Here is a 71,265-nt window from a genome sequence, read left to right on the forward strand (position 1 = left end):
TTTTCAAGGTTCAACAAACAAATTTTTGTATGACTTAATTAGATGTTCTACTCATTCTTTCATAGTTCTTGTTATCATACAACTCTCAACATTTTACAAATGAGCTTATCCACCATTTAAAAGTTGTGTTCTTATATGAAAGAAATATAATAGATGCTTTCCAAATATGTTAGTCTTTAATATCAACTTATACCACATATTTTTTATTGACGACTAAACTAACTATATTAACAATCATCGTAGTATATATTAACTATTGTTAATATATACCATGTACTTGTCATTGACAACTACACCAGTTATATTAACAACTATAGTAGCATGTATTAACAACTAATATCTATATGCACTACACACTTGTTATTGACAATTAAATTAGTTATATTAACAACTATCGCAGTATATATTAACAACTAATATCCACATGTACTGCATATTTGTCATTGACAATTAAATTGGTTATATTAACAATTTTCGCAACATATATTAACAACTAATGTCTACCCGCACTATGTACTTGTCATTGATAGCTAAACCAGTTATGGTAACAACTATCGCGGCATGTATTAACAACTAATGTCCACTTGTACGGCACACTTGTCATTGACAACTAAACCAGTTGTGTTAACAACTATCACAGTATGTATTAACAATTAATGTCCACATGCACTATATGCTCATTATTGACAACTAAATTGGTTATGTTAACAACTATTGCAGTATGTATTAACAACTAATGTCCGCTTGCACTATATGCTTATCATTGATAACTAAATTATGTTAACAACTACCGCGGAATGTATTAACAACTAAACTAATTAGTAAGAGCAGCTTGGTAATTTCACAATTTGATTCTTTTACCCACAAGTCCCTTGGGACTTCACACTTATTTGATGATTTCATGGGACCATAGAGTAATAATTTCTCTTACTTGAGACTTGAATGTAATTTTTCCTATTTATTACTCATGAAGGCTTGTCACTTACACCAAAATAGTTTAAGCTACTTTGGAACGACTCACCAGTGACCACACACTTACATAGTTGTGGTTAATCCTTTAATCACTCAATGTGGACTGTCACACCTCTACTAAGAAAGAAATCCTAATTTTTAATTTACCCAGCGATGGGGCATCGCTACCAGAGATGGATCAACATGCTGTAGAAGATAGGTGTTTCCAAGATGATTTTCATACCCCCCGAGCAGCAATCACAGCTTTGGCTTTGCATTAATCATAAAAAGAACAAAGCCATTACCTTTTGAAGAATTAAGCAAATATTTTTTTTTTAAAAGGAAAGTGGAAAGGGAATAGCTTTGTATTTTGATGTACTGAAATCTCTTAAAAAAGGAGCACTCGAAGGAAGATAGTCTAGAAAATGTTAATTGGCTGCTTAGAAAAAATATATCAGGGCCATTACCTATCATCAACCACCACCTCTTTACAAGAAGGTGGGGGTTGAGAGTGGTTACAAAAAAAAATCCAAAATAATGTGAGCTAATCTAGCTGAAGCATCAGTATTGTGTACATAATCCTCAGATTGAAAATCCAAATAAGCAGATCAGATATTAACTAGCTATTAGTCTCCTGGCATCTTCTATGACATCGTAATAAGGATGTTCTCCGTTAAGTTTCCTTGTAGTCAAGTTAATTGCTCCCACTGTATTTTGTTTGGCCAAACCACACTTTCAGTATTTACTCTCACATATTCACACTCTTTGCTTCATCAAAGTGAGTGGAAAAAAGATGAGAAAAAATGAATGGAAAAAAGAGACAACTGAAGTATACAGTTAATCACGAATAAAATTAGAAAAATGCATTAAATAATTAGATAAATTTAATTTGATACTAATATATAAAAGAAATTCACGCCTCTCCAAGATTTGATGGTTATATTTTGAGCTAGAAGTATCATATTAACTGTGTTGTGTATATGAAATTAGCTAGACTATCCTCGGCCAACTTTCAAACAAAGTTACTGATTTCGAATATGATGATCTGGAGGGTAAAAAATATGTATTTAATCCATTCATCTTTTATTTTTGGCATGATCAACATGTATATAGATAGACCCAAATTCGCAAGTATGTTGTGGTTGAAAATATTTTAAATGCCAGAATATGACCTGGAACTAACAGCAATAACCCATAAAGTCTGCATTAAATACTTCCTCTATTGGGCAAGATGAGTATCAAATCGTAGAAGTCAGACAATACACGCATGATCACCTTTCAGTTTTCCTAGAGAAGCACGTGCTGAACTCGGGGAATCCACACTTTGATGTAAACACAGAGATACAGAAATAAAGTGGAACCAAGCCAAATTGATATGAACATTTGGTGATAATATAACGACTAGTTTGCGGGATATTTCCACTAGAGCCCCGGTCGTTTTCAAACAATGACAACCGCATGCATTCCTAATTAAGAGAATTCTAAAAGCGACCAGAAGTCGAGAACCACTATGCAAACTTACCGTTTTTCTGTAAAGATTCTGATTTCTTCTTCTTACGACGATAATGGAAAGGAAAATCGCGATGCATGGGTCTCCCACACTTTTGAATCAGAACATGGGGGAATGAGAAGGCGAATTAGAGTTAACTAAATTAAGAATGCTGTTCCAGTAGTTCTTATCATCTTCACACAAGATGCCACTGCCAGCACCACCGTCACTATCATCCCAATTGTTAGACTCTCCTCCGCCCTCATCTGACAAGCTCCGATCGTCAGAGTCTGTGTTAAGCAGCCGATTGGTGAATCCCTGATCCTCAGCAACAACATCCCCACTAGTACCGATCCTGAGAAGAGGCTCTTGAGAGGCCCATGTGCCTTCCGTGTTGGAAATTGTCAACTCATGATGCAGGCTAGACGCATAAGACATTGAATTCTCTAAGCCATTACTGTGGTTCCACTCTCGCTGATCACCTTCTTCTTTCACCATTCCTGCTGCCTCACAAGAACCAGAAGTTCCCACAAACTCAATCATAGGCATAATAGGTGGGGTGTTCTCAGAGAGAGTTAGAGTAGACTTTGGAGATTCAAGGTCACCACCACCGTTAATGCTTTGATCAGTGAATTTCAGCCACCCGACATTATTCCAGGGCTTGAGAACTGGGTGAGCTGAAGTTGAGGCAGAAGCAGAAGATGAAGGTGTAAATGATAGTGATGAACGTAGTTTGGATTCTCCGGCCAACCTTGCTTCAGCTTCAAGCCTAGCACTCTCCCATTGAGCCATGTGGCTAAGGTTGGCTGCAGTCTTGGATTGGCTACAGTCGCGAGACACAAGGGCCTCATTCCTGGGTTTGTGGGTCACTGGGTCAATTCCCATTTGGATTAATCTTTTCTTCAGATGCGTATTCCAGTAGTTCTTGATTTCATTATCTGTTCTCTTTGGCAAGTGCGTGGCTATAGCCGACCACCTGAGTACAGGACAATAAAGCATAATAGAACCCCCACACCACTCAAAGAAAAAAGGGAAAAAAAAGAAGAAGAAGAAGCAAAACCTGGAATCATTCAACTGGGACTTATAAAAAAAAAAAATTTGATAAGAAAACAACCAAAGCTAGTAGCTAAAAACAAAAAGAACAACTAAGTAATGCCAGAGTCACGAAGCACTCGACCAGCCTCAGCTTCATGAAAAATCTGTAGGTCCAGAGGCTGAGCTAGAGCGCTTTTAGCAACGATGTCTGCAGCTGCAACTGTTGCTAGAGTTTTTAATATTATTAATTTGATTGATTGATAGTAAAAGAACCCATGGAAAATAAATAAACATAGGCTGAATTTTATATTGCTCCGTTGGACTTTCAATTTATGCATAGCTAATCACTCTATTCTTAGAAATCAATAAGCCCTCCTAAATTTTTATATTTATGTAAATGAACTCCGTACAGTTAACTTTTCTGCTGTATCAATGATAAAATGTAACATGTCCATTCAAAAAATATGCATATCTATATAATATGGCGAAGGATTTATCTGCATATTGTTAAAGTTTAAGAATTACCTACTTATGATTCAAAATTTAAGAGGTTTTCTAAAGAAAGGAAGTACATGGTCATTGACATGTATTTTTTATTAGTAAGATCATAGGCTAATTATTGACAGAGGAATTATTTTTGCAAGTTTGAAAGTTTAGGAGATCATTTGTGGATTTTCAAAGGAAAGCTATTGTACAAGGCTCAATATTCAAGGGGTGTATACGCCGAAAAAGGTTGGAATTCAGCCTACAGAAAAACTTCTAATAATTATTTTGCAATTCTAATGAAAACGGAGTGTTATAATCCAAATAAATAAAGTGATTATAACGATTTTTGAATTTTCAAAACTAGCAGTACGCCTGCAATATTACAGGAAAGCTGCATGTATTCCAGAAATCATTATTACTATTACGCGAGTAATCCTACATTATTCATCCATTCTAATGTTATATTTAATATTTTTCTGGGGAAAAAAAACAATTCAAACCATGTTTGACTGGTCTAATTATGACTATTTCAGTCAATCGAGCTATCAGAACCTGCAGAACAAGCACCTACTAATTTTTGGTCGAGCTCAGTAGTCCGGTTTGATTTTCATTACCTTGATTACCACGAGCAAATATTTATTTTATTTAACATATATAAAATGCCCGAGGAGCAATACAAATTGTATGACATGTGAATTAAGAACATTAAAGACTCACATGCATTCGTTTTCGCATTTAAAGCAGTATCAAACAAACTTGCTGGATGTCAGAGTAAATTTATGGATATGGCAGAAAGCAAATTTGATGTCTAATTGTTGGGGATTCGATAAATGGGTAATTGAAGAAACTGAGAGGCCAACGCGACATTGCTATACTGCACAAGGGCGCGTAGAAAATAAAGAAATTGTAGCTTCCGATTTGAAAGTCAGTAGTGTATTTAACGAGTATAAACAAGGAATAGGAACACAAACCAAAGTTCATCAGTCAAACCGTACAAGGAGATTCTATTATTTCTCAACGATAATTAAAGTATCAAAAAGGAAAATGCCATGATGAATTTAACTTGTATCTGGAATTTATTTACTCAGAAACAGCATGATAGAAAAAACTACGGACAGAATGACCTGAATATCAAGGCGAATTACTCAGGACTGGAGAGTCTAAGCGAAAATATATCCCACCACTCAACAAACATATAGATAGATATAGATAACTTCGTAAGGGTTAAGGTTACAGAACCTGTTTCCTAGTAGAGCATGGAGTTGGATGATGGTTTGCTCTTCTTGCAAACTGAACTTTCCTCTTTTAATATCAGGCCTAAGATAATTGGTCCACCTCAGTCTGCAGCTCTTGCCACACCTCTGGAGGCCTAACATAGTACAAGATGGCCGAAGTTTCAAGATAATTAAAACCTTAAACTACCCTCCAAACATCAAACATTTTACTAAAATTTATGAGAAAAATAAATCAGCGCAAGAGCAAGTTCACCAGCTTTTGCTGGCAAGGCTCGCCAGCTTCCATGGCCATGTTCTTCAATATAAGCTAGGAGTTTCTGATCTTCCTCGGGAGTCCACGGTCCTTTCTTTAAGCCCACCTTGTCACAGCATGGTGATCGACCCATTCTTAAAAGTACACACTAAAGATTGCAGTAACTTGTCTTCATCTTTTATAGCACTAAAGAAACGGTAGAAAGAGAAGGACTTGGACTCGTAAATGAAGAGATGGACGGGGGAAGAAGAAAAGAAAGGTGAGCGGCATAGATGGGATATGAAATTATTTTGACAAGAGTATATGTAGGCTGTCGGTAATTACTGGAGTACCCTTAAATTCCAACTCAATTTTCTGTAGCATATGCCTGGTTGCTCTGGTAATTTACAATGATTTGATGGAAATAATAAAAGAAGAAGAAGGGATGGAAAAAAGATATGGTGGTACGAATACTGAACCGAGCCACCAAGTTATAGCCATTAATTCAATTGATGCGTCACCAACAATTTATGGCAAGGCTAGGGCCGGTTTTAATTTTTATCACCATATGGGTCCATTGGAGTTTTCCCATTCACCCATCACAGCCATTAAACTTCTCTTTCATGACAAGTATGAACATTTTTGTGGGTTATTTTTATAGCGAAGAACGGTGGCCTGAAGCAAACTAAAACTAGGATTCACTTTAGAATCCTAGCTTAGATTCATTTATGTGGCCGTTCAAAGGCGTAAATCATATAAAGCATCTATCTTACTGCGCCTAAGCTTTTCACCACAAGTTTAGTTGGCATTTTTCCTGCAAGTTTTGACCAAAAAGTTAACTGAAGCTTCTGACTGGGGGATTCTAACTCAGCCTTCCAAGCAATCTAATATTTCCACCAACCACAATATTGATCCACTGGAGATCCGCTACGATCAAACAAGAGAGCAGAAATCACTTCCAGTACTGGCATTCGTCGCTCCTATTTGTATGTGACATTGTCGGTAAAGAGTGGGTGAATCAAGTTAAATGTCAAAGCTAATTAGATCAAGAGATTATGTCAGCTAGAATGTCAAATAATCTCAAAGCACAGACTAATTGGCCTTGATTCGTATGTGACGCTGAGAATCATTTCGTTTGACCCGCTTAAATGTTAGGATCTCTTTCTAACCTCCCCTATTCATTCTCAAATATTTGAGATCGGAGCCAGAAAGACGAAATATAAAGGAGAGAGACGCCATAAGAGGAACTTCTGTCGTGAGTGCTTCATAACTAAGTGTTGCCTCAAAAAAAATAAAGGCTCTTGTTATATTAAGAAATTTAAGTTTAAAAATTAAATACCTATTTGTTTATCGAATATGTTTTTCTTTCCCAAAAATTCAAATCCAGTAAATTCTGTAGTTACAAATTTGTTGTCTATAACAATTAATATATAGAAAAGGTAAATCTTCATATGCACTCTTACGCTATATCATTCTCTGTCCAAATATATGATTAAAAATAAACAATCCAATTTCCAAAACTTCACTCAAACAATAAAAATGATCTCCATTTTCTTGTCAGCATTTTCTCAACACAGCCCTGTTCTCGTCACCACTCGGCCAAATTACTAAGAGAAGAGGGGACCTTAATGCTAGCTAAATGAAGGGAAATCAACTGGCTTCATCACACAAGCGACGAAGACGATGGAGCGTGATTACTTATAAGTCCTTGCGTTACTGAGTGAAGGCCTCAAAAATTGCTGACTGAAAGGTTAAGGCATACCCATCATCATAATATCTTTTAATTGCTCTATTTATTTATGTCCATTGTCCAATAATGTCATATAAAGGCGGTCCCATTCCAAAGCATCTAATTAAATGAACAACATCTAATCTAAAATTAGGATGAGATACCGGATAGAGTCAAAAAGATTAGTTATGGAGTCTTAAGCTTTAGATAATGTAATTGATGAGATTGACAATAAAGCACAAATGATTCAAAGTGCACGGTCCCAGATCATGTGGAACTTTATTTTCCTACTAATTCATTTAAGTACTTGTGGTACAACTAGAGAACAGCAAAAGCAGATCACCAAGATAAACCAAGCTGGGAAACCTAAAAGATGATGATTGCTCCGGAGTCATTAGTTACCCAGATCAATAACTTCGGCTCACAGAAAAAGTGGACACTTAGAGTGGTCACTCTAGTAAAGGGATATCATTGAAAACTTTCATGACATTTAAAGTGGGGGGGCATTATGGTAATCTAAGGGGAACAAGAGAAATTTATTGCGGTGGGGCTCTGGGGTTGCAGAAGGGCATTTTGAATGATTTGGAGCATGGAAGGACAAAGGCAAAGTTTCGCGATGATAAAAGGCTGACGTGTGTGTGGGTGTGGCTGTGTGCAATGCAAATTTTTCGGGGATCCAAGACTCGCATTGGCTAGGAAGGACAGTGGGGACGCCTCCTTAAATAATCTTTGATCCCTGCCAGCTCTAGGCATCGTAATGGTCCAGCGTAGTCTAAATGATCCCATTAATTGTGCCCATTACGCTTGTCAAAGATTTACGACTCCCACGTGATCAATAACAGAAAGACATCAAATCGATGACAAAAACCACTTAATTAGATATCACGCACAATCTCACTTGCCTTTTACATTTCTGTCAAATCATTGGCAATGATCTCAAGTTGTTTCATGGTATGCCAGAAAAATCCCGAGTTTCACCGAATTTTTGAGACTGCTTTTCGCACCAACTCAGTTTCTTTTGAGATAGGCTGTCTTCAGGGTTCAAGCAGTATCACAGGCAAGATTCAGCAATATCCATCTGATCTTCCCAGCTGATGAGAACAACCCAGCAACATTGATATATCAACATCACAAATTACAAATACGAAAGGGATAGGAGATTTGATATTAATATTTGCAATTGCAATGTATAAGAGTGAGTATTTGAAAACCATGTTCAGTAAACTCTAGAGTACTTTAATCGTACTTGATCGACTCTGGCAAGCGAAATTTGGTACTATGAACATAATTTCAGGATTAGTAGAACTGTAGAAGTAACATCAAATCATAAGGTGTCCACTTTACAAGGAAGGCAACCAATTAACTACAGAAGAATCGTCACTTTATCGTACAAGAGTAAAAATGCATCAATTTTTATGACAGTAAGAGAAATAGTATTTAAGCTTCATAACACCAAGGTCAATAAGGTAGGAAGCATAGCTTAGGTGAGTCATGAATTCATTGAATATAATGTCTAAAAAAAGAAAAGAAAAAAGCAAATAACCTCTCTTTGTGTGTGTGTTTTTCCCCCGTTTTGTGAGAGGTTTTTAGCAGGTATGCAAGTTTGTTAATTGTGGTAGTACATCATAACACCATGCGTTTAGCAAAGATGTCATTTTCACTAGAGAAAATAGTTTCCAGTTCCCCCCATGTAATGATGCCCACACATCTGATGACACCGACTTCTGAAAGTTTTTAAGCTTAATCTTGAGTAGGCTCAACCTCTCACTGCATTCACGAGCATTATCATTAATGCACTTAATGGGTTTCCAAATTTGTGACAGATGCTCAAGCTACTCATGGAAAGCTTTAGGCATGCATTCAATATCTGAAAATGATCTTCAAGTCCTGAACAAATACATATTAGGTTCACATATACACAGAGCACAGCCGCATCCGAAATTTTTCCATTCAAAGGAAGGAGCTATCTAATTCAATATCACCTACATATAGCTCCTTGAATTGTTCGACTTATCCATCAGACAAAGCTGCATAATAATCAATGCTCTCAATTAATCTTTTTCCTTTCAAGCAAACCAAACCCATCAATCATTCGTGATAGAAAATCACGCATAATTTATTTAGCATGAACAATCATTTTCTTGTCAAAGTTTAGTCAAAATCACATAAGTCCATTAATCTTCACTATGTACAAGTTTCCGAGGCTGCTAAAAAAAATCCATTGCTTAAATCGAGTCTTACAAGGCAAGAACCGTATCATCTTGGTGTTCGTGGTCTCTTGTTAGTTCAGAAGAAGGCGAAATCCAATTAACTAATTTCAGGAAACAATCATAAGGAAACCCGTCGAACAGAAGGAGTTCCTAAGAAATGCTGAAAAATCAATATAACGGAAAGGGGGCATGAATCACAGAGCAAGAAGCATTTGCGAGTTGGTAATGCCAGGATTTCGAATCTCACCTCTACCTGTGAAATTTGTCTCTGATCCATCCGGTCGTAATCGCTCGAAACACAATAAAAGATAAATTGAAATTGTCGTTTTCATGAATGTTTTACACAACGGTTTCGCGCGCCAAAGCATCTCTCCTTCATCCGGAATCATCTCGGGGCGCTCAGAATTTTAAATTTGGGCCATCTCAGATATGAGCTGGTTGGGCCATGTTGGAATTGAGAGGCCCAACATATACTACCATGTATAAGATTGTCCAACCCATTAATCAAATGGGCTTCCAACGGATCCATAAATATGATTATAGATTGACTTTTCAATTTTCTCCCTTTGGAAAACGAAATTGAGGAGTTCAAAGCATCACATAATAGCACGTGATTAAAAAAATATTGGGAAACAATTTGTGGTAATTTTTTTTTTACCAGAAAACAATTTATGATAATTGCACATTCAAATATAAAATTAAAATTTAGCGATCTTTTTCATAATAATTGGTTCATTTGAACATACCGAATAATTGAGAAATGAATAAAAATTAGTGAGGAAAAAAAAGGAGGTGCCGGATTGCAACTCATGCCTCATACTCATGTCACATATCCTCTTTTGTTGTTACTAAAAAATCAGAATATATTTTCGTTTAAACAATTATTATATTGATGAAATCCTCAATCATTTCAAAAATATCTAACAAATTGAAAATCGGAATTATTTATAGATTTCATGATCGGAAATTTTGAATAGACTCGAATACTGCGTTACGTGTTGCGTTTTCATCTCACTTATATTGCTTTCTATGATATACATACTCTTTTGGTATCTTTTTTTCTTTTCACATGAATAGATCGATATGATTAATAACATTAATATTAAGTCATGATATTCATGAGTTATAAATAATCTGATTCAGGTTTTTACATATTCCACATACTGCATGAGAAAATATATCAGCCCTTAAACCATGATATCCCTTTAATTAGGTTTCCCACGTGAAATATTGGGAAAGATCAGTCACATTCATAACACCAAGGTCTGTGTAATTTTTTTTTTTTAATAAATGCCACAAATTTTCATAACACCAAGGTCTGTGTAATAAATGCCACAAAAGTGAACGTTGTACTTCATAAATTTAACAACCTAATAAAAAACAGGCCAAAATGAATGAGGTTGGAAAACATAGGGTAGCTTTGAGTGTGAAATAGAAGAGGAAGTACTTTTTGCCAAAAGAAGAGAAGTACATGGTACAAAATGAATAGAAATAGGAGTAGGGAACAATCATGGTAGAAATTTGCGGAAAGGTGGAGGCAGAGCAGTGAATGGCTCACACATGAAAATTGAAATGAGTCTTGTCATTGTCTATCTTCCAAAAGGAAAAATATTTACAAAGTTGTTGGAAGATATAAGATTGAAGTTGCCTTGAGCACACATGATTGCACTCTCATTAATTATAAATTACTGATTTAGCTACTCATTTTTACTTCTGTTACATGTATAACGGGAGCAGAAAATAATTTATTATTATCTCTGTTACATTATTATCAGACGTCGTAATGGTAATTGGCAAGCGTGGCGTCTATTCAATATGCAATTGATGGGGTAATTATTGTTTAAAGCTTTTAAATTTATAAAAATAAAAAATTAGTTAAATTAGCTATTTGTATAAAATACATATTAGTTTTTTCCAAAGTATCCATTTTAATGATTTGCATTAGAAATTTTTCTCTTGATAGAAAGCCTCTTTATTATATACATTCAATATGAAAAGTTTTAAGAAGAAAAAAATTTAGATCAAATTTCTTATATCTATTATTACATCAAATCCTCCAATCACATATAAACATGTGTCTTTTTTTATTTCATATAAATTTGTAATTTAACACTAATATTTCAAAAATAAGACATACAATCATGTGTAATTAAAAAACTTAGCATAATAAATATAAAAAAACTTAATATAAGCACTGTCTTTTAAAAAAATTATAAATTTAGAAGGTAAAGTAGTCTGTTTTTCACGTTAAAGTTGTCACAAACCCAAACGATGGAAAGAGTTAAATAAAAAAGGTGAATGTAAAACGTGGAAGACATAAATGAGAAGCTTCTTGTGAAGTGTATAACGCAACAACTTGCAGTCTCCACATTGGAAAGCAAGAAGAGCAATTTTATTGAGAGGGTGAAGACGAAGAAAAATCTATTGGGTTTTGTGTCTCGTCTTTTTGTCACTGTTTTCAATGTTTAATTCCACACTCTTTATTTTGAACCCCAACAAAGAAAAAAAAAAAACAGCTCGTTATCAGTGGTCGATTTGATGAGCGCATATTTGTTCTTCATCTTCCATAATAACGTAAAACAACATCTTACCTCGCAAAAATGCGACATGCTCAACTCAGGTAATTTCCCCCCCTTCCTCTCTAAACTGACTCTGATTTTTCTGTTTGACAAAATAATTGAAGGAAGTTTGATTCATTATTTGCTTCTTCTCGATCGTGTCATTATTTGTGTGACGATGATGACGATGATGAGTGGACCTTATTCAACATATATACATAGATTTCGCTCTCAGGTCTCGCAAGGGTCCACAATCAAATAATTCGATTCTGCCAGATGACTTCAAATCAAGAGAGAAACTTAGCCGACTCATATCAACTTAGCTGGTCACTTTATAGACCACTTGACTTTTTCCCCCCCCCCCTTTTTTTACTATATCTAATTTCCTTTTTAAAAAAAATATTATATTATTTCTTAAAATGCAATCTTATATTAACTTTCACAAGAAAAAAAAATTATCATTGTACTTAACCTAAACCTCATTCAAATATTGAATTGAGTATGATATTAAATCATCACTATCAATAATATCAAGTATCCAATGAATATGACTCGTTTTAAAATATCATCCAGAGTGTATATATTCAGAATGATAAAGTATTCACGAATTTGGAATTAGATTAGGAAAAAGAAACATCTCTCTCTCTCTCTCTCTCTCTGTGTATGGCTAGAACAAGACATATATATACACATATATATTTATTCCATTCCAAGATTATACGATGAACAAGCATATATATCTCGTACGTAAAAGATATCAAACCACAACGTAAAATGACTAAATACAGAGACAGGACTAACTGTAGAAGAATAAATGCGAGTACAAGCTAAGTATAGGTGATTAAGAGCATGGTAAATATTTTTGAAAAAAGAACAGGGATTAAGAGGGGAGAAGCACGATATATATTCAACAACAACGTAAGTTAATGTGCTATGTGTCTTGTGATTGTGAAACAACGAAAGGATATGATATAATAATCTAAAAAGGGAATCGCATGAGGAAAAATTGTCAAAGAAGAGAGAGTGACAGTTTCATTTGTTACGTCCATTTTCAAGCCACTTGATCTATGATCTATCATGCATGAGTGGAAAGTGAAGGAATCGAATTTCTTTTCTTTTCTCCTTTGTTTGAAATTTCTGCAGACGCGTTTAATCTTTCTCTAATTTTTCACTTTTTGGGACAATGGCATTTGGAATCTCCCTTGCCCCCATTTCCCCTCCATTTCCTTCTCTCGCTTTTATGGATTAAACCCACAAAAGGAATCCCGTTTTTAACTTGCTCTTTTAAAACGTGTCATTGTGATCGTTGACAGAAGAAATAGTCCAAATATATAAAATCCATAGTTTAATTATATATAATGAAAGATATAAAGGTTAGTGGATGAATAAAAATTCATTTTAGACAAAACCGGTGTAATTTTTGCGTTTGACAAATGAATTTTGTAGGGTTCTCTAACATATACGTATTTCTTTTTAAAAAAATGAGTTTTATATGTGTATATGGAGTGGGAGCACCCCACATTTTTTTCATATTTCGGAACATGTTTCACTGGGTTTCGTAAAACTGGAATTTATTCATTTGATTTTTCCAGAAAATATTTCAGTAAAATTTAAATATTTAAAACATTAGTGTAAGCCTGATAGAAAACTTATTCAGCTTGGATTATATGAAAAAGTAAATCTAGTTTTATAAATATAAAGAATGGCGTAGGCATCAGAATAATTTTTTTTCGGCCGAAGAGAATTTTCAAATATTATGTTGAATGAATAATCTAATAAGGGATAAAACAGCTAAGTGGCTGACTAAAAATTCGTTTAAATACAACAAATGCATTTTGTGGTTTAAAACAAATGAATTTTACACACAGCTCATCAATTATGAACAATACAATTCATCTCGAACTTTCAATAACATATTGGAATTGATTTAATCAAATTTAATTAGATGAACGATTGGAGTATATGGTCGCTATCAAAAATAGATTCAACTTTACAAGAACTCTTTTTTTCTCACCTGGCTTCTGTAAGAAAGAAAGGTATCTTCTTTTTTTATTAATTAAAGCTATTTCCACGTGGCATTATATCCTCATATCATTTGTCTAATTTCTTATATTTATTGCAAAAACGTACGTGATAGCAGAAAAAATAAATATCAAAATTATATAATTTTCTTTTCTTTTCTATCTATTTATTTTTTTCTGGGTAAAATTATGCATACCATTTTTTGAAGAGGGTAGGGTATCAATCAAATCCGTGAATAGTGAAAGACGTGTAGACGTCGGCCCCATGGTGGACGGGACAAAAAGGAAGGGGGGCCCACGGGCTACGATGCGACCGTTAATGGCCCACAAACCCATTCGATGATCGAAGCACTCATGTCAGGCTTTCAGACTCCCACCTTTTACTACTGCGTTGCATTCTCCTTTTAAAATTTCTATTGCTTTTCTTTCTTCTACTTCCAAGATAAATAAATAAATCCGGCCCAGAATTCATTATCACGAGTCGATGATTTATTATGAACTGTATTCAGTAGTTAATATAAAAAGTAATTAACTAATTTAAATAGATTAAAAAATTAATCAAATTAGTTATTTGTAATAATATGTATTATTTTTCTTAAAAGACTTTTGCTAATCATGTATATTAGTTAGAATTATTATTTGATAAACATTTAATATGTGTAACTATTATAAGGATTATCTTAGAAAAAATAAATAAACATGAGAGAAAAAATGGATTAAGATATTATATTTAGGACCAAATTGAATACCATACTAGCTCTTGCATCAAGGGACGGTAGTAATATTTTATATACTATATTGTTTAAGAATGCGAAAATCATTTTGGAAGTATCTTTATTTCTTTCAATTTTTTGTTCGGTATTTATATTTTTTTTATTAATTAAATTTTTAATTTTGCTTTGTTAATACCGCTGACTCTTTCTTTATGAACTCTTTTTCTTTTCTTTTTTTTTTAATACAAGAATTGGCTTAAGATTACTCATTGTTATTTCCAGGGTTTCTGTGAATTTGAACACTGAAACTAACAGTACTAACAAAACAAAATTAAAGGACTTAATTGAGAAAGAAACACACAAGTATCAAATTGAAAAATGAGAGACAGTATATGTTAAGTTTTCTTTTAATAATTCACAGTGAAGTGATTAATTATAATACCATTTTTATATAAAAAAAAAAAGCATAATTCACTCGTATTTCATATTCAAGCGAAGAAGATCTTCTTGCGTGGGGGCAAAACAAGTGTTCCATCAATCAATGGATCGGAAAAATATCGGAATTTTCTCTTTTTCGTATTATTTGTACACACCTACCCGGAATTAATCACCTGAGCTGTATATCCTCATATGGTAACAAACACATATCCTCACAAAAAAAAAAAAAGAAAAGAAGAAAAGAAGAAGAGACATTTGCTTTCGTGATCTTTAGACGAGATAAAAGCATCAATCATGAGACCAATTATAACATTTTTCCAAGGAGAATAGATGCTTATTAGTTAGTCATAGTCCTTCTTTAATCACTCTGATCGATCATTTCCACCTTTTTGATGCCAAAGAGCCTTTTAAAGCGAAAATTCATGAACAAAGTGGAACCTAAAGCCTCCAAGGTGGGATAAGATTTGTTTATCCTATATATGGACATTAATCATCAGTGCTATTGGTCACGATTATAACAACAAAGAAATCAATATTGTAGCAATGCTTCAAAACATTTTCGTCGGTTAATTAATGTATATTTTATACTATGATTAATAGTGTCAATTATTAATATGAATATGAAATATAAAATCTAGGTGGAGCGTGCGTCACATTTTTTAAAATAAAAAGTGAATAATATGCTCTTTTTTTTAATATAGATTTTGTGTAATTTATGAGGCCCAAACCTACCTAAAATTTTAATACCATAACACTAGAATTCCCGCGAACGTAATTTTAAATATTTAAATACATAATTTGTGGGTGCCTAAAATTTACAGTGCATCACATTAGCCAATGAACACCGATTCCATACAATATACTCCTCCGGTTCTTAATATATGACCTAATTATTGAGTTGATTGTGGTCTTAAATATAAGATCTATTTCTTATATTTATCAATTTTTCTTAAATTACTCCTATGAATACTCTCTTAACCATAATCACAAATAGAAGAAGAAAAAAGGATATCAAGAAAAATAATTATGGTGTTTTAAAAAAAACATATCATATTTCTTATGATTAACTAACATACCTAATTTTCTTAATCTAATTAAATTAGTTAAATATGTCTTATATTAAAGACCAGAGGAGTAATATTTTTTTTACTGAAAATTCTTTACAACGTAAAAAGTAATTTCATTATGCATAATATAATAAAACCTCCGCCCCATCATATATGACCGGGCTGTGTTCTAACTATCTAGTATTGGACGTCATGTATTTAAAAATTTGTAATAGCGAACAGCAAGAAAGAAATGAATATGATGTAATGGAAAAAAATTGAATATCTCATATATCATTTTATTCACTCTTACTATTTTTTCATATACAAGTATTAAGACATAGTATGATGAAATAGAATTAAAATACTAATTTTTTAAACCATATGTCATTATATATGAAGGCTTCACAAGGGAAGATGGAGTTGTTTAAGAAGGTTTGATGAGACTAACGTAAGAAGCCATGAAGCAGTTATGGACTAGAACAGTGTTTCATCGGAAACCGAATCTCAACTCCCAAGAAGTGACTATATATACTAGTACTCTATTTATCATATGGCACCAAGCTTACACCACCAAGCTTGTCCTCTTATTTTTGTCAGCACATGCATTAAACGACACAAATACTACAATAATGTCTCAAACTGATTCATGGAAGCCAGACAATATATCCCACCACCACTACTACATGAATCATAGTAATAATTACATATAGTTACGTGTATGCTTAGGAAAACCATATTTATTTTCACCCTTACGAAGCAAACGCCAATGCGTCCCGCTACTGTTGACGACCGGCTTTTTTTTTTTTGGTGAAATATTGACGACTGGCTTTTAATGGATATATCGAAGAACAATTTCATATATAGCAAATTTACTTAATCATGATGTTGATTCATGCATGATTAGGTGACAACACAATAGTTCCTGGTTCTAAAGTACTCCTTCCGATCCTTAATATAAGAATTAGTTAACTAATTTAAATAGATTAAGAAAACTAATTAAGTTAGTTATTTATAATGAATATGTATTATCTTTTCTAAAATATCCTTGTTAATCAAATGTATTGGCTAGAATTACTATTATTACAAGAACTACCTTAAGAAAAAATAGATAAATATAAGAAACAAATTGAGTTGGGGTTTTATATTTAAAACCAAAATAAAAATCAAATGAGCTCTTATATCAAGGACGGAGGTAATATTTCTAGATAGCTTTAGTGTGTGGGTGTGTGTTGTGTATTGTGTATTCACGAAGAATATTTTTAATCATGTAGTATATAGAAAATGAAGAAGCTTGCATTTTTATTTTTTTCAAAAGATAATGTACGTGGCAAGTAGGATATTCATATTAGAAATAATAATTTAATTTATGCCTGGTGTGAGTGATTTGTAAATGGAGCATCTGTATCTCTTTATTGTTATACGTCAAGATCTTTTCAGATATGATGCATCACATTTAAGAATAAATGCAAGTTGCACATGATGATAATTAAATAAACCTTATGTGTTAAAACTTAAGAATTTACATACTTGTGAACAGAGAACATACATATCCACTTGGTACTTGTGTGATATATAGCTCCTTTGATCTGTCCATGAATACTTGAGTGTGACATATCCGACGCTGTCTGCCCATTTAATTTATATCATTCCTTTTAATAAATACTGGTATATATTTTAATCTTGAATTTATCTCACTAATTTGTAATTTTTGTGATGCTATATGTTTTTCTTTTTCCTCAATTTGTGACGGTGGATATTAATATCAATATTTCAGGCATAGATAGGAGAGTTTATATATAATATCGGACTAGAATTCTTAAACTGAATATATCATGACTTATTTTTAAAAATTACAAGAAAAACTCTCTAAATATATATGATTAAATTGGGAATTTTCCATGAGTGTAACAGGAACGAGCAATTAATTAATCAAAAATTGAAAAAAAAAAAAGTCAGAGAAGATATACACACATATGTACTACCTCTGGTTCTATTTATAAGATCTCGTTTGTGATCTACAAACAAAGTCTTATAATTATGACCGGAAGTAGCAGCTCATACACAGTTATATCTTTTTATATGATTTTAATAATATATGAAATTGGAATAAAAGACTCTCTCATATGAAAAAATAAAAATAAAAACATGGATCCGAATTATGTAGGCTCTTTTGGGTGGCTCTGATTTTTGCTGCAAGTGTTTGTGAACAACACGCCATTCACCAATCACCATGCAACTCTGAGTTGGTGGCCTAACAAAGGGATAGAGGGACTAAGATGACGCATTCCATCGCTAATCATTCACTAACTAATCTACCAAATCAAACTCCCCTTTCTTTTATAAATATATATATACTCCTTCTGTCCTTATTATAAGACCCCATTTGACTTTTTATTTGGTCCTAATTATAAGACCCCAATCCATTTTGTCTATTATATTTATGCATTTTTTCCAAGATAATCCTTCTAATAATGATAGTTTTAGCCAATATACTTAATCAGCAAGGATATTTTAGGAATGACAATACTTATTTATTATAAATAACCAACTTAACTTACTTCATTAATCTCTTCAAATAAGTCAATTGGGTCTTATAATTAGGACCGGAAGAGTATATATATAAATATATATTCCTTCATTTCCTTTATATCACCCTTCGCAAGCAAACCCCATTCCCACTTCCCACTTATTCGCTTCCTCCATCTCATTCACCTTTGTTTCCTTCTCTTTTGCCTTCTCAAGACACACATATAATCAGGGGAAAAAAAAAGAGAAGAGAAAATTCCATCTAAAATAAAGGTAAATCTCATATAAGACAGCCACCAACAAATTTATACATTAGTGCTATGTAGCCAACCGCAGATTTAAGATTAACAAGTTGATCACTTTCTAATTCTTAATAATATGCATGCATTTTTCCTGCAAATTATATATATATTTATATATATGAGATGCAGTCGCAGGAAATTTATGTACAGCAATCATTTTTCTTTTTCAACGATGCTCCATGATGTGTTGTTCAGTTTTCTAAGAGGAGTAATTCCAGAGGCAACCAATGTCGACGGGCCCAGCAGAAGCTGACGAGTACTCTTGATTCTGAATCATGCCATTGCTGCTGCTGTTGTTGTTATATATCACAGAGCATATATCTCCTTCATCGAACTCTCCCCATCCATTGTTTTCGAGCGTCGTCATCCTCATCATCATCATCTCCTGCTCATCTTCACCCAGAAAGCTATTTGGCAACTGTGATGATGCATTCCCTGCCTGGCTATCCACTATGTCGTCCCGGGTCATCGGGTCGGAGAAGCAGGTCACGTGAGAGGACTCCCCAAACTCTGTTTGATTTGGCGAGGCGTCCATTAATGGAGGCAGTTCAGGACCAACTCCAATCTCCACCATCTTCCTCCCTCCGTTGCTAATCTTCTGAAATACTCTGCACAGAACCCACTCGTTCTGAAACAAAACAGACCAGTCATCGTCATCAACTTTCAGTGTCCCATATAAATATATCTGAAACTTGAATTGAAAACAGAGGAGGAAAACTTGACCTTGGAGGGGAGATCATTGGGGTGGAGTCTATATTCGTGCATGACCCAATTGGTTTTTCCACCTTCGGGGGCCCTGCCTTTGTAGAAGACCAGAGTTTTCTTCATGCCGATGAGAGCCTTCGCTTTGAAGATCTCCTTGTCTTTGCCGGTGGCTTTCCAGTAGCCGGCATGGGTGGCCCTGTTCGTTCTCAACCCGGTGGGGTATTTCCTGTCTCTGACGCAGAAAAGATACCTCTCTCTCTCCCCCATTTTGGCCCTCCCTGCACATTCCACAACAACTTCAAATTTAAACAGAAGAGAGAGAGAAAGCAGAGAAGTTGATCAGAGGGGTGGGAGAGACTTACAGGGAAGATCCCAAGGCTCGGACTTGTTCAAATCGGCGTCGGCAATAGCGAGAGCAGAGAAGGAGGGGTCGCGGACCTTGGGAGAGAGGTAGTGGACGATGAGTTCTTCATCAGTGGGGTGGAATCTGAAGCCGGGAGGCAGATCAATTGCGTGAGAAGCCATGTCGTGGAGGGGGATTGAAGGTGAGAAATGCAGGGGAGGAAGGAAGGAAGGAAGGGAGGAGATATAGTAGAAAGGAGCGGGAAAAGAGGAGGAGGTTTGGGGGGAGTTAAAGTGGGAAGAGATAAGTATGAAGTAAAGGGGGAGAGAGTGAAAGGAAGAGGCTAAATAGAGGAAGAAAGGTGGGGCATATTGTGGAGGAAGATACAAGGAAACGTGGTTGGCTTCTTCAGCAAAAAGGCGCCCCAGGCTGGTTTCAGCCACTCTTCTCATAACTTCATGACTTGCTCCTTATTCCCTCCTCTCTCGTCACCATCCACGCCTCTCCCTCTTCACCTTCTTCGCTCCCTATCTCACTTTTTCCGTTCGCCCTCTTCCTTGTAATTTTCACCCCATCATGCCTCTTTCCTAAACTTGAATTTAATACCCCTGGATATTTAAATAATTAAAATTTTAAGTTTTGGGTTGAACCAAGACAGGGTTACGGGGCATATTAATCGAGTTAAAACTATAAGAATCAATTGCATCAGCTTAAAATTTAAAAATTGAGTTTTAACTAAATAAAAAATATAAGGACTAAATAATTAATTTTTCATAGCTTAATTAACAGTATAAATATTTATACAAAATAAGAAATTCAGCAAAATTTATTGTTATAATTTTTTCTTGAGATAAAACTTTTTTCTTGCATGAATTAAGTTTCAAATGTTACTAGTACTACTTCTAGTCCTAATTATAAGAGCCAGTTGACTAATTTAAGGAGATTAAGGAAATAAGTTGAGTTAGTTATTTGTCATAAATAGGCGTTGTCTTTCCTAAAATATTCTTGCTAATCAAGTGTATTGACTAGAACTCTTATTATTAGAAGGGTTACTTTGAAGAAAAAAAATATGAGAGACAAAGTGAATTGAGGTCTTATATTTAGGACCAAAATAAAAGTCAAACAAGGTCTTATATTAAGGACCGGAGGTAGTATATATCACGACAAACATCATTATTTAAATAATTAGATTTTATAGTCAAAGGTAATAAAGATTAAATGGACTTATTTATATGTGATTCAAAGTTTAGGTTTCACTTGACAGTTCAGTTTTTTTTTTTAAAATAAAAGAAATATATTTTGTCATTAACTTGGTTTCCATTACTTTGTAAATGTATTCTCAAGATAAAATCTTGAGCTAATTGAACTAGTTATACAGGGAACATAACGCCACCCCCCACACGAGAGTGGACCCGGTAAGCGCAAAAATAATGTGATCCAAGGCAAGGAGGGAAAAACAGATACAATTTGCTATTATTAGATAGGATGGGGATTATTATATTTATATCACTATAATAACAACAAAGTTAAAAATGAAATCAGCCACCTTGTCCTTTTCCCCCCTTTTCTTTTTTTTGCTAAAAATAAAAAGAAAAGGATTTGGTGATGATATTTGTTATGAGTGAGATTTATTTTTGCCGTTAATGTTTAATAAGTGGGTGCTCAGCGGGATAAGGGCTTAGCTCAACTATTATATATGTCAAGTCATATTACTAGTAATTAAATCTAAGAAGGATACCAATTATTACCAAGTGAAGCCAGGCTCTTCATCTTTTGAACTCGTTTAATTTTTTTGACACCTAGCTCCATTACCTATAATTGAATATTCTACTCTGTCTCTTATTATAAGATCTAATTTTTTAAATGGGTCTATTCCTTTTTACTCTCTCCGTTCCTTATTATAAGAGACAAATAACCGAAATACGTTGATAAAAAAACAGTTAAAATTAGTTTAAAACAATTAATGTGTAAAAAGTATAATTTTTTTTCAAAAATGCCCTCATTAATAAGGAGAGAGAGCATGAGAGAGAACAATTAAATTATTAAAAGAAAGAGAAGTGGGAGGGAGGGAGAGTGTGAGTTGGAGATAATAAATATGGGTAAAATAGTAAATCAACACAAAAAAGTAGAGACAACTTGTAAGTGTTTCTTATATATAGGAACATGCCATAAGCATCAAATGTCTCTTATAATAAGGAACGGAGGGAGTATAAGATACTCTTTGAGTTTGTCTAAGTATTTAATGCATTATTACGTATTTTACCCCTAATTTATAGCATTTAATGTATTCTCTTTCTTTATTTATCTCACTATTACTCTCTCACATTTACCCATTTATATATAGGGGTATATTTGAAAAAGAAATTACGTTTGCTACATATTAGTTGTTTTTAACTAATTTTAACTGTTTTCTTAAACCGCGTAATTTAGTTAGAAAGATCTTATAATAAGAGATGGAAGAAGTATCCACTAATCAACTCTTCCATTTTAATTATGACCATATGAATTACATTACTCCGAAATGAAATAATATCATTTATTAATAATATTTTTTCTTGTGACTGGTTAGTAATTCCTGTCAGTAAAATAAATCAAAGAAATAAACCTGAGACCTCCCAATATAACAACAACAACAAAAAAAAGTTGAGGCCTCGAAACCAAAAATTTGTTTAAGTATAGCACACGGGAGATCCATATCTACTCTCTCCGTCCATTGTTATGAGATGTCTTCTAAAATCTCCTTTTATGAAAAAAAAACAGAGAGAATTAGTTGTATCATATTTTCATAATCAGGTCATTTTTACCACTGACTTTTTAGAAGTTGCGTGCAGAGAGCATTAAGTATAACTTCAAAACAAGTATTTATTAATTGATTAAAGATTATGGGCACAAATAAAAAAAGTGACCTAATTTTATACCTTAGTATTTTTTTTCTTCCATTTTAATACCTTAGTAATTAAAGACTTATCTTTTATTAGTGTCTGTAAAATGATTGAAGACCCTTTGACAAAAAATAAAACTTTAAAATGATCGGCATTTAATTTAATGATTGAAAGTTTGCTCAATAGATAAGTGGTTGCGCACATTTATTAGCTCTTGGATTGCTATGTGTCGTCTTTGTCTCCTAATCAGTTGATCTCTTTCCCAGAATTGTTTTGATCTCCTCCCTTTATTTCAATTTATAGTATGTTTTTGAAATAAATATTGAATAATCAATGAACCTATCAGATACAGTTAAAAAAAACCTTAATTTTTGTTTAAAAATTACGTTACAAAATGATTCTTATAGTTAGCATAAACTTTCAAAAAAACAACATTTAATTCTAACCCTTAGTTAAGTCATATTTAACTAATAAAGGGTATTTTCAAAACAAAATCATTAATAAATTACTGACTCTAGTCTTTAATATAAGAATTAGTTAACTAATTTTAATAGATTAAAAAATTAGTTAAATTAGTTATTTATAATAAATAGGTGTTATCTTCCCTCAAAAACCTTTACTATCCTATTATTAGCCAAAACTATCATTTAATAAAATATTTAACATATATAATTACTACAAAGATTACTTTAAAAAAATACGAGTAGTGAATAATTATGAGAGATAAAGTGTATTTAAGTTTTATATTTAAGACTAAAAAAACTAACTCTTATATGGATTCAAGTTAGTATTGTTTTTTAAGACGTGTTATGGTACAAAATATGACACTACTCCCAAAGATATGAATCGAAGTGGCCGGAGTAATTAAATTTAAATTTTTCAGTTTACAAGTGAAACTAACCTCTGTGATAAAATAATGAAAAATGCATACGCCAATCGTTTTCCGTATGTACAAGCATCTTTTTTTTTTCTTCCAAAGGTAATCCTATTTAAAATATTTAAGTTTTTGTTAATTTTTTTTGTGGTATTATTTTTTCAATATTTAGCAACACATGCATACATATTTAATATAAAAACGATAACAAATCATATTATCCTTGAGTTATGATAATTCGCATGGACTCAGGCCAATTTTATGTAGTACATACGGGAGGGCTAATTAAGTAATACCTCCGGTCTTAATATGTATGACCTAGCTCGTTTATAACCTATAAACAAGATCTTATAATTAGGATCAGAGGTAATATATATTTGTTCTTTTACATTTGCATCAAGTTTCAATTTAGTCTCATGTCTAAAGTTTACAAAGTTGTACTTTTCATAAATGGTTAATTGACAAATTTAAATAGTGACTCTCAATTAAATATAAATAGTAACAAAATATACTCTAAATTTAATTCTTTAATATAATTATTTTTACATTTTCAAATTTAAACATATTTTGTCCGTATGTAATTGCAGAATTAATATTTCAATATGCTGAGTCAGTAATGGGATTAAAGGACTAAAAATATATTTTATAAAATTAAAGGATTAAACTTTTTAAATGAAAAATTTAAAAGATTAAATCAAAACTTGATATAAATTTGAAAAGCCGAACGTATATTTTAGCCCAAACTAAGGATATGAAATGTTTGATGGGTTCGTGTATTAATTGAGCAGATTCACTGTTGTGGTTGTGAGGCTGGGAGAAGGAAGCCGTCGCCGAGCAAACAATGCTTTTGTTCTTTTCTTTTTTTTTTGGTCCCTTAGCAAAAACTGCATGGAATCTGCAGACCAAACATGTGCTTTGTACTAATAAGGATTGGATCAGAAAGGATTAGCCCCTCACAATATGACGAATCAAAATTTGAATCCCACTAAAAAAAGTGCTTGTATTTAGTGTTGACAATACACTAAACATGATCACTCTCAATAAAAAAAATAGTCATACGCAGCAGGGGAAAAAAAAAAAAAGCACTGTGCGTGGGTGTCTGATACTAATTATGTCTACAGTACGGCCGCATTCTTTTATCACAACAATGACACACCCACCCCCACCATTCAATTATTATGCAATGACATGCCACCCACCTTAAACACTCTCCTACGTTTTTCAGAAACTAATTTTTTGTCAGAACATCAAAGGCAAGAGAGAGACATCGTATGCAGCAGGTTTGATTTAGTTGTAGGAGAGAATATGTGGAGGGAAAGAAATAAACGAGAGGGGGGGGGGGCCTAAACTGAAAAGGTGTGAAGACTGAAGAGTGATGAGTGATGAGAGGCAGGGAAAGTAGAATGCATTGCACCCGGATGCTTAATAATTGAATGCTCTGTGGAGACCACGTACCTTCCCCATCATTTCTAAATGTCTTGTATATATGTACTTTTCCTTGTCCCTGCTTTCAGCTAATTCACACGAGCTAACAAAACAGTTAACTCGTCAAGTGATTTATACTCAAGAGCACCTTATAATGGAAATCCCAACAAATTTGCATGCCTTCGGGTCTTTTTTAGAAGACACGTTATTAAGAGAACGGATAATTGTTAGGGTGACTTTGGTGGTGGGCGTGTGTGTGGGGTTGTGGATGGAGTCATTCTCAGCAGACACAGAGGGGCTGCTCCTAACGGAACGGACCCGTCCTCCTCAACTGATTCCTGCCACTTCCCTATCCACAGGCTCACATGTCATGTACCAAATCAATCCTGTCACGTCCATTGTTCCATGCATTCTCAATATGATTCACCTTTCTTCTTTTAATTTTTTTTTAAGTCTAAGATCACACCCTAGAGTTTTTTTTTTTTTAAGTTGCATCTAGCTAACACTTTAAAATATTTTGTGCTTCATTTGATATCCAACACTTTAATTTAGGATTTAGAATTAGGCTATAATGATTTTTTTTTGGGTATAATTTTACACAGATTCACCTTTTCTAACTAATTAGATTCATATTCTTGTTCGCCTAAATAATCTTACATGGAAAATACTACCTCCCATGCTTAATATACCAGTTAAACAATTAATTTAGGAATATTACAAAAATCAGTTAAATTGTTATTTGTCACAAATACGTGTTAGTCTTCCTAAATGATCCCATTCAATTATGTGTCTCTTGGTGGGAACTCCTTATACAATTAATAAGAATATTTTGGAAAAAGATGAGAAGCAAAATGAATATAGATATTATATTTAGGATCAAATCCAACTTTCCAACTAGCTTTTACATTAATGACAGTAAGTCGTATAATATAATCAATGAAATTTAAACATGAAATACTACTTTTGGTCTTGCCACCAAAAAAAAAAGAAATACTACTTTTGGTCTTTAATATAAGAGCAAACTAGAGATTTAATTTGATCCTAACTATAAAACCTCAATTTATTTTGTTTTCCACATTTATCTTCTTTTTTTTTCCAAAATAGTCCTTAGAGTGATTACACATTTTCAATAGTTTTCATCAAAGAATGGTTCTAATGCATATAATTAATAAGGATAATTTAGAAAAAAAAATAACACATCGATTACAAATAAATAATTAACTAGTTTGTTTAATATTTGTAAATTAGTTATGTAAGTCTTATATTACCTCCTGTTCTTAATATAAAAGTTAGTTGAGTAATTTTAGTAGATTAAGAAAATTAGTTAAGTTAGTTATTTGAAATAATAAGGATTGTTTCCCTAAAATACCATTGCTAATCATATGTATTAACTAGAACTATTATTTGATGAAACATTTAAAATGTACAACTACTTCTATGACTGTCTTAAAAAAAAGGTAAATATATTTATGATGAAATTGAATGTGAAACTATCCTATTTTTATTAAGAAATTGAATATAATATTAAGAATGGGTGGTAGCCAAACACCCACTACCCCTTCCCACAGGAAAGGCTCCACACACCCGGGAATCGAAAGTGGGAGTTTTCAATCATAATCATAATCATATAAGCTCAATAATACAGCGAAAACTAATAAATCAGCTGCCACATCAGGAATGAAATTGATTATAATATATATGAACACCATTCACAAGCGTGGTGGGAGGCTTTATCTATATGTTGAAGGAGAGTGGAATTCCAGTCAGATTTGAATACCTCCTTCATCCCACGGCAGGACGACGGTCAACGTCCATGAAAGCAAAATGAAGGAAGCAGCCATTGCCGACGCTCTCAAAATAACCGAACTCCCCCACGTGTCAAGTTCTCACTGGTCTACTCATCAAGATGATACCTAACTCTCCTGAATTTGTCAACACACTGCGCACCGTTCCCCCTTCAGGACATGCCTGGGGACACACCACGTGGCATTGCTAAACCAAAAGCAGTTTTTATGGTTGAGTTTATTATTTTATGCTTTTTAAATGAAAAATTTTAATATGATTGCAGCATGTTTCTATAGCTATGTTGTGCAAAAACAAATAAAGCTCCAAGTGTTGCGCTTTGTAAGCAACTAGACTAGAATAGATTACTACCCGTGTGCAGCACACGATGTACAAATGACAATAGTGCAATCTGGACTAAAAAAGTCCAACCTCAAAATATTGCGCCGTAAACTAGTGGCTAAACCCACCAAAAAAAAAAAAAAAAACGCGCTAGCAGAAGTTGAGTCTAACGATCCCTTCTAATTTCTATCACAAGAACTGCTTACATTTAGTACTTAATAATACTTTGAATATGATTGCTAGAAAAATACTTGCGCTCAGAAAAGCCCAAAAAAAAAAAAAAGGACCGGCAAATGTGTGCCCTTAAAAGTTTGTAAAGAGCTACAAGTGCAATGATGAAACTATTAAACTTGCAACGATTGTCATGTTTTTTTACCCGTGATTTATTCCTGGTATTTCTCTAACTTCCTACATGACTCATTATCCCACAATAATTGATACTCTTATCATAAGCTGCCAAAAATATTAGTTCAAAGCTACATATTTATGCAGCACAGACTAAACATGTACAAGGATTGAGCAGAACTACTGCCCTCACAAAACATTGCTGCCAAAATATAGTGATAAATACAGTCAAACTAAGATTACAACAGCCAGCCTAGGTTCTGAATCGTCTCTTCAGAGAAAAGCCACTTTCAGAAAGAAGCCTTGACAAAAATCTCTTGCTTCTATTATCAGTGTGCTTTGCTTTGTCATCACTTAAGTTGCTTATCAAAGACCAGTGTGTCTCAAAGTCAGGGTCATAACCAACTTGCTGCATGGCCTGCATCATCTCTGATGCCTTCTTAAGATTCTTTTCCATGCGGAGAGTGTTGATTGCAGAGCAGAACATTTCTCTCGTTGGAGTTTCACCATTCTCAATCATGTCCATTAGGAACCGTTCTGCTTCTTCTGTTCTTCCATGTTGGCAGAAGCAATGGAAAAGCATTTCCTGCGTTTTGATTTTTGGTTTGAGATCATGGACAAACATCTCAGAATATAAATCCAAAGCTCTGTCCAATTTATTTTGTGCACAGAATCCACAAATTACAGAGTCATAACTGCTGGAGGTTGGAACGTTATGTTTCTTCAGCATGATGTTCATAAGGTGAACCGCTTTGTCCAATCTTCCATGCTGGCAAAATTGCTTAACCAGATTATCGTAATTGATATTCTCTGGGGTTAAAAGCCCCTCCTGCATCCTGTCCACAAAATTTTCTGCTTCCTGTATCTTACCATGAGAAAGAAGGCCTTCAGTTATTGCATTTTGAATGACTGAACCATGACTCCATCCCCTTGATTCCATTTCTTGACTAAATTCCAGGGCCTTTTGCAGTTCCCCAATATTGCACAGGCTACTTATAACAAACCTCATGCTGCGGCTGCTAGGTTTGAGTTCCTTCTCAATCATAGTAGTTAAATAATGCAAGGATCTGAAAGTATCTTTACAATGCAAGAATCCGTAGACAAGAAAATTATAGGTGACTTCATTGGGTACAACTTTCTTCTCGTCCATTTCATCTAGTATCTTATTAACAAGAGAATTGTTTCGAGATGACAAAAGATAGAATATAAGTATGTTATATAATACAAGGCCATCAGATGTACCTTGTTCAAGCATAAGGTTCTTCAAGCTTAGGGCATCTGGGACTCTGCCGGTCACACACATCATTCGCACCAAACTCCGATAACTTGAGAGGGTTACCAAGTTTTTTCTTATAGTAAACCCAAGTATTTCCCCAACTTTTCTCAAATCATTAGCTTTGAAGCTCGCTTGAATAAGTATATTACACACTTCAGAATCCAGAATTAGTCCTTTCGACAAAATATCCTGAAATAATGTGTCTGCTTTCTCAGTGTTCCCAGAATTATAAAACCAATGGATCAATGCACAATGAGAAGAAGTAGAAAATGCAGAGTGCTCTTTCAAAATAATATCTTTCAATGCTATAGCTTTGTCATGTAAGCCAGCCTTGCAAAGCTGATCGATTAACAAGACAGAAACATCCAAACAGGGTGCCAAATTTTTATCCAGCATACCATTTAATATGGAAAAGGCTACATCAAACTTCCCCTCCTTAAACAAATCTCTAATAAGATGATTATAACCAGCATGATCCAAGACAAACCAAGGCCGTAGCTGTTCTAAGAACCCAAGGGCAAAGCCAGAAAAACCAGTAGCACAGACTACTTCAAGGAATGCGTAACAAATACCCGACCTTTGGTGAGGGTATGATAGCAGCATGATTTCAAGAAGCTGCAATGCCTTCCCAATCATTTTTTGATGACAGATATAAGTAAGAAGATCTTCAAAAACGTAAAATGCTGGTAACCAGCTGTCTTTTTGAGCAACATCCCAGTAATTATGGAAGTCCCTCATGTTTCCTTTTTTACATAAACTCATTAACAGGGCAGTATACGTCTCATTCTTGACACGAAGTTTCCTTTGAAGCATTTCCTCCAGGATAAACTTTGCGTTGCTCAGTAAGCCCTTCTTGCAGTAGGCCTGAACAACCAAATTGAGTGTTTCCTGGTCCAGTTTACAGGCCAACTGCGGCATTTTCTCCAAAAGGTGGGTCATTGACTTGATTTGTGACCTAGATGAGCAAAGCCGTCTCACTAACTCTGAAAAGTCAGGCAACAGCAATTCTTGCCCCCACCTAAGCATTTCTTCTACCAAAAGAAGTGCACTTTTTAGGTTACCGTTGATGCATTCTTCCCTAATGAATGAGTTGAAATTAGGTACATTGGAATCTTCAAGAACCCCATTAACGTGGTTCTCATACTGGTCCAGGTCTGTATCTAAATAAAGTCCATTTCCAATATCATCAAAGAACTCTGTTTCTGAGAGTCTAACATCATTGTCTCGCTTCAACCTCACAGTCAACGGATTCAGCCCCAAAATGAGAAATGCCTTAGAAAGTGGATCCTCAGACCAAGAAAGTTCAATTAAGCTACGGCTCTTCATCTCTGAAACCAAACCTTTTGCTTCTTCAAATTTTCTAGCCTTACAATATCCTGCCAGGAGAACCCTAAAAGTTGACATGTCAGGTATTGTTCCCCTATCCATCATCTCATCAAGAATGCCACGTGCATGCTTCCACATTCCAACCTTAAACAACCCACTTATAAGAGCATTGTAAGTATATATTAGCGGTGAAATGCTTTTTGACAGCAAATCTGACAAATAACCCAGTGCATTTCTCAGCTCCCCTTCATGACAATTCCAACCAATTAGAATCCCATAGGTTGCTTCGTCAGGATTGAAACCTATATTTTGCAGCTCTAGCATAAACATTCCCGCTCTGTCCGCGCCATAGCAGATGCATATAGAATTCAGAACTCTATTGGCAGCCATTAAAGTCGGGGTACGTTTTACTTCAATGAAGAAACTAAGCAGATCTTCAAAGTCCCTCTTCTCACAATAGCCGATAGTAATTTCATCAAGAACTGAGCTACTCATCTCAGAATTGTAAGGCAAGACCTTCTTGACCAGAGTTCTAGCTTCGAGAATATTTCCATTTCTGCAAAGTAGTTTCATGACATCTTCCAACGTATTCATCTCGGCAATACTCAATGGTGGACCCAAATCCACCAAATCCAGTGAAATTCGAAATGCAAGTTTTTTTCTCTTCGTTTGCACCAAAGCATTTAGGAAGGCACAATAACAGGACCTTGAAAAAATCATACCTCGTTTTTTAATACAGTCGTATATTGAAAGAGCTCTTTCTAGCTCTTTCATGCCAGCATAGCCTTCAACTAAGTTACTGTAAACATCATGACAATCCAATGAAACTCCACGACCCTCCAATGTAGAGAGCAAGTGCTCAGCTTCTTCAAGTAACCTGACTTGAATAAGCAAGGAAGCCACGACTTCATACGACATAGAAAGATGCTTGGATACCCTATTCTGTTCATCAACCCGCTTGAATATTTCCCACAAGCATCTGACCTTGTCCAACTGAAGTTCATCTTTGAGAGACTCCGACTGAAGACCTAATAATATTTCCAGTAAATTTTCGGGTTGCAGCGCAGACACCCTCCAGAATCGACGAGTGATTTCTGGGATTACATCAGAAATCCCCAAAAGAAGGTCTTTTAGAGAAGCAGTAGTATAGTCCCTGGATTTATCATCAGAAAAATAAGATTTGAATAAAACAGACTGAGCGATACCACGCAAGTCGATAGAAGACAAATCTGCCTGGGTCGTCTGATTCTCTTTGCTAAAAGAAAATGGAGAAGAAGTAATGGCAGCCAATTGAAGGTTGAAGAGAAACCGTGGGAGGTAACAGACGGAAGAAAGAAGCGGACTGAAGGAAGGCTTGAGGTAGCGCAGGGTAAAACAAGAATGGAGGATCATTCGGGGGCATCAGCGACGAAAGGCAGGGAATGAGGCCTACGGACGAAACAACGTCGTTTAATCGGCGTCTTCCCCTTCTGCTGGAAAAAATAATTTTGCTGCATGGCTGACAATTGAGATACACATTCGCTACTTGTGAAATACTCTTCCGATATTTAATATAAGACCTATTTAACTAATTTGGTTAGATTAAAAAAGTTATGTAAGTTAGTTAATTATAAAAAATAAGACATTTTTTCTAAAACACCATAATCATCTTCCTTAATATTCTCTCTTCCTCTTCTGCTTGATTATGGTTGAAGGAGTATTTATAGAGATAATTTAAAAAAAAATTGATAAATATGAGAAATAGATTTTATATTTAGAACCAAAATCAACTCAACAATATTCCGAATAGTTACAGGGAGATGAATATGATCTTAGGTCTTGTTTAACAGTCGAACGTCACTATGTACGTCACTTTTTATTTATATTTACTACTGGCGGATCAGAGGTTCCTGCAACTAAACCTCCTGTAACATTATATATCATTTCAACTCGCGCATCTAAACATTCTTTGCTTTCCATCGACTACAATTGAGGTCGGTGAATGAAGGGACGGCATAGCATTCTTGTGAATTTAGCAAAAATTTGCATAACCTATGATCAATGTCTCATTGATAATAGGCGTGAAAGACCACTATTACCTCCGCAGTTGTTAGAACCAGACTCGACCAGCCGATCCCGCCCCTCCGGGCTTTAACTGGTTAAAACGAACAAGAATCAATAGAATCTGGCAAGGAACGTTTTTTTGTGCTTCTATTTGTATTTTGGTTGGTTTTTTTGCTAATGTATTAATGATTCTAATTAATATATTCATAATTCTTACCATTTGTATTAGATGATAAATAGTTTTTTGAGCTGACCACATAAAAGAATATGTCAAAGATGACGTGTATGAGACCAGTATGAATAAATATTTGGGTATGCGCGGCAATATAAAAATACATATGTTCAAGGTATTTCATTTTCATATGCAATACATTTTCAGAAAAATGAAATGAGATTGGTTTGACCACGGTTTAGTAAACCATTGCTCTGATTTCGGCAATACCCAATCCGATTTCGGCAATATTAACCGCCCCTTAAAATCCATCGTTTGATAAGTGAAAGTAACCCTTCAATCTGGGCAACTTATACTCGAAGAGAGGCCAAAGAAAGTGACAATGTGCCCTTCGCAAAATTATACCTTGAAGCCTATTCTGATTCGAGGCAATTTTCAATAATAAATTTTTGTGGATAGCGGATGCCCCCACTATTCCATCAATCACTGATGACGCTCGCAGGGTTGTCCAGAAATCTAGAATCCGAAACGTAATGGAGTTCGCTTGACCATTAATTTTAACTTCATAAAGGTCGAGAAAAAACCACCTAGATTTCCGCGAATTTGTTTGCTACCAACCACGGACGGATCCAGAGGGGAGAAAAATCAAACGAGCTGGGCACTCAACAAGAGTGAATGATCGTTACTCTATATTATAAGCTCAACATATAAGATAAAGCATTAACATAATGTGACCATCAAAGGCAATACAGTGCCTCAATTGCCCAGTTGATCCTCGTGACAAGTCTAATCCTGCTCACCATTGTGGGAAGTTTCAGACACTCCAGAGACTACGTTGTCATGCTTCAAAGGTCATCACCAAAAAAAATGTTGAACGAAACATATAGTGCTACCATCACTCTTACTAATACAATTACCACCGCTACTTTATGGATAACAGTAACACACAATGTCATGGGTTAGGCTTCAGCAACAAAATAAACAAATTAGCTCTAATACGTTTTGTCATGGGTTAAGCCTCGGCAACAAAATAAACAACTTAGCTCTGATACGTTTGGCCTCAAGAGCATGTAATTTTGAACAAGACTTGCTTCTTACCAAAGCAGCAGGCGAACCAGGCAACTAAAGGTAAGTTACGAGACCACGAGGGAAAAAAATGACAATGCAGAGTTCAAAAGATTACACACAGCAATTAACCACCGCCAATTTTAATACTTGGCAAAAGCATGTTACTTGGAAAAAAAATATATTAAAAATAAAACGAATAGTCAACATCCCGTAATACTACGCATGTCACATTACAAAATGCTGTTTTATTCACCTCACAACAAGACAGTCATCCTGCAAGACGTTTCACCCATGGTTCATAGCAAATTCAGTCTTCAGGCAAGGCCTCCCGTCAACCAATCTCCAATGCCATTCAGATGTTCAAAATGACTGTCTTCGGAGGTAAGACATGCTATAACAACCCCAACTATAAAAAGTTGTGCCTAAAGCCACAAAGCAACTTACGTCTAACCAGATTACATGAAAAGCCAACGCATTCTCCATGACACAATAAGCACTAGACAGACACAACATTTATATACTATTTTATACTATAATAAGAATAAGAATGTATGGACACATCGTGGCAAAAAGAAAACAAATCCTTCCCCAATTACTATGAAAGTCACTTAATTCCAACCGGGAAAAAAAAAAAAATTCTAATTCTACAATGCATTTGTGACTCAACCTGGAAAGCCAAATCTACTATAGAAACTGACATCACACAAAACCCTGCGAGGGCCTACCAGGAGTAAGCCAGAAAGCTTGTGTTGGTTATAGCCAAATAGAGAACATGAGAGATAAGTTCCACAAGAGATTGCATTTGATTAGAGAAAGACAATAAAGAACATTTTATATGAACATTAACCTAACACATCATCTTGAATTTTAAACAGCTTCCATGGCCAGATAACTCAACAGAGGGCACCAAAAACCATTTGAATCAGGTTATATAACTCTTCCCAGAAACATGTAGCTAAGTGCTAGACACCAATTAAAACTGATATTGGTCCAATTAAGCTCCTAGTAACAGAAGATTAATTTTGGAGAAGTACCTACTGGTGAAATTACCAGGTGTTAACAATCCATCAGAACACAATTAAGACACATTTTTCAAAGGGAAAATGGAAGAATATCATAAATTCAAATGCAGTCTGGAAGCCAAACAAACTCAAACAAGCCCTACGGATCCAGTTTGTTGTATCCATGCATATACAATACTGCAAACTCATAAAACAGGACACTAATTAACCGCATACCAATAGTGCTATCTTTGCAACGGTAGATTTCCACTATATGGCTTATATAAAAAATTCAACAGCAAAATGAGAACAGTTTCATACCTCTAATCAAACCAAACCCACAGAGAGTTTGGCCATATGAACTTCAATTATGAGACTGCTGCATAGTGAGAACAGCTCATACCTCCCACTCAACAAATACTAAACTAAATCCATGAGCACATATTATGAGTAAAATAGTGCCACACAGAACAAAACATTACCTACTTACGGTGATTGATAAAGGTGTCAATACATGAAATTCAGACAACAAACCACCACCAATCTTTTACGTATATGATCAGCTTAATCAGAATTAACATCATTAAATTCAAATAAACACAAATTCGTGCTACAGACGATTAAAAAAAGGGCAAGCGAAGGGGGGAAAAAAAAGCTAGTAAGCTTATACAGCTTCCAGAGGATCACAAAAGCATCATAGTTCTAGTTATAATGACAAGAACTAGTATTGCAAAGCAGCAACAAAGGCAGGCCAGCTTTATAGGTTCTTGGGAGCACAAGTTATCAAGCTTGGGAAATAAGGTAAAGTGAACATGGCCAATTTCAATAGTCTCCACATATGTTTGGTCCTCTAAGTAGAAGCATCAAGGTAGGCCATGAGTTTGTCAAACCCTGGTTCATCTGATCTTCCAGTTTAAACAGTAGGCAGGCTTCAGGCTTCACATATCTCAGCTGTATAAGTGGGAAGTGAGAGGCAACAAGGTAAAACAAGAGCATCAGAATGGACAGTGGTCAAGGTTGTCACTGGCCTAAATTATAGTAGGTTGTCAGATATAAGACAAAAGATTCGGTGAAAACTGTAGTCTACCTGCGGGTAACCATGAACAATTTTTAGTAAGCATGGTTTCTCCTCCGAGAAACACTGTGGTGACTAGACAACCTGGTAACAGATACTAAATATCAGCACTGATGAGCTTTGAAACAGCCAGAAATTGAAATCAGCCAATTGGCCTCTCCCCAACACGGACAGGGAACACTAAGGAGTCTCATACAACACAAATCAGACCAAACCTACAGTTCCAAACAGGTTTCATGGCACAGAAGCTTCAAACATGGTTCCTAAAAAAGCTTTAGGAGGTGTTTGGATGAGTGTACCACAAATCGAGACAAACTCGTTCACATATTTACTTCGTATACTGTAAAAGACTTTTCAAAACCATGGTTTTGTTTCCACCCAAACACCCCCTTAGTCTAAAAATAGGCTCCATAACAGTCTTAGAGAAAACCTTTAATCCCCATATAACATCAGAATTATGTCACGCATTCACCCAGGAAGAGTAGCATAAGCCAAAGCACACTAAAAAATCTACAGATAAAGAGAAAACGGCAAATATGGTAAAGTTTTTGTTACCCAGAAGTGCCAGTCCGTCCCAAAGAATAACTTCCATAAGCCCCGTAAGCAGCGCTACCACCAAACTACAAATGAATGGAACAATTTTGCAATTGTCGAATCAGAAATAAATTAACATGAAGAACTTACACATAACTTCACAATTGCTTATGCCTAGAGTACCTGGGAACTACCATAGCTTCCATAGCCATCACCAGCAGTTAAATCACTAGAACCACCATATCCACTTGAATAAGAATGTCCTCGCCCATGCCTTTTACCATCTCTAGCATCATAACTTAAACCATCCGGACCATCAGCAGGAACAGGAAGATACGGCAGAACTGGAAGGAATGCAGAAACAGCCCCCTCCCTGTCAAAAAGATTTGCTCTTAACCGTGTAAGTACTTGCACAAGAGCATCCTTTGCAAGCTCAAGGTCTCCGGAAATCTGATCAACAAAAATAATTAAATAACTAGAGGAAACAATTTTATTCAAAAAGCAACTGTAAATGTCACAAACAAATTCAGCAATTCTAAATAAAAAACACAACTATAATAACCTTACCTGCACCATTTCATCATCTTCAGATGCTATTTTAGGAAGACTTTCCTTTGACAGGATGCGGATGTTAGCTTTTGTCAGCCTCCTCATCTCAGTTATGATAGCTCCTCCTTTACCAATAAGGCAACCAATTCGGGAGGTTGGCACCAGCAACCGTGTTGTGAATGAGATAATTCCTGAATCTCTCTCAACCTTCTCACTGCACCGGGGCTGTAAACGTACAGCTGCTTCAATGGTTGGAGAAAATGTTTCTTCAAAGAACTGCAAGAGCATAATTTTTAAAATTTTGCAATTAAGCAAAAATCTTCAACCTATATTTCATATGCACATAATTAGAAATAGTTCCAATGAATGATCAATAGACAGCAATTCACCTCCTTTGTTGAAATAATTATAAGGCAATCATCTCCTTCTGTTGCAGAGCTATCAACCTTAATTGTTGCCCCAGAATCCTGCCTGATTTGATTTATTATAGCACCACCTTTGCCTATTACACCTCCAATGTTTCCAGTTGGACAAACCAAACGAACCGAAAATTCCTTTGAAGATGTTTCATCCCTTGGTGCTGGGTACAAGGATCTTGGCCAGTCTCCAGTATCACCTTTATATCCCCCATAATGACCCACAAGAGGAGCTATTCCCACAATTGGACCTCCAGCAGTTGGGCCAACCAGCGAACCACTCGTAGGATATACACCAGGCATTGCAGAGGTAAGAAGAGTCTGAGACCGTGATGGGTTGTCATGAAGTCGACATGCAATCTGATATAGAGCCTTCTTCACAGTTGCAGCATCACCAGATATCTGCAGTACCCCGAACAGCACAGCCATAAGGGTAAAAAAAATATCACATAACAGAAACAAACTAAAAGCAAAGTGTGCCAGCCACATCCATAACATCAGAAAACAGGACAAAACCACAACATCTAAATTACTAAACACGTAAAGAACAATAGGTTTAAATAAGAATAAAACGTAATATAATAATTTAAGACTGATATGGAGCAGGTACGCATGTTCCGTCAAGAAAAAATAGTTAACATACATAATGGCATGAATTATATTTAAAACAAAAACAGTGAGACGAGTATTTCACTAATAATAATTGCATAAATCACAATACACCGGCCATTTATCCTCAGAACAGCAGGAGTAAAACTAAAATTAAACTAGTGAAACAACAAAAGTGAAATTATCATTACAGATTCAAAAACCAGAAAAAAATGATATGGACAAACCCATGCATCATGTAAGTAAAAAATTTAAGAAACTTTTTGCAATCAACAGGGTAAGTTCATTCCAGTCCTGAAAACACAATTACAAATAATTGTAGAAACAAATGAAAGGATCACATGTCCTTCTATGGTTAATATCAAGCAGTAGAAAAAACCAATATTAAGAAAACCTATCCAGTTTACCTGCACAAGTTCATCGGAGTTCAAGGCACAAGGAGGCAAATGTTCATCCTTTAGTATTCGTATCTGGGCCCCAGTATCACTACGGATGCTCTGAACAATCTGACCACCTTTTCCAATCACACAACCTATTTGATCAGAAGGTACAAGAAGCTTAGCAGTGGCTTGATGACCTCCTTCGGTCTCCTGATCACCATGCCCCTCTTCAGCAACCACTCTGTCATGCACCTTGAACAGAGCATCCTGTGCTGGTGATACAAAATTACCACTATCCTCAAAGGCATTAGTCTCATCACCGGAGCTGTAGATTGTAATAACACGCTCTTCACATCCAGGCACAGTCTCACCAATCCTAATTTTAGATTTAGTGTCTATCCTTAATTGTTTAACAATCTCACCTCCCCTACCAATAACACTACCAATCTTTCGAACAGGGCATAAATAACGGTATACAGTATCTTCTGGATCAATTATAAACTGCTCTCTTTCATCACCTGGATTTCTCCTTTTATTTCCTCCATTCTCATAGTCAGATTGAGAGTGGGAACGCTTTCCATAACTACTTCTAGGACCGGCCATGAGGTAAAACAGTTTGGGAGCAGCCCAGATAGTCAGATACTCTACATAGACCAAGGAAAGATAGTGAGAAACCCTACAAAGGTTCACAAACTATACAAGAAAATTCATAAAGGTTATTTGCCTTGACTAGGAGATAAAACATAATCCTAATGCAGTACTGGAATAACTACCTAATCCCCTATAATGACGATAGAAATTAACGATAATGTTTCCAGCTCGCTTACAAAAACTTGCATTTGAAAAGCCATTTTAATGTCATTCTAGAACGAGGGTGACCATTCATGTAAATGTGAATGCAAAAATTCATGCAACACACGAAACACCACCTTGCAAGTAAACTCCTAAAATGCCCTAATCGTACCAGCGCATCAAGCGGAAAGGGATATTATTCTAAAGATGTCGATCCAAATTTATCATTTAGGCCAACCCAGGGACGATTTTATATCAATGCGCCGCGAGTAAACAGGAGGGAAAAAAATCTCTAGCAAAGGTAAAGTAAATTACATGAGAAATCAGTCCTCTTTCCCGGCAAGGGAAGCTAACTTTTGTCAAGCGGGAAGCTATCAAGAAATCTATGAGGGGTGAAAAATGGTGAAAAAAACAAACAAGGAAAGTTAACCAGATCTTGGCGTGGACTTGCGCAGCAGGAGAGAGAGATGCTTACAAAGAACGGATGTACAGCGTCGAATTGGGAAATACGAATCGTCCACAGCAACCGGAAGGGAAAACGATAACGAATGTACTTAGTATTAGGGTTGGCAGCCTTCCATATAATATTAATAAATCATCACCGCCATAATCCACCCGACCCGGTTCAAAAGGAAGATTAGGAAACTTTCTTTAAAACAACCGCACAATTACATTTAATTTTATTTTATATATAATAAAACGTTTGTTAAACCCAATATTAATAATTAATAATTATTTTATCAATTAACAGCGTTTAGTTTTTTTTATTTTATAATTGCTGCTCTAAAACTTTGTACATGATATCAACGCAACATTTATATTTACCTTTACAGTTTAATTACTAAAAATATTTTCAGATAAAAAGGATAAGGGTATGATAATTTTTATCTAATTGGATTAAAGGACAGATTTTAAAGTTTTGATAATGTAAATTTCTTATAAGATAAATAACATATAAATAATAAAAAATACACATCTTGATTTGATTGGAAGCAAACGTATTAAATATACAAGGTTGAGTAATTGCTTTTTTCCTTTCTTATATTATTATTATTATATAACAAACGTTCACTTCTATTCATACAAGATTGGATACAACCGACGGCCAAGAAAAAGGACAACATCGATGTAATCTTTTAATTATCCTATCAATCACAATTTTTAAGGTAAAATTACTTTGTTACTAAGGAACTCAAATACTACCTCCGGTCCTAATTATAAGAGCCAGTTGACTAATTTGAGGAGATTAAAGAAGTAAGTTGAGTTAGTTATTTATCCTAAATAGGTACTATCTTTCCTAAAATATCATTACTAATCAATTGTATTGACTAGAACTATTATTGTTAGAAGGGTTACTTTGGAAAAAAATGTATAAATATGAGAGACAAAGTGAATTAGGGTCTTATATTTAGAACCAAAATAAAAGTCAAACAGAGTCTTATACTACCTCCGGTCCTAATTATAAGACTTATTTGAGGAGATTAAGGAAGTAAGTTAAGTTGGTTATTTGTAATAAATAAGTGTTGTCATTTCTAAAATATCTTTGCTAATTAAGTATATTGGCTAGAACTATCATTATTAGAAGGATTATCTTGGAAAAAAATACATAAATAAAAGAGACAAAATGGATTGGGGGTCTTATAATTAGGACCAAATAAAAAGTCAAACGGGGTTTTATAATAAGAACCGGAGGTAGTATTAAGTACCGGAGATAACAATATGATACCCTAAGAAGAAGAAAATTGTGCATTCTCGCGTAACGATCTCAAGAAATAATGGAATGGGTCCTAATAAACTCTCATTATTTAAGTCTTGTTAAATTGTCCATCAAGATCGTTATAGTCAGCTTTTTATTGACGGAACCAACTGTCCAGAACTTCTCACAGATTTTTGAAGTAAAGAAATTAATTATTTGAGGCAGGGACGGATGGGGAGAAAGAAGAACCGGAAGGACGAGGAAAGTGAGGTATTGAGTGGGTCAACCATAGCCAAAGTTGGTGGTAATTGTATTATAAAAACTTATTTGATTTTCAATTTGACCCTAAATATAAGAAGCCAGTCTTATTTGTCTTTTATATTTATTTATTTTTTTTCAAAATAATCCTTATAATGGTTACACATGTTAAATATTTCATCAGATAGTAATTCTAACTAATATACATGATTGACAAAGGTATTTTAGGAAAAACAATATCTACTTACAACAAATACCTAACTTAACTAATTTTCTTAATTTTTCCAAATCAGTCAACTAGGTTTTATATTAAGGACCAAAAGTAGTACTACCTTCGGTCCTAAATATAAAAGCTAGTTGACTAATTTGAGTAGGTTAAGAAAAAAAAGTTAAATTAGTTATTTGTAATAAATAGATGTTGTCTTTCCTAAAATATCCTTGCTAATTAAGTATATTGGCTAGAACTACAATTATTACAAGGGCTATCTTGGGACAAAATGTACAAATATGAGAGACAAAGTGGATTGGTATCTTATATTTAGGACTAAGATAAAAATTAAATGAGGTCTTATATTAAAAACCGGAGGTAGTATTAGTTATAAGATTCATATGTAGAGTAAATTGTTTATATTTAGGACCGGAGGACCCCAGAAGGTCTGTTGAAGAGGTCGTCAAGTTTGAGCCATAACTGAACAGGAGATTTTTATGTCGAAATTATGTTCAAATCCAATGGACGGTAACTCCATGAAAGAACGAGAAAAATAGGGACCCTTTGACACATTGTCAACTGTGATACTCCTCCGGTCCTTAATATAGAATTCAATTATTAAGTTGGTTTTGATCCTAAATATAAGACCCATTTTACATATTTATCAATTTTTTCTAAATTACCCCTATGGATACTCCCTCAACCATAATCAAGTAGAAGAGGGAGATGGGGTATTAAGAAAGATGATTATGGTATTTTAGGAAAAACATGTCACATTTTCTATAATTAACTAACTTACCTAACTTTCTTAATCTAATCAAATTAGTTAAATAGGTCTTATATTAAGGACCGGAGGAGTAGTTGTATAAGATTTTATCAGTGTCCTTGGTTTCGTGCATTTTGTTGTAAAGGCCACGTAGATGAGTAATATGAATCCAAATATGGAGAAACAAATTCGTTTTGTTGCGCTAGTGAAATCATATTGGAAATTAAGGGATGGACAAGCAGAATTGATTTGCAGAAGATAAGAAATTAGAGGGAAATGGTGACTATGGCAGCGATTTTGTTGGATGCAGCACTCTTGACTCGTAAGCAGATGAAGTTGAAACACTTGAATGAGTCAGAGGCTTAGAGCATGCATTAGTTGAATCCAGAAAATTAGAAGACTTGTACAGAGCAAGATAGATGACAGAGAAAATAATGCTAACTCCGCTATTTAATATAAATACTGGTTTGACATTCAATTTAGTGTTAAATTAATGTAAGATCCCAATCTACTCTGTCTCTCATATTTATCTATTTTTTTCAAGGTAGTTCTTATAATAGTTGTACATATTAAATGTTTCATTAAATAGTAGTTCTAACTAATGCACATGATTAGCAATAATATTTTAAGGAAGACAATATCTATTTATTACAAATAACTAAATTAATCTTTTTAATATCTGCAAATTAATTGTTTTGTTTTTATATTAAGCACAGGAAGGAAGTACAGTAATCAGGGAATTCACGGGAAATCTAATATGCAGAGAGGTGAAATTCTGAAGGCCGTGAGATGAACACGACAACAGCAGGTGAGCGGTGCCAACTGCCAACGCTCGCTTGTTTTCTACATCATGTCATAGTAACAAACTTCTACTGTTTAGCAGTGGTTTGTTCTAGTTTTTATTTGCTGTGTAATTCCCTTATTGTAGTGTGTGTATACAGTTCTACAGGTTCGGTTAAACGTACGAACACATAATTAATTTGGAGCTTTCAGTAACTGTTTGACCTGACTTCACTCCCTGAGAGAAAGTACTGCGATGACAATGCAAGATCAAAAAGCACACTTGGGTCATGCTAAGCAAGATCAAATGTTGATTATATGGTGCCTTGGTGCTCATTAATGAACTAATTATACAGTGGCATGAATTATCTTAACTAGAAGGGAGTGTATTATTTTAGGTACATTTGTTAGAATGTGTGGTCAGAGGAATCTGATATTGTTATCCAATGTCTATGGCCTGTGTTTTCACAGATCCACGCGTTGATGTATATGCAGCATGCTGACATTGAGGACCCCCAAATCTAAGTCCAGAGATTCGTCCCCCTTTCCCCAGCAAATTTAGCTCCATAGGCCAAAGGGTACTACTATTAGTCTATTACCACTTCATCTCCTTCTTCGTATACACACAGGGGGTATAAAATCTGAATTGTTACCGAGGTCATATAATTGCATGCAAACCAAGTTCCATTCCATACTCCACGTTAATTATCATGTTCCTTATCAGCAGCTAAACATTCTTTAATCCATTACATTCTCATCCTTATCAGCAACTAAACATTCTCTTAGTTTCCAACTCACATATATATAATCATTGAACATGAGAGTGTAATCAACCAAATAATCTGAAATTAATTGGTACGTATTACACCTAGGAAGGAATATTCTTGAGAACAAACTAAACCAAGCTAATTAAGTTTCACAAGTGGCAATATTATTGGGTTGGAGGGAGAGGAAGAGTGTGCGTCTGTGTTTTAGGAAAATGCATAGATAGAAAGGTCCAAAAGAAAAAGAAAAAAAACTTATTGGGTACAAGGGAGGTTGCAAAAATGAAGTAGGGGAGTGTCCTATGTCCGTAGCCTTGGGCGGTGTTTGTGTTGTGGTAGTCCCTCCCTCCCATGTGAAATAGTTTCTAAATTATCACCTGACCCCACCGTCCTTCCCATTTGTCATTAACCCTCTAACTTTAGGTCCTTCTTCACTTTCATCCCTGCCGACGCTTTCATATTGCATCCAAACAGTATTTCTTCCAAGCTCATATCATTTCGTAGTCTTTAAGTGGGGAGGTGAAATTTTTCTCATGAATGAATACAGCTTTTGGACATTCACTTCCTTCGTTACTTAGCCCAATAATTGCGGCTAAACAGTTTGAACATCACATACAGACATAATTATACCTTCGAATTTCAAGTTGTCTCTAGCAATTTATATTTTACGTTGTGAATAATGGATTGAAAAGAGAAGAATCTGTCAAGTACAAGAACTGTTTTGGGTCACCGTAAGCCATGAATGAAGAGTCTTCTTGGCGAGAGAGATTACTGTAGGTGAGAAGAAGATGGGTCATAAGAAACATAACTCTCTTGGGGCAGCGTGAGAGTGAGCACAATAACTAGGTAGGTACTTGCTGTCTGCAGTTAAGAACAAATATCACATGTTTGTATTTAATAGCCAAGCACCCTTGCATGCATGCCAGCCAAACACGCATGTTTTGTTTTTCCCGAATTCTAACATATGCACATTCCTATCATTTCCACAAATTCTACAAAACCATCCCATAATGGCCCTCTAAAAACTACAGTTAGTGCTTCCTTTGCGCTAAATTAACTGCACAAAAAAAAAAAAAAGCTTTTTATCTTAACTCGCCTTGAAGTTTCAGGCAATATTGTCTGCTCAGCATATAAAATGAGGGGTGGAATCCAGTAGATCAGCTATTAGAACTTCACATGGAATCTACCTTTCATTGATTTGGATTAAGAAAGAGACAAGTTTTCACAAAAACAGAGTTCCAAGACCGTTTACTACCTCGCACAAACACAAGCATACATAGATATTACTGCATTTGTATGGTCCCAACAGCTCAAAATGTGTCAGGTCGTCTCTGTCATCTTTGACGTTGACTGGCCTCTATTTATTCGCACTCCAATCCTCCCCACCTTCATCCCCTCAAAACACCACCTTTCAAGGTTCACCCTTCTTCTTCTTCTTCTCCATCTTCATTCTCTTCCTTTACTCTTTATTGTTCCATACCAATCTTAAATTTCCCATATTTATGCAGGAAACAAAAATGGGTCTTCTTCCTTTTGGCTTTCTTCTTCTGGGATTTGTCTCCTTTGTTCATGGACATGGCTATGGGGGCTGGAATAATGCTCATGCAACTTTCTATGGCGGTAGCGATGCTTCAGGAACTATGGGTAAGCCTGTAACCAAAGCCAACCAACTATCGTTACTAAGACATAAAGAGCTTTTCTTTCACCATTATTGACAGAAAAAGGAGAGAATAATATGTTTGGATGTCGTTGAGATGATAGGGTGAAATGTTATATTGCAGGAGGGGCATGTGGGTACGGAAATCTGTACAGTCAAGGATATGGAACAAACACAGCAGCTGTGAGCAGTGCTTTGTTTGACAATGGACTAAGCTGTGGTGCATGTTATCAGATTAGATGTGTGAATGACCCACAATGGTGTCTCCCCGGCACTGTTGTGGTCACTGCCACTAATTTTTGCCCACCAGGTGGCTGGTGTGACCCTCCCAACCTCCATTTTGATCTTTCCCAACCTGTTTTCCAACACATTGCTCAGTACAAAGCCGGCATTGTTCCTGTCAGTTACAGAAGGTACCTTCTTTTTTCACTTTCTTCTTTCATTTGCTCTCACAGTCACAGTCACAATAATTTTCAAGGTATGTTTGGGAGTTAAAAAGGAAGTTTCATCAAAAAGCAGTGACAAACAAGAAATTTTCAAAGTGAAATGGTGACAAGAATAGTTAAAGCATGGTCCTCGTGACACTATCTTCTCCGACTAACAACGTTTTTCTGGTGTGGTTGAATGGAATTGAAGGGTGAGGTGTAGGAGAAGAGGAGGAATAAGATTTACCATCAATGGGCATTCATACTTCAATTTAGTGCTGGTTACAAACGTTGGAGGAGCTGGAGATGTGCATGCAGTGGCAATCAAGGGGTCAAGGATTAGATGGCAAGCCATGTCCAGAAACTGGGGCCAAAACTGGCAGAGCAATTCTTACCTCACTGGTCAGGCCCTTTCTTTCTTGGTCACCACCAGTGATGGTCGCTCTCTTGTCTCTTACAACGTTGCGCCACCCTCTTGGTCCTTTGGCCAGACCTATACTGGACGCCAATTTCGATACTGAATTGAATTCACCTTGAGTTTATCTTAGCCTTCACACAAAAATTAACGACTGTGCATGTTTATTAATTTGTCCTTAAAAGTAATAATTCCGTGGAAACTCAGTCTTTTTGTCCATTGATTTTACTAAACGGAAATGGCTAAAGTACAATGAATTTGTTATCTTTGGGAACAGATTTGCACGTCGATTGATTTTTCCAAGGCTAAAATTCCATAGGATGAAAGTATTATTAGTTTGGTACAAGGTAATAGAGTAATGAGAGAAGCAATTAAAATATTGTTGAGGTGAACAACATATGGGACGCCTCAAGAGTGGCTCTGTTTGGCGGAGAATGGTTTCATGTACTACTAGGATTATTAGGTACAGCTTGTGATAATGATTTCATGTACTATAAGGTACAACTTGTGAGAATGATAAGTCGTTTGTAAGAATCCCACTTGAGGGAGCAAGTGGGGTTCTCCTTACTTTAATTTGATTGTAATATATTGTTGAGTATGCTTTTAATGTTGTTGGGCTTCAATTATTTCTGAATAAGAGACATCATGATAATGATCATGCCGCTCCTGGGTAACGTAGTTTAAATGCCTGACTTCAACTGTGCTTAATTGCTTATGAACAATATCTTGAATTCAGATTTGAGCTGTACCTGCTTTTTAAATTTAAGTCCACATATTATTGATCTCTTATGATCAGTTCTAATTTCAGTAAGAAAGTAATAAATTCCCTGAAATGAAATGTAACCTGATTCTTCAGTTTTACTAGCTGCAGGGTCTTTTCTTTTGGCCCTTTTTGGCAACTCTTTTGGTGGGTTCTCAAGTTATGTTTGTCTTTCCATTTGTACATTTGGACTTCTCATTTTTTTGACCGTTTGAGTTTGACCCACCAGTTTTGTCTCCGCTTCAATTAGTGTTTACCCTCAATGTTAGGAACATTTCACTGTGGGGGGAAAAACAACTGTTTCTTCCACAGAAAGCAACTGCTCTGCACAAGACAAGAGTGAACATAAATTCCATTTGACATATTGTGGCCTCAATATTCCTGCAACACATCCTCTGCAACAAATTCAATTTCATCATAACATACATGACAAAATATCTAGTCCCTTCATGTGCTCGCTCACCTCGCATGTACATCAATCAAAATTCGCTACTAGTTTCTTTCTGATATTATCTATCCTCCATTCCTCTGAGCTTTCTGTGTGAAGTGTGAACAATATATTTTCAACATTTGATGTCTCTTTTGAATGAGCCCCCACAAAAAAATATACTTTGAAATAAATCTAGATAAAGGAGCTTAATTATCGATACTTGGATCCTTTACATTAGAAAGGGATATTAGCTAGAGAGGGACAAATTCTTGCAGTTTGGCAAAATCTGAAATTGCGTTGTGGTATTTACAACGAATGAACGATATAGCTCTCCCTATATATTTATAAGTTTTATTAATCATTTATGGCTATATTCGTTTAAAGATATGAAGTGTTATCATGAGGTTTCTACCTGAGTATACTTCATATCAGAGAGGGATATACTTAAGCCCATCAACATGATAACGATCAGCATATGGACCCCTTGGTTGGTGGTTAGTTACAATCTTAAAATTCCTTTATTCTGTTTTTTTTTTTTGTTATACACCGCCGGGTAATCTGGCGCCTATTGGCAACCGACTAATCCAGACTCAAGGGGTAGGAGTGCTGCCCACATAGGCGAGGTTGTCTCCTCTCCCAACAAGAGTGCTTTCCGGGACTCGAACACGCGTTTTCATCCTTACGGGAGGTGAACCTATTTACTAGTTCGACCAACTGCTCGTTGGTTAAAATTCCTTTATTCTATAATGGCACTTGCAAGTGGAGTGTGCCTTTGTTTAAATAAGTTGCGAGGAAGGATTTTTCAATTGGCTTTCTGATAAAATATGATTACGTTCCTTTTAATCATTTTGATTATGTGCAATAAATGCAACCGAAGTTCCAAACTGTTTTCAAGTCATAACTTTTATGCTCAGCAAATATGAAAGTGAGTTGGAAAATGAGGAAGATACTTTCCACTATGATTTGATGTACACGCATATACAATTTAGAGTTAACTGTCATGAGTCTTGCTAACAAATGGCATAAACTACTAACGGCTGACAGTAACTTGAACTAATTTAGTTTAACTAACTTCGCTAGCTGTATCCTCTGTTACTCCCACTGAAGCTGGAACATGCATATCAAGCAAATGCAGCATGAGCAAGTTGAGCAGAGCAGCAACTGAGGGTGTATTCGGATTAGTGTTAGGCAAAATGGAGTTTGGATAAAATTGATTTATAAGCATAATTTAAGACAAAACTGATTTAATCAGAAGTATATGCAAGTTAGAGTTGCTTCTCATATGACGTGGTTTATGAGCGCAAACGTGGTTTTTTAACAGATAAGAGCATTTGAATAACTTTTATTGAAAAAAACCGCAGTTAGGAGCTCAAACTTGGTTCTTAAAAAAAAGGGTTTTTGGATAAATGTTTAAAGATCACATTTTGGGCTTCCAAACCCAACTTCTATCCGGACAAGGCTTTTTGCTTGAACAGGCTTTTTGCTTGAACTTTCTCATGCACGTGTGCAAGAGAACGTCTATATGCTTGGTCCTTTCATGGAAGGTGGATGTGGCTGCTGTGTGAATTGCAGGTTTGTTGCCGCAGTTTATCCAATTAGAAATCGGTCTTGTTTATTGCACAAGAGACATAATTGTGACAAAATCATCTAGTGAGACCCACTAATTTTGAAATTAACGGAAAAAATCCAACCATTACACCGCAAAACAACAAAACATGTAGCTCAATATAAGCTAAATATATCAAATCATAATACGATTCACAGGGCAAATACACCATATTGACTTCATATAGTTTAAGTATTATATAGAATATAGATACTGAAGAAGAGGTTGTGGGAAAATCTTGATCTGATTTAGTTTCTTTAAATTACGGTTTGGAACTCTTAAATGGTGGAAATGGGGTTGTGTATTATTCATAGGATGTCATATTGCAGCCAACTGAATCGGTTGAGCAAGAATACAAGTACTTCCAAATCCATTACTATTGACTGAGAATCGTAATTTGAATCAGAGGGCATAAAAATTTTGATTTTATGGTTGATTCGTGGGTCATGTTGGTCTGTTGGGAAAAGCAAAGAAAATTGCTGCAACACTGCTAATTAAACATGGCGGACTAGTCAGCAAGTTTGGGCAGAGAGGCTACAGATAGGCTCTAGTGTTGAATTGAACCAGATGATCCCAACGAGCAAACACAGGCTTCTTACTTCACAGAGTTTATAATGACTGTCTTCATTCAAGGTTATCAAGTTTCGTTTTAACTTGCAGTAATTTTTAAAGGAGAATGCCTTTTAGCCTCCTATGTTACCCAGAAAACAAACGGAGAACGAATTGAAACTAAAAAAGCGTACTAGGAGTCAAAATCAAATATTGTATCTACACATCAATTTAATACCGGGTAAGATATTGATTCCTTCAGTGGGGTTGTTTTGTTAAGATAACATATCTATTATTATTGAATTGCGGAGTGTGTGGGCTCTGAGCCTTCATCATAAATATGGGATTCCGTTTAACGGATGAGGTCTCACACAGACAGCGAAAATAAAAATTGGTTGGATCAATGACTGATATTTAATAGATGTTTAAACCAAGGAAGAACAAATCAGCAGAAACTGTTCTCCATGATTTTTACAAATTCCCTGAAATCTATTCTTCCATCTCCATTCTCATCGAAGTTCCTGATCATTTTCTGGCAGTTCTCTCGTTGTGTTGCAGCTCCGGTGAAACCCAGAGCACACAGAACTCTCTGCAACTCCCTTTCATCAATAAAGCCATCTTTGTTCACATCAAACACGTCAAATGCTTGCTTCACCTCTTCGAGGCTTGGCTCCTCCTCTTCAAACGCATCAGAAACTTCGCCCAAACTATATTTAGCCTCAAGTTCCTCACTTTCTGAGCTGCAAAAAAGCCCTAATTTTTCCATCACCATTTTCACTTCGTCCCTACCAAGAGCCCCGTCCTCTCTGATTCCAGGAACCGAATTCTCTTGGTGGCTCAACTCAGAATCTGAGACATGTTTTTGGGACAGAAGGAAAAACCAAAACTTTGGGAAATAACTCTTTATTTTGGTGAAAACTGTACCCAAAAGAAAAAGGTCTAACAGACCAAATAAGGGATTAGAACTGGAGGTAGCATCATCCTGACAATTTAACCTGTCGAATTGAATCAAGCAATCAAGTTGGCCGGTAACCATGGCTACAGAAATTCTGCAAAGCGATGTAAAGTTAAAATTCCGGTGTCCCTCTATCGGACTCAAATTGGTATTTTGTTATGAGACGAAAAGGCTATGATCTGCCTTGTTGGAATGGTTTGAAGAACCGATGGAGGGCCGGTTCTATATATAAGGCATATGAAGTTTGAATCCATCACGTTACGGCCGGCTTTGAAAGGTAGAAGAAGGTGCTGGAGAGCCTCACGGGAAATTTCCGCAGCTTCTCCTACGAAAATGCTTAAATCTTATAAAATGGGGAGGGTGACCTGCTTTTCTGTGTCTGTTTGTGCATAGAATTTTCCTGAATGACGAGAGAAAGAGAAGTCAAAGAATGAAAACTGAAAAGGAGGAGGTTCGCGGAAGGGAGTGAGATTATTTAATGGACGTCAAATATCATTATGTTCCACGTTACGCATTTTCTCTCAAGTGGCTCTCTTCATGGAATTATCGTCAATGCGCGGTCGTGGAAAAAACTCAATAAGTATTCCTGCCCCACTTTGAAGTTGTGCGTGTGTATTGTGTAATACATTTAGAGAATAAAATAAATAAATTCAATATCCCATTCATATTTTAATACTAGCTTTTTTTCTTTAACATATCACTTGTACTATCTCTCTGATTTTTAATATAACATTTTTATTTAATTTTTATTTTAGTCTTAAATATAATATTCTAATTTACTTTTTTTTATATTGATTTTTTTTAAGATAGTCCTTCAAATAATAATAGTTCTAGTTAATAAACTTGATTAGCAAGAATATTTTAGGAAAGATAATACCTATTTATTATAAATAACTACCTTAACATATTTTCTTAATCCACTCAAATTAGTCAATTAGCTCTCATATTTAGGACCGAAAGCAGTATTTCACAGAGATTAACAAATAAATAAATTACCACCTCCGGTCCTAATTATAAGAGTTAGTTGACTAATTTGAGAATATTAAGAAAATAAGTTAAGTTAGTTATTTGTAATAAATAGGTGTTATCGTTCGTAAAATATCCTTACCAATCAAATGTATTAGCTAAAATTACCATTATTAGACGGACTACTTTAAAAAGAAGCATAAATATGAAAGATAAAATGGATGGGGGTCTTATATTTATGATAAAAATAAAGTCAAATAAAACCTTATATTAAGGACCAGAGGTAGTATTTAATTATAATATATGTTATATGATCTAAAAATATTTATATATATTATTAGATTATATATATTTATAAATCATGTAAATTAGTTTTTAAAAAATAATAAATATAAGTATTTCAAAGTAATCTATTTAGTTTAGGGACTGAATATAGTTTTTTTTTTTACCAGCGGGACTGAATGCAGTTTACAATTATATGATTATTGAAAATTTAATTTATGTTATGAATATTATAACATGTGGATGTCCATCTCCTCTTCTTCCTCTTCCTCTTCCTCTCAACTTCATCATCAACTCCCACTACTTCCACTAGGCATTAATCTTCCACTACTCCATTACCTTTCCACTATGTCTTTAATCTTGTAACTCCCCCCCACTCATATTCATATGGTTTATTGTCCACTATCTATCATTTAAGTACAAATGTAACTTATGTGTGAGACTATGCCTATAAATAAGGCATGTCATTGTATTGTGAGGCAAGTGAAGCAAAGCAAGGAATACAATATCATTCTCTCATTTTCTTGTCTACTTCTCTTCTCCAATCTACTTTCACTGTTGGTTAATTTCATAACACGTTATCAGCACGAGACTCTACCATCAGAATCCATGGCTCCTAGTTGATACACGTTGAAGTTTTGTTCGTTGAATAAAGATAGTTTGATCCGAACAGTTTGGTAAGATTTCTCCAATTTATTTAGAGGAAATGATGGTTTTGCGTCTTAACCATACTGATTCATTGGCAACCAAATATTTTATTTATCGTATTGAGATATGAAAATTTTTATTTCTTACTTTTCTTATATTTTTATAATCCTACTATCCTTAAGACTTATTGATTTGCTATGATGTTTTTGTTTATCTATAAAATTACTATATATGATTATCATCTCTGATATTGGTTAATTGTTATCTTGAAAAGTAGAATGTTAAACATATAAATGAATGGCTAATAGCCATTATATTCTTGATTTTGTGATTAGATAGCCAGAAGCCACATCACGTTTTGATGATTATTTGATAACAGACTATCTTGTGGTAGTAACAGATGGCATGACAAAATTGTCACAATTTGATAATCTATATCAAAGTCTTGAAGATTGATGGCTAAAAATGAAATAATACAAAAGAACTTTGTAGTTCTGAAAATTTTGTTATAGTCCGGAAGACTAATATTTGAGAAAATTGATGGTGTGTTATTGAAAGCGAAGAATATATTCATAAGAGTGATAAAGAGTATGATCACATTCTATCAGTGGAACTGATAACTAAAAGGACAATAATCTTGGGGCTTGGCTATTGAATCATAACAGCAGAATTAGTAATAGTCCTGTGATCAATATGATAAAATTATGAATAACTGTTATAATATGACCAGAAGTCATATAGACAAATATATATCAGTTCATTGAAAAGCAAATGTTAAAGAAAAATGATTGTGGAATCAAAAAGACCATGTAATATTATGAAAATATCGAAGCTAATTTTAATGTCTAAAGGCAATAAGTTGTGAAGAAAGATAGATATCCAAAGTATATATAAAAATAGAAAACATATAAGTATATGCCTATAAAGCTATATGTATAATGTTTAATTTCTACCAGTCTTTAAATTTATCATGATTTGTGATAAACAAATTGTTATAAGAATTTGATATTGTGATATTGATAAATGTGTGGTATAAAACTAAATAGATCAAATAGACCCAAAAGTTACTAGTTATATTTTGTTTATTTATATCTTAATTCAATATTAGTTTTGAATATTTTAAATGTATATAGTATGCTGATCAATATTGAAATGTTTTGAACGTTAAGTACTTTACTTTTAAAAGTTCATTTTAAATGTTCTCCATCATTTTTGTGTGTTTTCGATGTGTCTTGCAAGTTAAATCTATGATACTCATAATTATTTGTTATTATGTTAATAATATATTGAAATAGAGTTGTCTTTCATATTCCTCTTAAATTATATAGTTCCTGAAGAACTCGATGTAATAGTATTAATATAGTTCCAGAAGAACTAATACTGATTTTTTCTTTATGAGCAGACAAAGTATTGATAGTGAAAAATATGATCCATAGATCTACATCGCAACTTTGGTTCTCCAAAGAGTGTAAATATTATAGTATAATTGGATTAAAGTCCGTAACTATATATAAACTAGGAAGTACTTGGGCTTCCAAGCAAAAGATAGGTTATTGGCTTTAACCTATTTTATGCTAGCAGCTATTTATAAAATATATGAATAAATGAATCATATTTGAATGACTCAATCTTGAGGGGAAAAACTGTTGAAATACAAATATGAGTTGATATTGGATATATTTTTCATATCAATTTCATAAATGGATATCATCAATCATATATTATATTGAAAAGTTTATTATTGATAATGAAACATGATACAGTAAACCAGAAGTTTACTGATATAATTAGATTTATTGTTGGCATGACTTGTTTGATCATCTTAAACTATATAATTACTGAAGATTATGTATTGATATCCATTGAAGAACCAGAAGATTCTTCCGAATAGCCAACATTTTTAAGAATCCGTATGTGCTGCTTGTTCTCAAAGAAAATTGATTATAAAATGTCACTAGTTATGTTTTGTTTTCGAATGGATCACTATATTTCTGGAAATATATATGGGCCCATTTAGAAGCACATAAGCCATACAAGTATTTAATATTTGATAGATGCATCTATATAAAATGGTAAGATGTGTGATTGATATTAATTTGCAACCTGAAGTTTGCAAGATTATTTAGATAAATATTTCCAGACTATGTGATTCCCAAAACTTGATTTCAAGGATGCTAGTAAATTTATATATCAGGCTTTTAATGTTGAAAAGCCTGCTTAACAAATTGATCTAGTAAAATCATTTATTGATGTCTCCGTGAATAGCTTGATCAATATTTATGAGAACAAATTTTCCTATTTTAGTGTTGGCATATTTGATATATTGCAGCACTTATAGACATCAAGGCAACAAAATTCTCCCAATGAAATTGGCTTTTGGTTAGGAGCAAGATATTTTCCATCTAAAGATTGAAATGTGCAATATTTATTCTTACCAATCCACCACAGTGCACATAGATGGATATTTAAAGAAAGTTGGGACATATGTTGGGTAAGAACCTCCTTCTTCTTGTTTATTTTTAAATGGAACAAAATAATGTTCCTAAAAGAAGCAAATGGATTTAGGAGACTTATACTACATAATTAGTTGACTGTTATTCGACAAAGTTTTCCTAACATGAGGGGGAGAAGTTGAGTAGCTGGAAAAGAGAATGCATGGAATGCATTATTATTATTAAATATAGATCCTCAAATATATTAGTATGGACTAGAAGTTCATCAAAATTGCATTCATGAAATACTACAAAATATTTTACTGACTTGAGTGAAAATTTTTAAATCTCTTATTCTAGCTAAAAATGCTCCAATTATTTTAAATATTAAGACATGCCAGAAGCATGGGAGGTTAATCGGTTCCAATATAAATATTTTGAATAAAGAGGAGCATACAACTTAGAAGTTGTATTGAGGAGGCATATACTCTAGAAGAGTGTCAGGACATAACTAATTATAAAACCCCAGAAGAGGTTCAGGTATCTGAAAAGAAAGAAAGAGATCTCAACAAGTTATGTCACAAAAGAAAAAATGGAACCGAAAAGGTAAAGTTGTCGACAATGATTTTCATAAGAATATCACATGATAAAAAGAAGATCTTACGTATAGATCTATCATACAAAGTAATATAAATTTGGCCAAGAAGAAAAGGAAAAGGAAAAGGATGTGATGAAAATATCATTTCAATATGTGAAAATGAGCCTGTAGTCCCAACACATGAAATATAAAGTTTCTATAAATATGGACGTTTATGTGAAAATATAGATTTTCACAAATGATTATGATGAAACATATTATTTTGTAGTGGATATAATTTTACATATTTGAATAGTTTGGCAGTTATGAAATGTACTTGTTAGATATTATTATGACCCATGGATGAGGATCATTAATAGTGAAATTTACATGATAATCCTTGAAGGATAAAAAAATATGCCAGGAGCATATATAAGAAAATCTTTCAGTATATAAAATATTATGAAGATTAAAATAATTTCAGTATGTATGATCCATTTTATAGTTTTGAATCAAAATATATGAAATTCCCTAAAGAATTTCACTTGCCAGAAGCATATAATTTAAGTTCTTGAGAACAAAGATTAAGTTAAATAAATTGCCAGAAGCAATCAGGGTGTATGTGGTATAACTGACTAAGTAAATATCGGTTGAAGAAATGATATAAAAATGATCCAATTTGCCCATGTATTTTTATGAAAAGATCTGAAAGTGAGTTTGCTATAATTGTTTATGTTGATGACAATATTAGAACTCCTGAAGAGCTTACAAAAGCTATGGATTGCTTAAAGAAAGAATTTGAAATGAAGGGCTTGAAAAGAACAAAGTTTTGCTTCGGATTGCAAATTGAATACTTGAGAAATGAAAATTTTTGTGTATCAAATAATTGATACAAGAAAGGCCTTAAAGTATTTTTATATGGATAAATCATATCCATTATATACTTTGATGGTTGTGAGATTTGTGGAGGTGAATAAAGAACTTTTTAGATTTTGAGAATTTGATGAAGAACTATTTGGTCTAGAAGTACCAAATCATAGGTCTAGAAGTACCATATCATATCTTATCAGTCATGCATGATGTCACATATCATTTGCTGTTAACTTACTGATAAGATATAGTTCTTCACCAAAGACATTGGAATAGAATTCTAGATTCTTTTTGATTCACATGCTGGTAATTCCAAATGGAGTATTTACCTCACAATGTATCCAAAAGATGGTGAAATATATATCCAGCAAATTCATTCAAATAAAAATATAGCAGATTTGTTCACCAAGTCACTTCCTATTACAATATTTGCAAAGTTTGTTCATGATATCAGATGTCATAGACTCAAGGATGTCAATTGATGTTATCAAGAGGGGGAGTTAATACATGCTGTACTCTTTTTTCCTTGTCTATGGTTTTTTCCCACTGGGTTTTCCTAGCAAGGTTTTTAATGAGGCAGCATCGAATAGTGTATCAATGAATGTGTACTCTTTTTCTTCTACTAGGTTTTTATCCCACAGGGTTTTTCCTAGTTGAAGTTTTTTAACGAGGCACATATATTATATAATGGACATCCAAGGGGGAGTGTTATGAATATTATAACATGTGGATGTCCATCTCCTCTTCTTCCTCTTCCTCTTCCTCTCAACTTCATCATCAACTCCCACTACTTCCACTAGGCATTAATCTTCCACTACTCCATTACCTTTCCACTATGTCTTTAATCTTGTAACTCCCCCCACTCATATTCATATGGTTTATTGTCCACTATCTATCATTTAAGTACAAATGTAACTTATGTGTGAGACTATGCCTATAAATAAAGCATGTCATTGTATTGTGAGGCAAGTGAAGCAAAGCAAGGAATACAATATCATTCTCTCATTTTCTTGTCTACTTCTCTTCTCCAATCTACTTTCATTGTTGGTTAATTTCATAACAATTTAATTAATCTATTTCATGTTATGAAGGATATGAATAAAATTAATTGATTGAATTGCAAAATTGTGAGAAAGGGATGATAATATTCGAGGTGGGGTCCACTTTAGCGAAGAGTAAGGGGCAGGGAACTTTCGACGGATTGAATCGTTCACGTGACGCTGGTAATTGAGGCGGCATATGTTCATCGCACAAAGACAAAAAGAAAAGGGAGCACCAACTATTCCAAAACCTCAAAAGACGTCTAATTGTGGCTTTTGCCTTTTTCTCCACTCCGCACAATTTGACTTCTCCTTTTTCTATTCTTATTTGCTTCTTTATGAACAGGTTTATAAAACGATAACATGATGACTAAGATGTTTTCTGTTTTCCAAATAACTACTTCAAAAGATTTGGGCTTTTATTTTGAATGTCCAGGTTGGTGATTGAGAGCAAGCTAGTTTTTGAATTGAGGAAAAAACAACACAAGTAAATAGCCACAGCTACTCAAAGCTTCTCAGGAAAAAATTTAGATGAAAACTAAATTATGATTTTAAAAATATTTTTATGGCATACGAAGTAAATATGTAGAGAAATTTGTCTCGTTTTACGAAAAAGTGTTTTTAAAAATCACTTTTATGCAATCTCAAGCACACCCTAATATAATGTAAAATGATATACTACTTCTGACTTTAAGTATAATATCTATTTAACTAATTTAAGTAATTATGAAAATGAGATAAATTAGTTATTTGTCAAAAAAATATTTTGATTTTTCTAAAATATTATATTAAATCATTTGCATTAAAACTACTCCTTAATACAAAATTCTTTAACATACACAATAAATAAGGATAGTTTGAAAAAATAATGACAAGTATCAAGAGATAGAGTGGATTAAGGTCTTGTATTTAAAATCAAACTTCACTCGCAACTAACTCTTATACTAAGAATTGTTGGTAATATAAAATAACTTGGCAGTGTATTATTTAGGAACCAAAAAGCAGTGTGATCAAATCCCACATTGCCTAGCCTTTGCTAAAAATTCTCCAAGCTTTAAGTGTAATTATTTGTCTTTTTTCCTCTTAAATTAAATATAATGTTAAATATTTTAAAACTCTATTTTAAAAAAAAAAAAGTATTTTCGGTGGGTTGACCAGAAAGACTGGGGTTTAAGAGACAAGGCATAAGATTGAAATAGATAGAGTAAGCCTTGGGTTACTTGTAAAAGAATATATCAAACCTAGTCTCCTGGGTTCAGCTTTAAAAGTAAAGAGAACTTCATCTGATACATTAGATTTCAAAATTCATACAAATGAAAAGATCATTGTAAACATAAGATACCATTAATTCTTTATCTGACCTGCTTGTTAAGGAAGGGTGAGAAAATTGCAACGAGAAAAAATGGCTTGAGAGGGGACAGGATTGCAAATTGAATTGACTATCTCCTTGTGGCCCCCAAAAAATAATTACAAGACCAGTGCCCTATGATAGACGCCATTTATGTCTTTGAAAAAAACGTTTGTCTATGAGTTTGACTAAGTTAATATAATCTTTAGCAACTTGGAATAATTTATTTCTGACGGAGTCATATTATTATTTCAAAATAATTTATCTCTGACGCAGTCACATTGTCTAAAATAGGGGGCTTCCTTCATATATTGTATGCGATAAATTGGTGGACTAGCAGCTATACGACCACAAATTTTAAATTTTAGTAATGTGAATTGAGTTATGATGAACAGAAGTTTTTTTGACCTTGGATGAACAGAACTGAAAGTTGAAGTTATTGTCAGTTTAATATACATAAACAATACATGAACACTATACACTATTTTCACAGAAAGCTGATGAAATACTAGATAATGAGGCAGAACCAACTTAGGTGTTCATCTTTTCTATCTGGATCTAGATGAGACTTAGATGATCCATATTTAAATTTTTTTTAAAATAATTATTTTAATAGGTATAGAATCTAAAATAAAAATGATCTATTAACTATCACTTTTTTTAAAAAAATAATTTTTAGAAAAAATTAAGGATAAATCCCTCATTGAAAATTTAATTGGCAAATAAGATCTAAGAACTTTGTGCAACTTAACTTTCTTTATGTGTAATTTATCTTTCCTTGTGTGTAATAATCTTTCTTTGTGCAATGTGCAACTTAATTTTTTTTTGTGCAAATGAAATTCTTTTATATGCAAATCATTTTCTCTATGTGTAAACTAATCCCTTATATTCAAATACTTTTGTGCAAACTATCTTCTCTTTGTGTGCAACTAATCTTCTCTTGTGCAATCAATCATTCTAGAGATCATTTGCTAATTAAATTTGTAATAAAAGATTTATCCCTAATTTTTTCTAATTTTTATTATATAAAAATAATTAATTCGAAAGATTAAATCTAGATCATTTAAATATGATTTGAATGGTTTAAAAGAGATGAGCTTTGCATGTCCATCTTACTGACTCCACAGTGGGTCAGTTTTCAGCAGCAAATTATGTTCAGAACAGATTATGGCTAGTATACCGGTAGAGAGAGAGAGAGAGAGAGAGAGAGAGAGAGAGAGAGAGCAATAAGATAGTCAGATTTGGTTCTGCCATGCCCTTTTATGCAAATAGGAGCTATGTGTATTTATGTCACCAGCCAATTAGGAGTTATGTTATTTTGGTATCGAAGGAATAATGCGTTAATTATGAAGGTTTTCTTTTCTTCTTGTTCTTTTTTTTTTTTTTTGAGGTAAAAACTGGAGAGACCAAAGAAAAATGGCCATACGTAGTTTTTTTTTTTTTTAACCATGGCATGCGTAGTACTTATTAAATGGATAATTGGCATTACTAAAAAAAGAGACATAATACTACCCCCGTCTAAAAATAGAGACATGAATACTATTTCTGGTGTTTAATATAAGACACATTTACTAATTTAAAGATATTAAGAAAATTAATAAATTATTTAATAATAGCATATATTATATGATCTCTTTCAAATACTTATGTAAATCATTATATTAATTTTTAAGTGGCAAATTAGTTTGAATAAAAGTGATAAATATACATACTTTAGAGTAATTTAATAAGTTTCTTAATATCTTTAAATTAGTTAATTTGATTTTATATTTAGGATCAGAGCTAGGTAGAGGAAAACAACTCTTAAAATGGGCATTTCTTGGAGCACTGTATGAAAAGCCTCTTGTTGGACATGTGGTGAGATAAAGGAGTTGACGATTCATTTGAATTCTCCAATGAACTCCTGTTAATAAAGGAGAAATCCATCTCCTCCTTTTGTAAGAAACCAATCCAAATGTTTAAAAGTACTTCACCAGCACTAAATATAATAGTTAGTTCAGAGATTTATTTTAATTCCAAATATACAACCTAAAACAAATTTGTCCCCTAAATTTATAATTTTTTTCAAACTCTTAGTATTGATTGTATATATTAAGGGTGTTTTCATTAACAGATAACTCTAATGCAAATAATTAAAAAATAGTATTTTAGGTAATAAATATTTTTAATAAATAAATAATTTAATTAATCTCTATAAATTAATTATTTAACTCTTATATTAAAACCAGAGAAAGTATTAAACTATCAATATAAGTCATGTTGTCTCAACCCCTCTTTTAGCCTTCCTTTATTTTCCAACTTCTTCAAAGTTAACATAAACATGCTGCCCTACCTTTATGATTTGGAACTCATTATACCCACATTTACTTACTAATCCATTCATAAATTGTGTTTTAACTACTTCATCAACTAACTGTTTTCTCTATTTCATTACATCAAGTCTATGAAATGAATTCCACTATTCATTGCTAATCATTTGTTAGCCGATATCAAGTATTTTAATCAGTTGTTTTAATTTATTCTAGATGATATTCTAATACATGAAATAAAAATTCGATTTATTAAAATTCGATCCAAAATTTAGTTACAATGTTTCGAAGCATTATTTTTTATTAATTTGATAATCAATACTACCTTTGGTCCTTAATATGAGACCTCATTTGAATTTTATTTTCGTTCTAAATATAAGACTCTAATATATTTTGTCTATAATATTTATGCATTTTTTTAAATATAGTCCTTCCAACAATGGTAGTTTTAGCCAATATATTTAATTAGCAAGGATATTTTAGAAAAGGCAACACCTATTTATGAAAAATAAATAACTTAAATTTTTTTCTTAATCTTTTAAAATTAGTCAACTAGCTCTTATAATTAGGATTAAAGTAGAGGTATAATTAAAGCGTGAGTCTATATGATTACGTAATTGATTATATTTACCCTGGAGAGGTGGGCCATAGTGAAGCTAGCCCATAGAATATGGCCCACCATATCATTTGTAAATAATAATTTGAAATCAATAAAAGCAAAATCCAAGCCCATTGTGGAAACAGCCCACGACGTTATTCATCCTCGTTCGACGCTCTCGCTTTCCAAATGTTTATTACAAACAAAATGCAAGCTTCTGTACGATTCGTTTGCGAAATGGCGAATCCTGATAACATATGAAGACTAGTAATGACTCTCCCTTGTCCTCTCTGGTGCTTCTTCCTCTTTGGAACTCTTCAAGCCGGCCTTAAACCCCATTTCACTCCTCTATCAGTTTTGGCCTTTTAGCTATTCAATTTAAAGTAACTCTTAGGTTGCATCACGTACTGGATTTGAGCTGTGAAAAACTGCCTTGAAAGGTGGGGAAAAAGAGATTGATGCATCTGGGCACCGACCTCTTTCGATCTTTCTGGATCACTTCAATTTCTTCTCTTTTTGATTTCAACGATTTGGATCGATCCGATTCTAGTCTAGATTGATTGTTTTAATCTGTGATTTTTCTGCAATCGTTGATTGGATTCAATTTCTGGGTTCTATCTGAAATGTTCTATTTCGATAACTCTATCTCGCTCTGCCAGTCCGTTGACCAACCCCCTGCTATGGCGAATTCTAGTTGTTCAGCCGACTTCGGCTCTAAATCGAGGAGAAGCAATAACATCCTGCGTAATAGGAAGACGCCCGCTTCCTTCAATAGTCTGCAAATTCCACCTTGCGATCGATCTCGATTTGCGGTGGTCGATGTAGTGATATTTATCGCTGTAATTTGCGCATGCGGATTCTTGTTATTTCCCTATATCCAGATTTTGATAATTAAATCTATTGAGATTGGTGGGACAATCCTGGATGCGGTGAAAGAGGAGTTTTCTATGGCTCCATTGATCTACATCTCTATAGGACTTAGTGTTTCTTCCGCTGTATTGGCTACTTTCTTAGTTGTGACATGGACGGGTAGAAAATGTGGAAATCCCAACTGCAAGGGCCTAAAAAATTCTGTTGAATTTGACATTCAATTGGAGACAGAGGATTGCGTGAAAAAGTCAGCTTCATTGGGAACAGATGGAGATGGATTCCAGAAGGGCTTGTTTGAACTGGCTCGCCATCAAAACAGGGAATTGGAAGCTCAACTCAGGAAGATGGCACCCCCTAACGGAAGGGCTGTTCTTATTCTCAGGGCAAAGTGTGGGTGTTCTGTTGGTAGATTACAAGTTCCAGGTCCCAAGAAGCATCGAAAGATCAGGAAGTAGGATCACACATGAGACGAGACCCTTCAACTTTTAGGCCTTCTCTGGTCTATCTAATAGGGGACTAGCCTATTTTGTCTTTGAATAAGCCCTCTGGGCAATAAGTTGTAAGCTTATGATGAAATATCGATCATAATGAATTTGTCACACCTTGGAATATAATAACCCCTTATTAAATTCGCTTCTGGGGATTACTTTCCTGTTTTAGGTATCTGAATTTCATCATTCTTCATGATAGCAGTAATATCAGTTTGGGGATCAATGTCCACAGTATCTCATGGTTAACATGTTATAATAGAGGAGATTGTTATTCTGGTTATCTGGCGTTATTATGAACATACATTTGAGCCTTGTCAAGTTCCAATCTAGACATGTTATGGGAAGGCATGATAGTTTGCTCGTATTTAAGTTTCTTTATTTTCTACGCAGAGTTTGTGAATCTGACCGTCATGAGCTATGTAAGTTGTTTCACTGCCTGATTTGCCACTTAGACCCAGGTGATCTAGTTGAATTTGTCATGAATTTAGTCCCTGGTATGAATTGAAATTGAATGACAAGGGGAAAAATTGAGGCTAATGTCTCGCTCATATATAAGTGAAGCCAATGATTTTTCTTTTCAATCATGCCTCCTACTGTAGTCTGATTCGCTGTGCAAGTTTAACTAACATCTGTTTGCGTTGTTTTTGCGTGTGTCCTGCTCTTGTCATACAAGCTTTCCCAATCATCGGGAATTCTGATTGTGCAAGTACATCAGTACAATAGTGTGATCACATCTTTCCGGAATCCGAAGAAACTTTTTTTTCAAATTGACTTGACAGTGTTCCAGAACAGCATTGCATTGATGTTTTTCATTGGCAAGCGAAGCTCCTCATTGGTCATTATTGGTGGACAACTGAAGGGAAAGTTATGTACACTTTACAGGGCGAATGAGAAGTTCTCGTATGGCCTGAAAGTAAGGGAGCACTATTATTTGAAAGGTCAGCAAACTATTGCATCACATTCACTGCCTAACCTGCCATTATTTTTCTTAGGTCCAAAAAGTGCCCTGCCTTTACCTTGGCCGTAACTTATGTTTTTCGTCTTCGTAAATTTCAGAAAGAATCCAAATCGATCACTCCAACAGTTATATCCTGATCATCGTACTTTGAGATTGAACTTTAATTTTATTTTTGTTGTATGTTTGAAAAGGTTGATTGAATCTATGAACACTGCTTTAGAACGTACTAGTTCTCTCAGGGACTCCAACGGCTGTTCCTCCCTGGCATATGATTTTGCGGTGGCATAGAATTAAAATACTAAATATCAATCACATTTGGTTTTAGATCACTATAGAAAATAGCTACACGTTGTAGCTTAGTCGCTTTATATAAACAAGGACAATGAGAAAAATTTTCGTCACTATCAAGGTCATTACGTCCTTTAAAAAAAGCCTTCACACATTCTCTCTTTTTTCCCCTTTGGACAAAGCCAAGGGAGAGCAAAATCTAAGGGCTCACTAGACTGAAAAGATCCTCTAACAGCAAATTAAAACAAGATCTCAGTTGGCGTGGCCAGAAGAAGAAAAGAAAACAAACATGCATTTGGTGGGCAATCAAAATGGCAGACACCGATAGGCATCATCTCTTCTGCTTGATTTGTCAACCAATCTGCTAGCCTCTACCCCTTCCTAATCCCTGTGTATGGGGAAAGAACTGGCCATGACCATAACAGAGGAGATGATTAGAACAAAACAGAACAAAACCTTGTTTTTGCGTGCTTGCGTGACTTTTCATGTTGATTCTCCAACCAATCCCTCCTCGATCCCATCAAGCATTGGTTTCAATTTTCCCCCTTAAGTTCCACTTCCACCAACACTCAGTTTTTAATAACAGAAAAAAAATCACTGTCTCCTTTCTTTTGTTTACTTTCTCAAAAATATTCACTCACTTCAACCCCTCGCACGCTCTTCCTTTTCAAAAGCCTCATCTCTGCCTCCCTTCTTCAATGCAATTGAAATTTTACTCGAATTTTTACAAATTTGTTCCATTTTTAATCACATTGCAACCAAAAAAAAAAATCTAATCTAGATATTTATATCTTTTATAGTTTTCAGTATAAAAGCTAATTAATTAATTAATTTGGATATCCCATATTAAAAAGTCAATTAATTATAACAAATGTTACTTAATTTTTCTAAAATATCTTTACATGACATTAAATAATTAATTTGAGAAACAAGATAAAATAAAGTAAATTAAATTTTATTTTTATTATCGAATTCAATCCAGCTAGTTTTTGTACTAGCATCGGAAGTACAATACAAAATTTTAATAATCACCTCGTTTCCACCCATACTCCCATACTAGAAGGCCAATTTATGGGAAGAAATAGTAGATAATAAGAAGGCAGAGGTTGGGCTAGGCTGAATTCGAAAGCAAAAGCAGAGCATATCATTCCAGTGGATTTGGAGATGAGCATAGGAAGTATCGCCGGTGCTATTTCCTCATCTTTGCAACCACCAAACCTACCTCATTCCTCGTTGTCCAAATCTGGCGGATTCCTCGATGCCGCCTCTTCCCTTCTTGACTTCCCTTTCTTCCTTCTAACCCAACATGAAGTCACCTTCGCACCCTCTGTCCACTCCATTATCATCGCCTTCTTGGTTATTCCCACTTGCTGCCCACTCTATTAGATTCGCTTCTTATTCGGAGACATGGAAATCCCCCTCTCCCGTCATCAAACTTGGTCTTTGGATCAAATCCAAACTCCTCGTGGATTTGCATTTCCGTCCAATAAGTGTCTCTTAAAAGAAAGAAAATGGAGGAAAGCTTCTTCGCAGATCCATTGTTCCTCTATGGAACAAGGGTTGCGACCCCGGCCGACGCCAAAACCTTCGAAAATCGGTTTTGATGAAAGACAAGAACCGATCTTGGAGAAATCCCAGGTTAAAAAACCCCCTCCAGGACTATGTAGTCAGATAGAGAAGCTGGTTTTGTGCAGTAGGTACCGCGAAGCGCTCGAATTGTTTGAATTTTTGGAGCTTCAAAGTGGTTATGATGTGGGTAGCAGTACGTACGATGCGTTGGTGAGTGCTTGCGTTAGTCTGAAATCGATAAGAGGTGTAAAGAGGGTGTTCAATTACATGGTTACTAATGGGTTTGAGCCAGATCTGTATATGAGGAACAGAGTGTTGCTAATGCACGTGAAATGCGGTATGATGATCGATGCGTGCAAACTGTTCGGTGAAATGCCTGAGAGGAACTTGTTGTCCTGGAACACAATCCTGGCGGGACTTGTAGACTCTGGCAGATACATGGAAGCCATTAGATTATTTCTAACGATGTGGGAAGAGGTTTCTGATGGTTGCTCTCGCACTTTCGCTACCATGGTTCGAGCGTCTGCTGGATTGAGTCTCATTCATGTAGGAAGGCAGTTTCATTCATGCGCTCTGAAAATGGGTGTGGGTGAAGATATTTTTGTGTCTTGTGCACTGATTGACATGTATAGTAAGTGTGGCGTCATTGAAGATGCTCAATTTGTGTTTGATTTAATGCCAGAAAAGACAACTGTAGGATGGAATTCCATTATTGCCGGTTATGCGCTTCATGGTTATAGTGAGGAAGCGCTGGAAATGTATTATGAGATGCGCAATTGTGGTGTTAAAATGGACCATTTTACATTGTCAATAGTTATAAGAATATGCGCAAGATTGGCCTCACTGGAACATGCAAAACAAGCTCACGCTGCTTTAGTTCGTCATGGTTTTGGTTCTGATATAGTGGCTAACACAGCTCTCGTGGACTTCTATAGCAAATGGGGTAGGATGGAAGATGCTCGTCATGTTTTTAACAGGATGCCTTGCAAGAATGTTATATCTTGGAACGCATTGATTGCTGGATATGGCAATCATGGTCAGGGTGATGAAGCAGTAAGTATGTTTGAGCAGATGCTTCGAGAAGGGATGATTCCCAACCATGTCACTTTTCTTGCTGTCCTGTCTGCTTGCAGTTATTCAGGATTATCAGAAAGAGGTTGGGAGATTTTTCAATCTATGATTCGAGACCATAAGATTAAGCCCCGAGCAATGCATTATGCGTGTATGATCGAATTGTTAGGTAGAGAGGGTCTTTTAGACGAGGCATTTGCATTAATCAGAAGTGCACCTTTTCAACCAACGACTAACATGTGGGCAGCGTTACTGACAGCGTGCCGAATGAATGAGAATTTAGAGCTCGGGAAGTTTGCGGCTGAAAAACTATATGGAATGGAGCCTGAGAAGCTGAGCAATTATGTGGTGCTGTTGAATATATATAACAGAGCTGGCAAGTTGAAGGAAGCGGCTGGTGTTGTTCAGACCTTAAAGAGGAAGGGTTTAAGAATGCTTCCAGCATGTACCTGGATTGAAGTTAATAAACAGACATTTGCTTTCCTTTCTGGAGATAAATCCCACCCGCAAGTGAAAGAAATATACCAAGAAGTGGACAATCTGATGCTCGAGATATCAAGACATGGTTACATGGTGGAGAACAGTACTTTGCTTCCTGATGTAGATGAAGAAGAACAGCGTGTATTGAAATACCATAGCGAGAAATTAGCAATAGCTTTTGGATTGATCAGCACAAAAAAATGGACGCCTTTGCAGATAACTCAGAGCCATCGCATTTGTAGTGACTGCCATAATGCGATTAAATACATAGCCATGGTTACTGGACGAGAAATCGTGTTGAGGGACGCTAGCAGGTTCCACCATTTCAGAAATGGGACTTGTTCTTGTGGTGACTACTGGTGAGGAGTGATGATGAAGCTCATTCATAACACAAGTACTGCAAAGTGGGATCAGCGAAACATATTAGATCTCACGTAATGTGTACTCGAGAATTTTTGCCGGATTAGCTTGTAATCATTTTTCTATTGTTCAGCTAGGTAGATACTAATACATAAATATATGGTTGCATTGTAAAATTTTATATTTCTTTTCTGAGTTACTCTAATAAAACGTCACGATTTCTTCCATCAATTGATATTGAGAGAAAGAAAATAATTACCAATAAGTCTCAATGAAAAGTGACTAGTTATCATTTCTTATCTTGAAATTTATCATTGCAGAAAGTTGTCACTAGAATTTTTCAGTAATTATATTATTTACTTGGCTCCATTGATATTATTATTATATTTGTGGGGTAACAGTTTAAAATTCATACATTTTTACTGCACGCTCTTCATTATTTTTGTTTTTTCAAATACAAGTAGACATGAATTTATTGTAAAAGTAAAATTTTAGCGGGTAGAAATCATGGTTAAAAATTTCCCTGCACGGGTGTTCATACATCAATAATTTTCAATCCATTAAAATTCACTATTTAATGTTTTCATGTAACCCAGGCCAAAATAATTAGAGTTTTAAAAAACAAAAACATTCAAAGACCTTGGTAATTACAAATCTGAGATTCGATAATGATGTTAAGATCTTATTAGTGATAGTTGGAAGAAATAGAGAAAATTAAAAAAAACCACCTTAAATTTTAAAATTTTAAATCTGTCTTGTAAAATATTTTAGTAGTAATTTTTTTAGCCAAATTATAGCAATTAATTATACTTTAAAAAAACAAATGATAATTTTTGCAGTAATTTCTAATTGGAGATTTTAAAATTATAACTGTGAGATCCTATAATCAAATTAAGATCTGATTAGTGACAGTTGGCAAAAAAAGAGGGAGAGAGAATAGTGACAAAATATTTATACACAAAAAAAGAAAGAAAGAAGAAGAGATAATTTGGTTTCAAGAAATGGGGCTTTCTACGGCTCTGCAATACCAGTAGGCTGTATGGGCCAAACGGCCTTGAAGCCCGGGGAGGAGGGCAATTCCAATTATTAGCTGATTAATAATAAATTAATTAATAATTAAGCAGGAAGTGCTTGTTTTGGCAGGCTTCCTCAGGAATGCGGCAGACCTCACCTCACCTCAGTCTTGAAGGCTGAAGCATCGCAGGGAAGCAGCGCCGAAGTTTCCACTTCATTTGACGCCCCCTCCTCCTCTTATTCTTTAACTCCCTCCCCTCTCATTTTCTCAAAGGCACGACTCTTAATACAAACTGGAATCACAATCAAACATCACTAACATCCATTTCATCTTTACATCAACAAAATGCATTGAACAAAGACAACATTTTTGCTGTAACTGCATACACCATTAACTCCTACAGATTCTAACACATTTGTAAAGACAGCTTGCAAGGAGGCCAATATCAACCAGCTCCTTCTTCAGAATTCCATGTCTTGTGGCTCTTGATCCATCATCAACGAGTCCCCATCCCCTGCTGAATTTCCTTCTTCTCGCGAATCATTATTGGATCCCCCGGATCCATCATCCCACTCTGAATCCACTTCCATCGGATCATCATCGTCTTCGTCCAGGGACCTCACCCATACACTCACGGATACAAACCCCTCACCGCTCTCCCTCCTCTCGCCGCCATCTGGCTCGCCCTCGCTGCCGGCGATACTAATGTCTTCCTCCTCCGCCGGCATGGCATATCGGCAGATTGGGCAAGACCCGTGAATCCCTAACCACTTCTCAATACACCCAGAGTGAAATTTATGCTTGCACGGCATTTCCCTAGCTTCGCCCCCCACTTCGTAAGCTTCCAAGCAGATCGAACAATCCGTGCCTTCTTCGGTCACCACCACTCTGGGCATGGCCTGAATCGAATCCTTGGACGCCGGCAACACCCCGGGCTTCACCGATAGGCCTTGAAGCACGGATTGGAGATCTCCGGAGCCTTCGATCACGATCATGGCTCCAGCTGAAGGGTCAACTACGATGATCCGTACTCGGCCACGGTGGCTACCAGGATCAAGTTCTGGGGCCTGGCGAGGGGGCGCTAAACTGAGAAGCAGAGGGGAGAAGCATAGACAATCTTCGAATTTGGGGATCGTCCAGTTGCAGTGGAGGCGCAGATGATGAATTGGGGGAGGTGGCATCGGAATCAGAGGACATGTTTCGTCGGCACAGAGAGGGGGGGAGGGGGGGGAGCTGCGCTTGCACACAGTGTTGAATTTGAAAAATTTTTGGAAGAAGAATGAAAGGAAACTGCAAGCTAATGGAAAAGAATAGGTCGGCCATTACGTCGTCTCGGAGGGATCAAGAACGTTTTCGGAGAAACTTGTCCATTATGTCAGAAACAGAAACCTTTTCTCGGTTGATTTGAAGATACGGGAGTACGACCCTTTTTTTTTTTTCCACCACTGTAAATTTTTTTGTCTTGTTATTGGATGTATCAAAAAATATTTTTGAGTGTTGGACACATTTAAAAAAATTATTTTGAGATACTGGATACGCTACAAAATGTTTTTAAGGTATCGGATACATCTTGAAAAAATATATTTAAGGTACTGGATCCATCATAAATATATTAAGATGCTGGATGTAATTGATAAAATATTTTAGTGTATTGGATGTACCTTAACTCTTTAAAATAATATATCTTAGATTTAAGTGTACATAAAAAATATTAAGATTTGAAGATTCTTTAAAATACAAATTTATGCTGAAATTTAAAATCATAGCATTAAAATAATAACATTAATTGTTATCATTTTTAATAATAGGAAACAATGTTGATTCTAAACTTTTGGGAAATTTACACTAAAAAAGAATTCCAAGGCCAGCACTTTTATGTAAAAATTTTTAGAATAAATTTACATCTTAACTAAATAACTTCACGTTTCTTAATATACTTCATTAAGCATGGCATTTATAATTTTGGATTAAAATTTACGAACATCCTGAAAATTTTTTTTGAGTGTGTTCAACGTCTTGAAATATTTATAAGTCATTCAGCACTTTAAAGTTTAAAGTATATTTTAAGTGTATCTAGTAACTTAATATTCAAATACAAAATTGCATCACAAGTATTTTAGAATGTTGAATACCTTTAAAAAAATTTTTAAAATATTTAATACACTTGAAAAAATAGTCATGCTGTTAGATGAATCCTAACATTATAATTTTATTCTGAAGGATAATTATCCATTTAAAAATATTTTTAATGTAATTTTTATTAGGATTTCAAATGTAAGTTTTCTTTATCACATAGATTGCTGCTATATATATATATAATATATATATATATAATGAGCGTGTGCGCCACACAACATATAGATGTATATATATCCCAAGAATGATTGGGGCTTGATCGTCTGGCAATAACCAAAAGCTTAAATAGTTAAAATTGGAAGAGTTTTAATCGGCACTCTATAACCTTCGTGGAAAGTCGTGGCGTCAATAGTTATTTTCAGTTCGGATGTCCAAATCCCCTCGTCCGTCCAACAAACATGTGGTGAAGTATTTTTTTTTTTTTCCTTTTAAAATTAGTGATTCTTAATTTTTTTATTGTCTGAAAATTTGGTAAAATTATGCTAAATTTATTTATTTTTCTTAAAAGACCGGTAATTATTCACTGATGAAACAAAAAGACTGATTCTTAAACAAATGCATGCCCTTTGCTGGGTTACATCACATGCTAGCACCACCTAGTGGGGTGAATTTTTTTTCCCATTAAAGACATGGGGGGGTTTTTCTTTTTTTGGCCAAATTAACCACATGGGGTTTATTTATTAGACGAGATGGATTCAAACAAAAAACCCCGCGGCTTGGCTAAGCAGATTCGATATGATTTAAGAACTTGACGGGGAGGATAGGAAATAGCTCC

General features: G+C 34.7%; 9 protein-coding genes across 13 annotated transcripts; 3 read left to right on the forward strand and 6 right to left on the reverse strand.

Annotated features, from left to right (window-relative positions):
- Nucleotides 1–2,437: 2,437 nt before the first annotated feature.
- Nucleotides 2,438–5,656, reverse strand: LOC114735967 (transcription factor MYB16-like). The gene is made up of 3 exons (XM_028923756.1): nt 5,450–5,656; nt 5,201–5,330; nt 2,438–3,416 (listed from the first exon to the last, which is right to left on the reverse strand). Exons 1-3 carry the CDS (start codon nt 5,580–5,582, stop codon nt 2,561–2,563), a joined length of 1,119 nt encoding a protein of 372 aa, XP_028779589.1. The 5' UTR covers nt 5,583–5,656; the 3' UTR covers nt 2,438–2,560.
- A 13,277-nt stretch (nt 5,657–18,933) lies between these two features.
- LOC114735968 (NAC domain-containing protein 92-like) lies at nt 18,934–20,556 on the reverse strand. The gene is made up of 3 exons (XM_028923757.1): nt 20,042–20,556; nt 19,698–19,957; nt 18,934–19,602 (listed from the first exon to the last, which is right to left on the reverse strand). The coding sequence occupies exons 1-3, from the start codon at nt 20,472–20,474 to the stop codon at nt 19,174–19,176; spliced, it is 1,122 nt and encodes a 373-aa protein (XP_028779590.1). The 5' UTR covers nt 20,475–20,556; the 3' UTR covers nt 18,934–19,173.
- A 7,369-nt stretch (nt 20,557–27,925) lies between these two features.
- LOC114735963 (pentatricopeptide repeat-containing protein At5g15280, mitochondrial) lies at nt 27,926–31,666 on the reverse strand. The gene has a single exon (XM_028923751.1). It carries the CDS (start codon nt 31,664–31,666, stop codon nt 27,926–27,928), a length of 3,741 nt encoding a protein of 1,246 aa, XP_028779584.1.
- Nucleotides 31,667–35,036: 3,370 nt separating this feature from the next.
- Nucleotides 35,037–39,462, reverse strand: LOC114735972 (RNA-binding KH domain-containing protein RCF3-like). Of its 4 annotated transcripts, XM_028923759.1 has the most exons (8): nt 39,389–39,462; nt 38,149–38,765; nt 37,106–37,534; nt 36,735–36,992; nt 36,351–36,617; nt 36,189–36,253; nt 35,646–35,717; nt 35,037–35,509 (listed from the first exon to the last, which is right to left on the reverse strand). In XM_028923759.1, exons 2-7 carry the CDS (start codon nt 38,722–38,724, stop codon nt 35,669–35,671), a joined length of 1,644 nt encoding a protein of 547 aa, XP_028779592.1. In that variant the 5' UTR covers nt 38,725–38,765; nt 39,389–39,462; the 3' UTR covers nt 35,037–35,509; nt 35,646–35,668. The 4 variants fall into 4 exon arrangements, 1 of the variants encoding a protein (XP_028779592.1); XR_003739309.1 differs by having other exon boundaries at nt 36,189–36,617; nt 39,344–39,426; XR_003739311.1 differs by lacking the exon at nt 39,389–39,462 and adding an exon at nt 39,370–39,384 and having other exon boundaries at nt 36,189–36,617; nt 38,149–38,766.
- Nucleotides 39,463–44,781: 5,319 nt separating this feature from the next.
- LOC114735973 (expansin-A15-like) lies at nt 44,782–46,535 on the forward strand. Of its 2 annotated transcripts, XM_028923761.1 has the most exons (5): nt 44,782–44,801; nt 44,894–45,029; nt 45,167–45,455; nt 45,679–45,869; nt 46,160–46,535. In XM_028923761.1, the coding sequence occupies exons 2-5, from the start codon at nt 44,903–44,905 to the stop codon at nt 46,174–46,176; spliced, it is 624 nt and encodes a 207-aa protein (XP_028779594.1). In that variant the 5' UTR covers nt 44,782–44,801; nt 44,894–44,902; the 3' UTR covers nt 46,177–46,535. The 2 variants fall into 2 exon arrangements, with proteins under 2 accessions (XP_028779594.1, XP_028779593.1); XM_028923760.1 differs by having other exon boundaries at nt 45,679–46,535.
- Nucleotides 46,536–49,427: 2,892 nt separating this feature from the next.
- Nucleotides 49,428–50,521, reverse strand: LOC114735974 (probable calcium-binding protein CML45). Its single transcript, XM_028923763.1, has one exon. The coding sequence runs from the start codon at nt 50,261–50,263 to the stop codon at nt 49,673–49,675; it is 591 nt and encodes a 196-aa protein (XP_028779596.1). The 5' UTR covers nt 50,264–50,521; the 3' UTR covers nt 49,428–49,672.
- A 10,954-nt stretch (nt 50,522–61,475) lies between these two features.
- LOC114735966 (uncharacterized protein At5g19025-like) lies at nt 61,476–62,928 on the forward strand. The gene has a single exon (XM_028923755.1). The coding sequence runs from the start codon at nt 61,876–61,878 to the stop codon at nt 62,575–62,577; it is 702 nt and encodes a 233-aa protein (XP_028779588.1). The 5' UTR covers nt 61,476–61,875; the 3' UTR covers nt 62,578–62,928.
- A 2,043-nt stretch (nt 62,929–64,971) lies between these two features.
- On the forward strand, nt 64,972–67,570 carry LOC114735958 (pentatricopeptide repeat-containing protein At5g50390, chloroplastic-like). The gene has a single exon (XM_028923748.1). The coding sequence runs from the start codon at nt 65,267–65,269 to the stop codon at nt 67,340–67,342; it is 2,076 nt and encodes a 691-aa protein (XP_028779581.1). The 5' UTR covers nt 64,972–65,266; the 3' UTR covers nt 67,343–67,570.
- A 1,245-nt stretch (nt 67,571–68,815) lies between these two features.
- On the reverse strand, nt 68,816–69,535 carry LOC114735964 (E3 ubiquitin-protein ligase MPSR1-like). Its single transcript, XM_028923753.1, has one exon. It carries the CDS (start codon nt 69,533–69,535, stop codon nt 68,816–68,818), a length of 720 nt encoding a protein of 239 aa, XP_028779586.1.
- Nucleotides 69,536–71,265: the final 1,730 nt, after the last annotated feature.

Source organism: Neltuma alba, unplaced genomic scaffold (genome assembly GCF_004799145.2).
Source record: "Neltuma alba isolate B1F8T4 unplaced genomic scaffold, ASM479914v2 tig00013273_pilon, whole genome shotgun sequence".
Taxonomy (NCBI): Eukaryota; Viridiplantae; Streptophyta; class Magnoliopsida; order Fabales; family Fabaceae; genus Neltuma; species Neltuma alba.

Bases quoted from the DNA above. Each gene is read 5' to 3' on its own strand.
- LOC114735967 (XM_028923756.1), bottom strand. From the start codon at position 5,582: ATGGGTCGATCACCATGCTGTGACAAGGTGGGCTTAAAGAAAGGACCG. The intron at 5,331-5,449 runs GTGAACTTGCTC...GTACTATGTTAG, and splicing joins AGCCTTGCCAGCAAAAGCTG to GCCTCCAGAGGTGTGGCAAG. The intron at 3,417-5,200 runs GTTCTGTAACCT...TCCTGTACTCAG, and splicing joins CATGCTCTACTAGGAAACAG to GTGGTCGGCTATAGCCACGC.
- LOC114735968 (XM_028923757.1), bottom strand. From the start codon at position 20,474: ATGAGAAGAGTGGCTGAAACCAGCCTGGGGCGCCTTTTTGCTGAAGAA. The intron at 19,958-20,041 runs GTAAGTCTCTCC...TGGAATGTGCAG, and splicing joins CGAGCCTTGGGATCTTCCCT to GGAGGGCCAAAATGGGGGAG. The intron at 19,603-19,697 runs GTCAAGTTTTCC...GTTTTGTTTCAG, and splicing joins CCAATGATCTCCCCTCCAAG to AACGAGTGGGTTCTGTGCAG.
- LOC114735963 (XM_028923751.1), bottom strand. From the start codon at position 31,666: ATGATCCTCCATTCTTGTTTTACCCTGCGCTACCTCAAGCCTTCCTTC.
- LOC114735972 (XM_028923759.1), bottom strand. From the start codon at position 38,724: ATGGCCGGTCCTAGAAGTAGTTATGGAAAGCGTTCCCACTCTCAATCT. The intron at 37,535-38,148 runs GTAAACTGGATA...GGGGTACTGCAG, and splicing joins ACTCCGATGAACTTGTGCAG to ATATCTGGTGATGCTGCAAC. The intron at 36,618-36,734 runs GTAAGGTTATTA...TTTGTTGATCAG, and splicing joins AAGATGATGAAATGGTGCAG to ATTTCCGGAGACCTTGAGCT.
- LOC114735973 (XM_028923760.1), top strand. From the start codon at position 44,903: ATGGGTCTTCTTCCTTTTGGCTTTCTTCTTCTGGGATTTGTCTCCTTT. The intron at 45,030-45,166 runs GTAAGCCTGTAA...GTTATATTGCAG, and splicing joins CGATGCTTCAGGAACTATGG to GAGGGGCATGTGGGTACGGA. The intron at 45,456-45,678 runs GTACCTTCTTTT...ATGGAATTGAAG, and splicing joins GTTCCTGTCAGTTACAGAAG to GGTGAGGTGTAGGAGAAGAG.
- LOC114735974 (XM_028923763.1), bottom strand. From the start codon at position 50,263: ATGGTTACCGGCCAACTTGATTGCTTGATTCAATTCGACAGGTTAAAT.
- LOC114735966 (XM_028923755.1), top strand. From the start codon at position 61,876: ATGTTCTATTTCGATAACTCTATCTCGCTCTGCCAGTCCGTTGACCAA.
- LOC114735958 (XM_028923748.1), top strand. From the start codon at position 65,267: ATGGAAATCCCCCTCTCCCGTCATCAAACTTGGTCTTTGGATCAAATC.
- LOC114735964 (XM_028923753.1), bottom strand. From the start codon at position 69,535: ATGCCACCTCCCCCAATTCATCATCTGCGCCTCCACTGCAACTGGACG.